Source organism: Oncorhynchus kisutch, linkage group LG13 (genome assembly GCF_002021735.2).
Source record: "Oncorhynchus kisutch isolate 150728-3 linkage group LG13, Okis_V2, whole genome shotgun sequence".
Taxonomy (NCBI): domain Eukaryota; kingdom Metazoa; phylum Chordata; class Actinopteri; order Salmoniformes; family Salmonidae; genus Oncorhynchus; species Oncorhynchus kisutch.
In genome coordinates, this window is record NC_034186.2 from 41,238,296 (window position 1) to 41,291,689 (window position 53,394).

The 53,394-nt window shown below is 43.5% G+C and overlaps 1 protein-coding gene across 1 annotated transcript; it reads left to right on the plus strand.

The window, feature by feature from the left end:
* The first annotated feature begins 9,844 nt into the window (after nucleotides 1-9,844).
* On the plus strand, nucleotides 9,845-14,099 carry LOC109902369 (arrestin domain-containing protein 2). Its single transcript, XM_020498662.2, has 7 exons — nucleotides 9,845-10,414; nucleotides 11,062-11,131; nucleotides 11,299-11,549; nucleotides 11,657-11,913; nucleotides 12,090-12,252; nucleotides 12,380-12,534; nucleotides 12,641-14,099. Exons 1-7 carry the CDS (start codon nucleotides 10,141-10,143, stop codon nucleotides 12,692-12,694), a joined length of 1,224 nt encoding a protein of 407 aa, XP_020354251.1. The 5' UTR covers nucleotides 9,845-10,140; the 3' UTR covers nucleotides 12,695-14,099.
* The last annotated feature ends 39,295 nt before the right edge of the window (nucleotides 14,100-53,394 follow it).

Consider the following 53,394-nt stretch of genomic DNA (forward strand, 5'->3'; position numbering starts at 1 on the left):
AAACTATACCGGTACATGATGGAACGTACCGGCAAGCACTTATGGAGGCTCAACCAATTCAGGTCCTTGAGCCTGTTGTCCAGACCCCGCGCCTGCACTCCCTCCCAGACCACTTCCGAGATGCCCACTACAGGCGCCGGACTCCCTGCCTCTCTGACCTCCTCATACAGGTGCCTGTGATCTAAACCTACTCGGGCAATTTCAACCTCAGGGTGCGCACGCAGCCACTTGGCCGCATGACCAAAGTGCCATGGCAGCTGTTCCGCCCGAGGACCCGTGTTAGACCACACCATTACGCTTCTCGCCTGATAAGAGAAGAACACCCACAGGAGGTAACCGGACAGGTGTATCACTGGATGAACAAGCTCTGTTAACAAGAAAGAAACAAAAATTGTGTCCAGCTTGAGGGGGAAATGTGGTACCCCCCTACCTCCCTCCCCGATGGGACAGAGCATGCGTGCCCTGGCGACCCACTCGCACCTGCCACTCCACATGAACTGAAACACAAGCCTCACTAGAGGCCTTCTCAGACAAGCCGGCAATGGGTAGATGTACGCCAAATACAAAAGAGACGGCAACACATCCACCTTTAGGACCAGGACTTTGCCCATAAAAGACAAATACCTAGCCTTCCACATTGCTAGCTTCCTCTGTACCACTGCGATACGCATGTTCCAGTTTAGCGTCGCTGAGCCGGAGGTCTCAAAATGGACCCCGAGAATCCTCAGGGCCCCCTCACAGAGAGATAACCCCCCGGGCACATCCGTTCTACCGCGCCATCTACCGAAAAACTTGACGGAAGACTTTGCATGGTTCAGAACCGCTCCCGACGCTCTGGTGAAATCCCCAAAGATGGCAAGGGACCTTGTCAGGCACGAGTCCTTGCACAGCAGCAAGGAAGTGTCGTCGGCGTACTGCGTCATCTTAACACGCAGCCCACCACTTCCAGGGATCAACAAGCCTTCCACCCCTGTGTCTGCCCTAATGGCAGCCCCCAGAGGCTCCATGTACAGAACGAAGAGGAGAGCTGAGAGTGGGCACCCCTGCCTGACCTCAGACGAGAGGTCAAAAACATCACCCAAGTGACTATTTACACTAACTCGGCACCCCGCTCCGACATATAATGTACGAATCCATCCTATGAACCCATCCTATGAACCCCAAATCCTAATCGACCTAACACTCTGAATAAAAAGGATCTATTCACGCGATCAAAGGCTTTCGCCTGATCTAGCGCTGCTACCATTAAAGGCAGTCCTCTATCTTCAACCCAAGCGATGGAGTCCCTGATTAACTGTAGGTTCCATCTAATAGAGAGGCCCTCTACCCCGCACGTCTGATCCTCATGGACGACGTAGGGAAGGGCTGTGCGCAACCGGTCTGCTAAAACCTTTGCAAGTAGCTTGTAATCTACACACAGCATGGTCAACGGCCGCCAGTTGCCAAGGTCTGTTACTTCCCCCTTCTTATATAAAAGTGACAGCACACCAACAGCCATTGATCCCCCCGGGACCCCCATCTCAAGGATGGCCTTCAAGACTTCGAGGACCACTGGTCCAAGTATACCCCAAAACTTGAGATAAAACTCAGCCGGCAGCCCATCCATCCCAGGCACCTTCCCCTTTCCCATCCTCCTAAGAGCGCTCTCAACCTCTTCTAGTGAAATCTGGGCCTCCATCACTTCTCTAATGTCCTCCGGCAACCGCCTGGACAAGTGTTCTAAAAACACATTTCCCTGCTCTACATCTATTTCCCTTTCCTTAAATAAACCTTGGAAATGATCAGTTGTCACCCTGACCATATCCTCTGGTTCTCTAACTATACTACCATTTTCTTCCCTAACGCCATGCATTACCTTCCTACTCTGTCTGGCCCTAACCGACTTAAAGAACATAGCAGAACAAGTCTCATTGTGTTCTAGAAAGCCACTATGCGCACGCTCCAGGAAAGCTCGAGCCTTCCGCTCCTGCAACTCCCTGAGCTGCGCCTTTAGGGTAGCGGATCTCTCCCAGTCAAACGACCCGCCGAGGTTGCCTGCCTCGTACTCAAGTTCAATGAACCTTTGGATACGATCCACCTCCCTCCTCTCCACCCTTTTTTTCCTCTTGCAATACCCTATTATAAAAGCCCTAATCCTCACCTTAACTAATTCCCACCACTCTAACACCCCCTCGCACATGGACCGGAGGCCTTCAAGCCTCCAAAAGAAACCATAAAACCCGTCAACAAAAGCCTGCTCCTCCAGCACATCCCGATCTAACTTCCAGTACCCCCTACCAAAGAGGCAGACTGGCGACCCCACCTGCAGGAGCACCCCGTCGTGATCCGAAAAGAAAACAGGCAACAGCCGCCCAGACAACTTACCCAAAGACCTGGGTACAAATATATAGTCGAGCCTCCGCTCAACCCCCCTGGAGTTGCGCCATGTAGGACAGGCCATTTTCGGAGTAGTGTGCAGACCACCATCAACCAGACCATGGCAAGCCATTAGCCCGGTAATGGCGCCTGCACTGCTATCCCCCCCTATTCCTAAATCTGTATTAAAATCCCCCCCTATCACTAATTTCCTATTTGTGACACACAGGGGCGTCAGACAGTCCACTATCTCCCTCCTGTCTGCCACCACCTGTGGCCCATACACCACCACTAATCTAAATGTACAATCCCTTATCGTGACATCCACCCCTATAACCCTCCCCTGCATTACCACAAAAGAATCCTCCACTTTTACCTCCCTGTGCCCACACAAAATCCCTACCCCCGAGTGCACCCCCCCCAATACCCCAAACCGACTCCCCCTTGTCCCACACCCTCTTAAACCTACTAACATCCCCTCCATCCCTCAGGTGAACCTCCTGTAAAAAACAAAAATCAAACCCCACACCCTCCAAATAACTAAAAACCGCCCTCCTCTTAACAAAATCCCTTAAACCCCTTACATTTAAACTAACAAAAGTAAAATTAGACCCCATGAAATAATAAAATAAAAACATGTAATGCACTCAAATTCTAAACCCAGACAGAAAAAAAAAAAAAAAAACAGGAGACCGATGCTCCCCTGCTCCATATCTACCGGTGAGAACACCATCCGTACTCCCGACATCCCCCCCTCTTCCTCCATCTCACCAACCCAGGATGCAGGAATAGTGTTTGGCTCCGGGGTGCCCTGCACCCTGGGTCTACCCCCACACTCCTCCCCCTCACCAGTGCTGCAGCTGGTTTGGAAAAAAAAAATTGGGGAGGCTGAGTCCCCAAACAAAAAACTCCCCACCTCCTCCTGTACCCAGTCCTGAGTCTTGTTAGGTGTGTCCCCACCCAACAGAAGTTGAGGGCCTGGGGAAACCCGCAGCAACCCAGAGGTTTCTCCCACCCCCATCACTCTCTTGGCCATCCCCTCCCTCTCACTGTCGGCCAATCGCACCCTCCTCTTCATTCTCTTCTTTGGTGATGGCGGCAGTGGAGAGATACCACCCTCCCCCCCCGTCAGCTCCTCCACCATACCCCTCATCTCTTCCACCAGGGCACTTTCCCCCCAATCCACTTGCTCTTCCACCGTCTCCTTCTCCAACACTCCTCCCTCGCTTTCTTCTCTCTCATGCTCCACCACTCGGTTGCCTTCTTCCGCCGCTTTTCCTGGTTCTCCTACTCCCGTGCCTTCCGTTTCCTTCTCTCTTCCATCTACCGCTTCTTGCTCCTCCTCCTTCCTTGCGGCCTTCCCCTCTGGACCTGTACTCTGGTCATGAGGCGTGCTTCCTTCCCCTCCTCTTCTTCCCCCATCCCCCGCTCCTGCTCCCCCCCCAGCCGCAGACGCATATGATCTCTGACGAGCCGGGCACCCCCGCCACAGGTGTGCTGACGAGCCACACCCGTGGCACGCCTTAGGCTTGTCACAATCCCTCGCCTCTTGTTCCTCAGATCCACAAAATCTGCATTTTCTTGTGCTGCACGAGGCGAATACGTAGGCCATACAGCGCCTGCAAAATGGGGGCTGACGTGCATAAAACAACGTCCCCCTGTCAGCCCCTAGGGAGAACATAGCAGGAGGATGGAGGTAGCCACCATGTCCTTTTGGGTCCTCCCTGAGGAGGGCCTGGAAGCCTCTCCTCCTATTCCAAAACCCAAGGGAGCCTTTGAGGTGCCTTGCTGAGGAGACGTTATCCATGCATCTCCCCAGAAAGGCCCTCACCTCTTCGTCCTTAACGTATGGGTTGTAAATGTTGACAGTTACAACCCTAAAGTTGTTCTTCGCCAGGCTTGTTATTTCATAGTGGCTCATCGGCCTCTCACCTCCCACTGCTCTTGCCCTTCTCAGGATATCATCGTGTTTCTCCTCTGTATATAGTGCCACGTCGTATGCTCCCTCCAACGAGTTGCCTTGGAAACAAAACACGTCCTTCACCGTCAGCTTTAGAATCCCCATCAATATTATCCTTCCAAAAGTTTCCCGTCCTAAAGGCTCCAACTCCTTTTCCTTCCAAGCAAACCGAATCGTGTTGGCCAGCCCAATCCCAGGGACCGACCGTGTTGATGTATTTTGCACCATCTCCGCAAGGAGAATGGCGCTCGTTCTCTTCTCTTCTCTTCTCTTCTCTTCTCTTCTCTTCTCTTCTCTTCTCTTCTCTTCTCTTCTCTTCTCTTCTCTTCTCTTCTCTTCTCTTCTCTTCTCTTCTCTTCTCTTCTCTTCTCTTCTCTTCTCTTCTCTTCTCTTCTCTTCTCTTCTCTTCTCTTCCAAAACAATGAAAAAAGAAAAACCAAAGTGACTGAGCCTATCTTGTGACAACTAACACAGAGACAGGAACAATCACCCACGAAACACTCAAAGAATATGGCTGCCTAAATATGGTTCCCAATCAGAGACAACGAGAATCACCTGCCTCTGATTGAGAACTGCCTCAGGCAACCATAGACTTTGCTAGAACACCCCACTAAGCCACAATCCCAAAACCTACGAAAAACCCCAATACAAAAACACACCACAAAATAAACCCATGTCACACCCTGGCCTGGCCAAATAAAGAAAGAAAACACAAATACTAAGACCAGGGCGTGACATGACCTCTAATATTGAAATGAGGTGGTAATGTGTGTGTATAGTAAGCTTTCTGATCCTGTGTTTTGTGCATGTGAATCCGGTAGCCCTGATTTATTTAACAATTTTTGTGAATGCACAATTACTATCCGATAGAATATGGGAAATATTCTATGTTCACAACATATTTTCATAAATATATACCTGCAACTATTGAATATATTGTATATATTGTATTTGATTTATTCCATTCCATTTGATTTATTCATTTGAATGAATTTTCAGGCACTGAAAACAGTGGTCGCTTTCTGGCCACACTCGTATACACGAGTGGACGGCGTGAGTCTCATGTGCTTTTTTCTCATTTGTCTATGTTAAAGAAACCCATTCGTACTTGAGCATAGAAATTATGTGGTAGAAACATTGTAACAATATAAATATTACAGTGAAGAACTCAAATACACCATCCCATTTTTTGAAGGTAGGTTTGGTTTGTGTTCTTTGACAGAACTTTGGTCTGCAGGTGTGAAATATGTAATTCAAAAACGGTTAAATTTAGTATAGGCAGGTCCGTGTGTTTATGCATAATTCATGTTTTCTTTTCACAAACAACAAGGCGCCATCAGGTATTTGTGTCACAGGCTACATTTTCTTGTGGTATAATTCATAAATGTTCCCTCCAAAGAATGACTTTCAAGACAATTAAACGTTTTAAACTGGAGTTGGACGACTCGGACGGTGCTGTGTATGCCAGCGGCGAGATAGTGTCAGGACATGTCGTTTTAGAGCTCAACAGGGAGACGAAAGTGCACTCCATGAAGGTCATTGGAAGAGGGGTTGCCACTGCCCACTGGCTTGAGGATCACAGTGTGGGCATAAATGCAGTTTACAACGTCTACACCTCCAAAATCACTTACTTTAGGAAGAGACAACATCTCATCCGAGGTAATTCTTCTGCATTTCTGGAAAAATCACACGGGTTATTTGTCAACAGATTTTTAAAATGTAAATATGTCAACCATGTTAAAATGTTCAAAAGGATTAGTATCTATTGATTTCCTATTAATGCAATTATAAAATTCTAATTTTGAGCCCATGAATGGAACTAATTAATTGCCTGGTAAAAAGCATGCATCTCTAAAAGTAGTGCACCTTGGATTTGACCAAGCCTACTGTAGGACACAGTAAATATGGAAACACTGAAGACACAGGCCCTACTTTTAGTTATAAAACATTAAACACAAATCGATTAGAAAATGACATTCTTAGAGGCACTGTAGAATAACAAGAGACTGGAAAATAGTTGACAGCATGAACTTAATATGTACAATTCTGTTGTGTGTGAATGAAGCTCACGTGTAGCAGCAACATACTTATAGGGATTGGATCTAGGCCATCAGACTGGCAGGTAAATAAATGCAGGACTGGTGGAGTTAATGTTTCACTAGAAAGTCAGCTGTCATGCATGGCGTGCCTTGACAATCAAATCAAATTGTATTTGTCACATGCGCCAAATTCAACAGGTGTAGATCTTACAGTGAGTGAAATGCTTACGTACAAGACCTTAACCAAAAATAAGTGTTAAGTAAAAATAGATAAGTAAAAAATAAAATAACAAATAAAAATAACAAATAATTAAAGAGCAGCAGTAAAATAACAGCAGCGAGGCTATATACAGGGGGTACCGGTACAGAGTTAATGTGCGGGGTCACAGGTTAGGTAGAGTTAAAGGTAGAGTTAAAGTGACTATGCATAGATAATAAACAGAGATTTGCAGCAGCGTAAAAGAGGGGTTGGGGGGGGGGCATTGCAAATAGTCAGGGTAGCCATTTGATTAACTGTTCAGGAGTCTTATGGCTTGGGGGTAGAAGCTATTAAGAAACCTTTTGGACCTAGACCTGGCACTCCGGTACTTCTTGCCATGCAGTAGCAGAGAGAACAGTCTATGACTAGGGTGACTGGGGTCTTTGACAATTTTTAGGGCCTTCCTCTGACACCACCTGGTATAGAGGTCCTGGATAGCAGGAAGCTTGGCCCCAGTGATGTAATGGGTCGTACGCACTACCCTCTGTAGTGTCAGTTGCCATACCAGGCAGTGATGCAACCAGTGCTCTCAATGGTGCAGCTGTAGAACCTTTTGAGGATCTGAGGACCCATGCCAAATCTTTTCAGTCTCCTGGGGGGGAATAGGCATTATCGTGCCCTGTTTACGACTGTCTTGGTGTGCTTGGACCACCAGGTTGTTGGTGATGTGGACACCTTAACTTGAAGCTCTCAACCTGCTCCACTACAGCCCTGTCGAGGAGAATGGAAGTGTGCTCGGTCCTCCTTTTCCTGTAGTCCTCAATCATCTCCTTTGCCTTGATCATGTTGAGGGAGAGGTAGTTATCCTGGCACCACATGGCCAGGTCTCTGACCAGGTCTCTTAGTTTTGATGTCTTCACTATTATTCTACAATGTAGAAATTAGTACAATTAAAGAAAAACCCTGCAATGAGTAGGTGTGTCCATTCTTTTGACTGGTACTGTACATGTTGCTGACCTCTTGACAGGCCGCCTTCTCTAACCTCAAGGTAAAATTAAAGTGGATTTAGCTAATGTTATAACACATTAACTACCATGTACAGCTGAGTAATTTCATGGTTACATAAAGTTAGTATAGCAGAGGGGCAGCTTAATATAAAAGTGTTGGCCAGTTTTTATATGTGGATAGGCTAATTATGATACATTTCCCAAAGAATAACAGGAAATTATTTATTGGATGGTGTTCAAAACACAATTTACATGTCATACTCAGTGCTTGACTTGGACTAAAATAGGTGGCAGTACTCATTTTGTGTGCCAGTACTATTTATATTTAGGTGCAGGAACACAGTACTTTTGAGATAATATTCTATAAGAGGTGCAGGAACACAGTACTTTTGAGATAATATTCTATAAGAGGTGCAGGAACTCAAGCAGTGAAAATTTGAGGTGCCGGGTATTGGTTATTGAACTCCGATGAACTCCTGCCCAAGTCGAGTGCTGATCATACTGATCAACTTTGACGTATTTTGATTTAATCAAGTCAGGTATCTGACAGAACTTCATATTTTCCTTCACAGAGCCAAAGTAAATGTCTACATTTTGGTTTGATTGTAGATTTGTTTTGATAATTGTAGGCTTAATCAGAAAAGGAGCATGGCCATTTTCTTTCTGAGTCTCGCTCTTGGGGTTTTTGACACTTTCTCTTTCATTATGACTGTTAGACTGTAAATAGTGGTTTTGGAATGTATAAACTAAAGTGAAAGAAAGAGTGAGTGCAGAAGCCCAGGAAGAGGCAGAGGCCGAAGATGGCTGCTGGCCTGAAAAGGTGTGGGGGTTTTAAAAAATGCTGCATCTTGTCTCTCAGGTAACAAGGGAAAAACATGTGGAGGCAGCTAGATTAACATCCTCTACAGGAAGTTGTTGAAATTACACCCCAACAGTCCTTTGTTATTTGCCTCGAGTCTGACTAATAATTGCTAAATGGCTGGGACTTCAGGGTGCAGACATTTGTCAAATGAATCTTTAATCGCGGTAAGTCAGTTGGGAAATAGTTTATGAAGTGCAGTCCTATTTCATTATAAAAGCAATGTGAGCAAACATATTCTGTGGACCTCTTATCTCATTTCATATGTCATATGAACATAGCCTTCTTCACATGGTCAGATAGAATTACAGAATAGTTTTACTCCCCTTCATGACATTAGTTTGGTTGATTTGGTTTTGAGACATGTCATGTTGATACTGATACTGCAGCTGTCTTTGGTCGTCTGATAAATGTGTAATGATGCCGTCCATGTCCATTGCAATAAACTAGACTGTGTTTTTCATGTATTCTTTGTGTGAATACACTCTGGCTAAAGTCCTGCTGTTTGTGTGCCTTAAGCCAGACCCCCGGAAAACATAGCTATAGCCTTCTGTACATAATTTGGCACTCTACCAAGATAGGTCTTTGTTTTGAATAACATCTGTTCTGAACACATATGTACATGGTATTAACTTTGTTAGTGTGATGAGTCTGCATACCATTAATTATTTGATTCAACGTGGGTGTATAAGTCCAAAATCATACTTCATGCAGGCATGCAAGCATACATGGCTTTTATCTCATCGGCCCAGCAATTACAGGAAGTCTCAGGTCAGAGCTCACTGAAGTTGATTACACAATTTTTAAAGTTGTCATATAGCCACCAGGAGGCGGTTGATATCATAAAGTTGCACAGTACTGGTACTCGTCTGTATTCCATGACAAAGCCCAGCTGTTGCATGTGTCGTTCACACCACAGGAGGCAGTATATAACCCTCACATACTTTCAGGAAACAAATAAGTAAACAACTTAGTTTTTTTTGGGACAACTTTTCACCCCTGATTTTGCAATCTAGAGGGCCTGGAACGAAATGTTCTGTAAGATATAATAGATGTATTTGTATTGCAAGCAGATGCACTTTCATGTTTATGCGCATTCCCTTTATCATTATTGCTTTTTCTTGAAGTGGTAGCCTAATAGTAAAAAAAAAAACTGTTTCATGATCGTTCATACAGGGCTTTAGAGACGTTTCAAATCATCATCATGTTTGCTCTCTAAGAAAATACATTTTGCAAACTGCATGTTCGGTTTCTTGGAACTAATGCATAGACCGCATGTACAGGATGTTAAAAATGGACCCGAGCTTAAGCGAATATAAATACCTTTGCACAATAGTACAATGTGACAATGTACAATGTGAAACTAAATGGGAGGATCTTTGCTGTCTCCAGGCATGCTCAGTTAAGTCTGTTTTTGTCTAAGAACCTGTAACCATCAATCACCAGGCACTGTTTTCTCTGTTCGCTCTGAGAACTCCACGCCCAGGGAAGATGTTTATTAGCCTGCTACAGTCTATGCATGGCACCTTATGTAATATATTCGGAGATCCCGCCCCCTTTCACATCGTGCAAAAAGGAGCTGTGGCGGTCTCTGCTGCATCAGTTTTGTGTAGCGACAAGCCAGAGAGACAACTGAAACGCTCTACGCTTTTTGACAACTTGAACAAGAGCGCAAGAACATTTTAGCAAAAGTAATCCCTTTGGAATTAACACGCCTCAAGATGATTTTCGGCAAATTGAAAAAGTTTGACATCGTCTTTGACTCTCCAGAAATCGACTCTCCTCCAGTTTTCAGCAGTGGGGACGTGGTGTCTGGAAAAGTTGTTTTGGACCTTGCAGGGGAATGTAAAGTGGAGTCGTTGAAGTTGCACGCCGAAGGTTTTGCTAAAGTGTATTGGACCGAGTCTCGTTCGGCTGGGTCTAGTACTGCTTATACTCAAAACTACAGCGACGAAGTGGAATATCTCAACCGAAGAGAAGTGCTTTTACAAGCAGGTTAGTCATTCACTCTTTCTCGGTGAATGTAAGCAATCGTGCTCCATGTTATGCTACTCTCCGGACAAACCATCTCGAGCAAATTTCAATCAAGATAAAAGTATGTTATTGTACACAACTGCGTTTTGTGGGGGGTTTCTCTCATGATGTTGTATTTTGTTATTTATTAACTTTGAATTATTCTGTCATTTAAAAAATAAATAAGTCCAAGTGTTGTCAATGCAAGTTAGATTCACTCTAAAAGTAATAACTCTAAAAGGGGACTCAGTGCTTCCATAAATAATATAAACTTCAACAAAATAACCCACAAATCAAGGGCCTGCAAATACCCGTTCAAAAGCACCAGGTTTGACAAATATCTGTTCTCGTGACAGTGAGAAGGAACCACCCTTTGCAAGTAGTATAGAGAAAGACGTGATATGTACCACCTAACGTTTTTAATATCGGATAAATATGGTGCTCTTGTTTGATGAGAAAAGAGTAACTTCAGTTGCAGTTCATTGTAATGAGAAATTGAACTGTGACTTATCCAATATTTATTTTAGGTAGTACATAGCATTGGAAAGCAGAAGGCCCTCTTTCAGTAATCAATGAATGTATCAGAAGTTGTCACCATTAATGCTTGTTTTTATTTAATTTATTTTCAGATAATGCCGAGCTCATCCTCCTCCCTGCTGGAAGACATGAATTTCCATTTAGTTTCCAGTTGCCTGACGAGTAAGTATCCCTTTCTGGAATGAATGGTTTCGGTTCAGTATTAGCATACAGTAATGCACTGTGTTGATTGCAAATGTTGATTGCATTTGATTTGGGCCTATGATAAACATCACATCTTATTAAAGAACAACGAAGGTCTAATCAATTGATGTGTTTTACTCCAACAGGACACTGGTAACATCTTTCGAAGGCAAGCATGGCAGCGTCCGCTACTGGGTGAAGGTGAAGCTGCATAGGCCCTGGGCTACAGTGAGGAAGATCAAGAAGGAGTTCACAGTCATTGAGCCCATTGACATCAACACACCGGCCTTATTGGCCCCCCAAGCTGGCAGCAAAGACAAGATGGCACGGGTTTGGTACCACAACTTTGGACAGGTGTCGATAACTGCCAAGATTGACCGTAAAGGTTACACACCAGGTAAGAACCATATCCTTTAACCCTAGTGGCCTGAACTTAACAAATAGTTATAACTGTTTTTAACTGAACCAAATATAATGTCACAGCATCTATTCTCCAACTTCCAGGTGAGGTGATTCCGGTCTTTGCTGAGTTTGACAATGCCACCTCACGCTCTGTGGTGCCCAAGGCCTACATCACACAGACGCAGACGTTCCTCGCCCGGGGCACCATGAAGCAGAAGCAGGCTGTGGTGGCCACGCTTAGTGGCGACGTGGTGGGGGCCCAGCGCAGGGAGACCTGGCATGGCCGCGCCATCAAGATCCCACCAGTCGGGCCCTCCATCCTGCAGTGCCGCATCATCAAAGTGGAATACATGCTCAGGGTGAGTTCACTCCCTAGGCAGAATGGAAAGCACTTCATTCACGTTTATTAGGTGTTCCTTGTTGAGTGTATGTCTTATTGATAATGAAAAGCTAATTAGAGGTTAGTGGTTTTACCCCTACTGAAGAGTCCATGTTACTGTAGTTCTAAAAGCTTTCTCCCCGCTCCACCACTTAGGTATGTGTGGATGTTCCTGGGACCTCTAAGTTGTGCCTAGAGCTGCCGCTGGTGATGGGCACCATCCCCCTGCATCCCTTCGGCAGCCGCACCTCTAGCGTCAGCAGCCAGTACAGTGTCAACCTGGAATGGCTCCGCATGGCCATCCCTGAGCAGCCTGAGCGTAAGTGTGTCTCATTGTAAACAAGACATAACATGTTCCCCAAAGCTAAATGCCAAACCCCCTGAAAATCTCCAACCTTAGGAAAAATGGTTTACTCATCTGTCCCCTCTTTCTCTCCCCCATACAGCTCCTCCTGACTACAGCTCTGTGGTGACTGATGAGGAGGCTGAGCAGAACACTATGGCCCACCGTCCTGAGGAGGACCTCAGTGGGATCATGGAGCACCCACTTAGGGCCTTTGTCCAGGAGTTCCGCTTCCGACCCCCTCCGGTGTACTGCGAGGTGAGCTAGCACCACTTAGAATACTCTGTGATTTAACTGAACTCTCTACACTTCATGACCCAATGTGCCTTATTGAAACGTATACCTTTGTGTTTTGCGCCTGCAGGTCGACCCAAACCCTCAGCCCCTCAACATGAGACGTCGCTGCATGACGTGTTGAACCAACCACTTGAGCGTCACGCGATGACCCGACTTAATTACGCAAAGTGATTTGTCTTCTCCTGGATTACTATCCGAAACTGGCTACCCAGTCCCAAGATGTGGCTTCTGTTGTTGGTAGGGACTAAGAGTACCGCTGAGAAGGTGGAAGAGGAGATGGAGACGACAGGACCTGGTTGTGGAGGAAGCCCTTTAAAAAAAAGAAAGATGGACATGTTATGTTGAGCAAGGAAAGGAAATAACTTGTCCCATGGTTCCTGTCCTCCAAAGTGATTTTGGCTCTGGATGAGGAAACAGAGCCCCTCCTGCCAATCAATGATTCCCACACAATAAATGTTTTGTGTTTTTTACTGAATTTGGGGAAATATTGGGGGAGAATCACTTGATTTTTGTTAGGGGGAGAGTTGGAGTTGCAGATGATACCTAAGCCTTAGAATGCTATGTGATATGAAGAAGTAATCAGCTGGTTTAATGTTGAGGCATCTGTAATACCCAACTCCCCTTTGCCTTGTAACATATAGACTAGATGTCGACCTGCGTTATGTATTATGACTCAATCATGATGTTCCCATGAATATTTCTACTGATAGTCAAGTAAATGAGATTCAAGTGAGCACTTTTCTGAGAAGTCATGGTTTGGTGAAGAGGAGTTGAGTCAGCAGGTTTAGATATTAAGCCGATGTACACAGGTAATGCTATGCAAAAGGGAAAGCCTGCAGTATCTGCAAATGAACTGAAATGATTGCATGAGCGATTCTGATGCAGCAGCTATCCTCTATATGGCACTGTTCAACATATTCTGAATGTTAATATAACAGTACTGGATAAAGAAACTAAGTGAATTTCTTTGTATGTGGATGAATTCAAGAGGAATTGAGGTTGCGTACAAGCTAGTTCTTTCGCACAAACCTATGCATAGTGTCTTCTCAAATAGAGACTAGTACTGATTTATTATGACCGTTCACAACAATGATAAGAGGAAGAAACGTGTGAGTCTGTTGCGAAGCTGCTTCAGGCTCAAATGATTCGTTTTAGAAGCAGCTAAAGAGGAAATGTCTGAGCCGTGTGGTTTGTGCATTTGTCTCAACCCAGATGCCTGTGCCTTGATGTTTCTGAACAGTTTATACATGTCTGCAGAACATTTGTTCAGTGTTACATTAAGCCTTACGTTGAGGATGTCACTTTGAAGTGTACTAAAGAACATTCCAAGAAATTACTGAGGACTTTTACCTCATTTCCAAATATTGGAGAGAATGGTGGCTTCAGGTCAGCAATGCAGCTTTGGTGTCATGCTCAGTGCAGCACACACCTTAAACGGAATGTATTTTATACAAATGCCATTGTTGATTCACAGAACTTGCCAAAGTTTTTGTAATTCTTGTTTCTAATAAAAACACTGACAGATGTTTGTGTTTTCTGGCAATTAATTCATTTCTTAATTTACCTCATTCTATTTCCCAGAAAGTTTCATTGGTTAGATTTGACTAGAGGTTCAATACAACTTGTTCTCCTCGAATAGATGATTGAGTGCCATCTCAAAGAAGAGAATATTAAAGCTTCCTTTTCAACAGCTACTCGTTGACATGCTAAGAAACATGACTGGGCAGGGGAATTCTGGTGAAAAGTAATTCAGTCACGTTTAACTTTTTTTTTTAACATCCACACATTTGAACCATAATGGGAATTGAATTTCTTTGGCCAAACTTAGGTTCATGTAACCTGAAACCTCATTATTATTTTTATTTTTTTTCCTGCTACATTCTGTCTTTTTTTGGAACATCATGTACAGCAGTTTTAATGTGAGCTGAGGCAACACTGCGGTCATGGTTCATCTGAAGAACACTTCTCTTACTCAGAAGCAGCAGGCCATGAAAACAATAATTGTGAAGTGGTAGTGGGTGTATATTTTTACATTGTACAGTTACATAATTTTGCTATTCCGGCTATTCCTGCAGCGTTTGGCAGATGTTGGGGTCTTACAATTGTTTAATACATACAAGAACAGGATGAAAGGATAGCAGTGGCCTGCTACAGAGTTTCTGACTTGATTTCTTGTCATTTTTTGTCTTATCAAAACTCCATCTGTGACTGGTTTATGTAACCAAACCCAAATATGTGACCTAGTAGGCCTGCAATCTGCAGTGAAAGAGGAAGCAGAATACTAAGATGGTGTTATTAATTACACAGGCCATCAAGGATAACAAATTCATAAAAAAACAGTTTCAAAACCTGACCAAAATAGATGTTTCCATCTCTCACCAAGCCTATTGGGACAGGCCTTGGCTGGTGCTGGTGGTGAGTTGGTGGCTTGGCACGCAAGGCAAAACATTTGATATATGTTGTCTTGACAAATTGCAATAGGCGGTTATGGCACAAACAGTTGAAGTCGGAAGTTTACATACACTTAGTTTGGAGTCATTAAAACTCGTTTCCAACCACCACAAATTTCTTATTAACAAACTATAGTTGTGGCAAGTTGATTAGGACATCTACTTTGTGCATGAGACAAGTAATTCTTTCCAACAATTGTTTACAGACAGATTCTTTCACTTATAATTCACTGTATCACAATTACAGTGGGTCAGAAGTTTACATACACTAAGTTGACTGTGCCTTTAAACAGCTTGGAAAATTCCAGAAAATGATGTCATGGCTTTAGATGCTTCTGATAGGCTAATTGACATCATTTGAGTCAATTGGAGGTGTATATGTGGATGTATTTCAAGGACTACCTTCAAACTCAGTGCCTCTTTGCTTGACATCATGGGAAAATCTAAAGAAATCAGCCAAGACCTCAGAAAAAAAAATTGTAGACCTCCAGTCTGGTTCATCCTTGGGAGCAATTTCCAAACGCCAGAAGGTACCATGTTCACCTGTACAAACAACAGTACGCAAGTATAAACACCATTGGACCACGCAGCCATCATACCGCTCAGGAAGGAGACGCGTTCTGTCTCCTAGAGGTGAACGTACTTTGGTGTGAAAAGTTAAAATCAATCCCAGAATAACAGCAAAGGACCTTGTGAAGATGCTGGAGGAAAAAGGTACAAAAGTATCTATATCCACAGTAAAACAAGTCCTATATCGACATAACCTGAAAGGCCGCTCAGCATGGAAGAAGCCACTGCTTCAAAACCGCCATAAACAGCCAGACTATGGTTTGCAACTGCACATGGGGACAAAGATTGTACTTTTTGGAGAAATGTCCTCTGGTCTGATGAAACAAAATATAAATGTTTGGCCATAATGACCATTGTTATGTTTGGAGGAAAAAGGGGGATGCTTGCAAGCCGAAGAACACCATCCCAACCATGAAGCATGGGGGTGGCAGCATCATGTTGTGGGGGTGCTTTGCTGCAGGAGGGACTGGTGCACTTCACAAAATAGATGGCATCATGAGGAGGACAATTATGTAGATATATTGAAGCATCTCAAGACATCAATCAGGAAGTTAAAGCTTGGTCGCAAATGGGTCTTCCAAATGGGCAGTGACCCCAAGCATACTTCCAAAGTTGTGGCAAAATGGCTTAAGGACAACAAAGTCATCACAAAGCCCTGACCTCAATCCTATAGAACATGTGTGGGCAGAACGGAAAAAGCGTGTGTGAGCACGGAGGCCTACAAAACCTGACTCAGTTACACCAGCTCTGTCTGTAGGAATGGACCAAAATTCCCCAAACTTATTGTGGGAAGCTTGTGGAAGGCTACATGAAAGGTTTGACCCAAGTTAAACGATTTAAATCCAATGCTACCAAATACTAATTGAGTGAATGTGAACTTCTGAACCACTGGGAATGTGATGAAAGAAATAAAAGCTGAAATAAATAATTCTCTCTACTATTATTCAGACATTTCACATTCTTATACTGAAGTGGTGATCCTAACTGACCTAAGACAGGGCATTTTTACGAGGATTAAATGTCAAGAATTGTGAAAAACTGAGTTTAAATGTACATGGCTAAGGTGTATGTAAACGTCCGACTTCAACTGTATCATCAACAAACAGGGCATTGACTCCTCTTACTTGGTGTCTGTCTGCCCAGTGTGTCAAGAGAAGAGAAGGGGGATTCTTCCATTGGAATGATGCTGTGGTCTGCTGTTTGACAAATTCCTCATGGAGCAATTAGGAATAGAGCCTGGGATTCGGGAACATCGGCAGCATACTGGACTGCCTTGTGTGTCTTCATGTCAGCTCATCCTCACATAATGGGATCTGCAATGAGTGTTTAGCAGAACGAAGAGGAAGAGGGGAATGTACAGCAGGAGTCTTACTGTAAAGACAGACTTTTCTTCTTGTCACTGTCCTGGGGTTTTCTATTGTGTCTGTCCGAGTGTGTTTTCTCAACTGTTGCTAGTCATGTGTGGCGGCCTGACAGCATTCTGTGTGAGTGTGTGTGTATTGCTTTAATTATCATGTGGATTTCATGTATTAACTGCCAGAGATATTGTAAACAACCAGCCAACAAGCCCAACGTCTTGGCTGATTATGCATGGCAGACACAGACAGACAAACAAACTCAACCTTATGGTCATGGTTTTGGTCCAAATAAACACCTTTCAGGCATCCAATGTAGCATTGTGTTGGTACACTGTAGCGTCAAAATGAAGTAACAAAGTGTTATTACTTTCCCTGCCCTCTGTCTTTATCTGCTCTACACGAGAGACAGGAAGCCAACAGGGCCAATCAGGAAACGTAGCAGAGTGGCACGTACACATGAGAGGAGATGTCACCAGGCCAGGTTGTCAAGGTTGCCGGGAGGAAGTTGCTTTCCCCGCTTTGTATATTTAACCTATCATATTCCACGTTGGCTGGCATCCAGGCGATTACAACAACATCTCAGAATTGTAGACTGCCAGGTTGCAAAACATTTGTCTCTGGAAGTTCGACAGTGGCATTGGAAGACATAGCATCGCCATTGTTGTTTTCGTTGTACCTCGTTGGGAATGTCAGGCAATTTGGGTGCAGATAGAAATGTCCACGGTCGCAAAATGTTTTGTCTCGAGCAAGAGAGCTTTACATTCCTTTCCAATACGGAGTATCTGCATCTGCTTTGTGTGTCTGTGTGTTTGTGTGCATCTCAACATTTGCGTTGTATGTAAGAGAGCAATATGTAGCCTACTGAATACAAAGAAGTATGAAGGAATGACTTTCATATTTAAAGGGCACTGGGGCAGTTCAGCAGACATGCAAAGCCTGTATTTTGTAGCAAATTATGTTCTCAATTGTAAACACACACAGGATGACATACAGTGCATTTGGAAAATATTCAGACCATTTCACTTTTTCCATATTTTGTCATGTTACAGCCTTATTCTAAAATGGATAAAATATTTTATTTTAGACATTTTTGCAAATGTACAAAAAATTAAAAAGACATCTTACTTACATAAGTATTCAGACCCTTTGATATGAGACTCGAAATTGAGCTGAGGTGCATCCTTTTTTCATTGATCATCCTCAAGATTTTTCTACAACTTGATTGGAATCCACCTGTGGTAAATTCAATTGATTGGACCTGATTTGGAAAAACACACACCTGTCTATATAAGGTCTCACAGTTGACAGTGCATGTCAGAGCAAAAACCAAGCCTCAAGGTTGAAGGAATTGTACATAGAGCTCAGAGACAGAAGGGTCATACTCAAGGAGCCCCAAGGCTGGCAAATGTGCTTCAACAAAGTACTGAGTAAAGGGTCTGAGTGTAAAGGGTCTGAATGTGATATTTCGGTTTACATTTTTTAAATAAATTTGCTAAAAAACTAAAAATGTAATACATTTTAGAATAAGGCTGTAACGTAACAAAATGTTATGGGGTCTGAATACTTTCCGAATGCACCGTACATAGCAGACTAGCTGTCTTCATTAGACATAAGGCAGTAATGGAGACTTATTCAGTATTGTAACAAAGAGAAAAGACTGTTGAAGGACTTTCAATTGACAATATCAAAATATCAAGCTTTTCATTTTCGGAATGTCCTTAATATACAGTGCATTCAGAAAGTATTCAGACCCCTTGACATTTTCCACATTTTGTTATGTTGCAGCCGTATTCTAAAATGTCTGAAATATTTTTTCCCCCTTATCAATCTACACACAATACCACATAATGACAAAGTGGCAACAGGTTTTCAATTGTTTTTGTACATTTATTATTAATAAACAACTGAAATACCTTATTTACATTAGTATTCAGATCCTTTACTATGAGACACAAAATTGAGCTCAGGTGCATCCTTTTTTCATTGATCATCCTCGAGATTTTTCTACAACAAGATTTGGAAAGGCACACAAATCAAATCAATCACATTTTATTGGTCACATACACTTTTTCAGCAGATGCTATTGTGGGTGGAGCGACATGCTTGTGGTTCTAGCTCCAACAGTGCAGTAATATCTTACAATAAATATCTCACAGTTTCACAACAATACACAAAAATCTAAGTAAAGCAATGGAATTAAGAATATATAAATATTTGGACGAGCAATGTCAGAGCGGCATAGACCAAGATACAGTAGAATAGAATAGAATACAGTGTATACATATGAGATGAGGAATACAACATATTTAAATATTATTAAAGTGATTCGTTTTCCATTAATAAAGTGGGCAATGATTTCAAGTATATTGGCCAGTAGCCTCTAATGTTCTAGTGATGGCTATTTAAGTCTAATGACCTTGAGATAAAAGCTGTTTTCGGTTTCTCTGTCCCAGCTTTGATGCACCTGTACTGACCCCGCCTTCTGGATGATAGCGTGGTGAACAGGCAGTGGCTCAGGTGATTGTTGTCCTTGATGATCTTTTTGGCCTTCCTGTGATATTGGGTGCTGTAGGTGTCCTGGAGGGCAGGTAGTTTGCCCCCAGTGATGCGTTGGGCAGACCACCCTCTGGAGAGCCCTGCGGTTGCGGGGGGTGCAGTTGCAGTACCAGGTGGCGATACAGCCCTACAGGATGCTCTCAATTGTGTATCTGTAAACATTTCTGAGGGTTTTAGGTGCCAAGCCAAATTTCTTCAGTGTCCTGAGGTTGAAGAGGCGCCGTTGCGCCTTGTTTACCACACTGTTTGCGTGGCTGGACCATTTCAGTTTGTCATTGATCTGTACGCCGAGGAACTTGAAGCTTTCCATCTTCTCCACTGCGGTCCCGTCGATTTGGATAGGGGGGTGCTCCCTCTGCTGTTTCCTGAAGTCCATGATCAGCTCCTTTGTTTTGTTGACATTGAGTGAGAGGTTATTTTTCTGGCACCACACTCCCATGGCCCATATCCGCCTCCTGTGTCTGCATCTGGGTATTAGCCTGAGACGTGATACTTCCATTCTATATTAGGTGTAGTCTATACAAATATAAACATAAAACATTGAACATGTTTGTCACGTTCTGACCTTAGTTCTTTTGTTATGACTTTGTTTTAGTATGGTCAGGGCGTGAGTTGGGTGGGTTGTCTATGTTCGTTTTTCTATGTTGTGTTTTGAGTTTAGTCTGGTATGGTTCTCAATCAGAGGCAGGTGTCGTTAGTTGTCTCTGATTGAGAATCATACTTAGGTAGCCTTTTTCCACCTGTGTTTTGTGGGTGTTTATTTTCTGTTCTGTGTTTTATTTCCCCGTTCAGGACTGTTCGTTTGTCGTTTTATTGTTTTTGTTTCAGTGTTCACGATTTGTATTAAAAATCAAGATGAACACTTACCACGCTGCGCTTTGGTCATCTCCTTCATACGACGACCGTTACAATGTTGTTATAAAGATGCATATGAAATATTGTTGAAACAATTGTTTTTCAGGACAAACTCTTAAAATTGATGATCAAGGAAAACAAAACCTGTATGCGAATATTCTAAGTTATTAATCACTTAACTTTTGTTCAATATGGCGGAAATGCTACATTTCCAAGAATGCATTAGTTTAAGCCTAAAGTTGAGGCCTTCAAAAAGAAGCCAAACAAATGAAATGATTGGAGGAAATATAATTGGCTATTCTAAGCACTGAGGTTAAAAGAGTACATGAACATTGTTTCCAGAGAAAAGTGATACATTCTTTAGTATCTGGTATCAGATTCAATGAAACTCTCATTTTCTATGACTGAGTGGAATAGGAGTCAATTCCAAAATTCTGAATTGTGCCCAACCCTGCCAGAGACGTGTTTTAAGTAGCTCCCTGATAGCACACCGTATGACCCCCCGGTGCCACTCGGGTTTTGTTCAGCAAAGGCGGCGTGATGTCCACAGACGAGATGCGTGGAGTGTGTGTGTTTTGTTGACTCCCCCGGGTGCCCCCAAAGGGCTTCATGGATATCAATGTAACTTCAGAGGAGGGCGAGTCCAAAGCAGTTCATTATAGCGGCAGTGCTGTGGTGTTCTGTGCACAACTCTTTGAACTGAATATTCTCTGGGGGTACAGCAAAACAACATTCAGGACCACCTTTAGGACCCTTGTTTATGCCAATATTTGCTCTCTTCCCTTGGCGTATTTTGAGGGGGTCATCTCTCCCCCAACAGATGTCAGCGCGTTGGCTCATATTAGGCTTGTTGTTTATTGCCCTTGTTGTCCGTCTTCCATTGTTTTCTGTGACTACAGTTCTCTTTGTTCACAGCTCTACATGACACTGAAAGGTCCACAAACAGCCTCCAAACAGAATGATGATGTCAGATGATGAATTCTAATTTCTAACAGAAGCTGAAGAATATAGGTGCAGGTCATCTGCACCAAATTGCACCATTTTAGCCTACTATATAATATTACATACTACATAATGTATCAGCTATTGTAAGATGATTTTGCAATGCTTCTTTCAATAATGAAATATATCAGTCAATGTCAATGTGTCAATGCTTCAAAGTATTTTAGCCATATACTGTATTTCAAAGGCAGATTAAATTGTATTTTCCTCCAAGTTTATTTTCCGCCGCACACGAGGTCTAGAGGGGAACTGCAAAGCTCAATACATAATGTGACGAACACATGAAAGGAGTGCAGAGAGGAATGTATTTTCTTCGGATGAAAGTAAGATTAGCACATAGTTTTCTCACGCTGGAAAATGAAAACAATGGCGGGTAAGCTGATGAGACAAGTTAGTTTTGACTTAAATGTATTGCTCAATGGACATGCTTCCAGGGAAAAGGAACACCATGTTCCATGAAAACAAGCCAGATGAAACCCAGTCCACAACGTCAACACATACTCGTGATTCTTATCCTATTGTGTGCTGTACCATAACATATGCTGAAATGTTATGTCGTTGAAATTTAAGTGAAGGGAATAATAATGAGATTTACAGGCAATTCAAAAGTAGCCCTGCGGCTTTCAATACATCCTTTGACATTTGTTCTCAGTTGCTGCATGTTCACATTGGTCCACCATAAATAGAATAAAACAAATGACATCCAATTAAGCAAATTCACATCATAAATATCTGTGGGGTCAAGCAAGCTGGCTTCCACCCAAGCCAATATAGGCCTGACGAATGATCAGTCGAGAATATCCATTCAAGCAAATATATTGAATGATCAGAGCTATTATAATACACAGTTTTGTGTCAGTGAATAAACATACTAATGACATGAACAGCTTAATTGTTCTCTTACTATTGTGTCGGACTGGAACCAGATATAATCTGATCCCTCTGGCTGGCTGTGACTGCTCTCCTGTGCAACAGGAGCCTTGTTTAATGCCCGGCCTCTGAATAAGCGATTCCACCATCTCTGGGCATTGGGAGGTGTAGCTTTCACCAGGGAAGCATCTCAGGATTCCAACAGATGTTAGACCTGCACACTCAACCAGTTATATCAGTGGAGACTACTTTAGGCCATTTATGTAAACTGATGTTAATTTACAATTGAATCATCAAAACATCAAAAGCGTCTTGGCATTCAAATTGGTTTAATTTGACTATGAACCAAGGTTTTAAGGCTTATCTAGACTATGTCTTGTTTTTTTTGTGGGGTGTGGTGTTATATCTCTCTGAGTTCTATTACTATATGGTATTATTATGCCACAGTGGCGATTTTAGCTTGTAAATCTTGTTGGGGCAAACCCTCCCAATTTTTTTTATGCACGCAAGCAAAGCCACTACGCAACACTAAACAATACATAAATTGCACTATAACGGTGACAAACTGTGCACGCAAACTGTTGGGGTCTACATAAAGCTGTCCTAACAGCAGAGCTTTCTTTTCAGCACCATGGAGTGAATCCTTACCACCGCTACACCTGGCTGTCAGCGGAGCCTTGTCTGGCAGCGAAACAGTTAATTCAGCCTCATTTACTGCCTTTTTAAAAAACAAAGCTGATATGGCTGACTTGCTTAAACAAATGTGTTTTTTACTGACAATTGAGATGAACAAACTTGTCACACCCTGATCTGTTTCACCTGTCTTTGTGATTGTTTCCACCCACCTCCAGGTGTCACCTGTTTTTCTCATTAGTCCCTGAGTACTTATTCCTGTGTTCCCTACTTGTCTGTTGCCAGTTCGGCTTGTTTTGTCAAGTAGCGTGTCATTCCGTGCGCCTGTTTTTTTTGTTTTCTTCCTCCCCTTTTCTCTGTTTTTGCTAGTCCTCCCAGTTTTGACCCTTGCCTGCCATGACTCTGAACCCGCCTGCCTGACCATACTGCCTGCCCTGACATCGAGCCTGCCTGCCACTCTGTACCTCCTGGTCTCTGACCTTGTTATGATCTTTTGCCTGTCCATGACCATTCTCTTGCTTGCCCCTTGGATTATAATAAATATCAGAGACTCAAACCATCTGCCCCCCCCCCCGTGCCTGCATCTGGGTATCGCCCTGTGCCCTTATACAAACAATGCAAAGGGAACGACGAGCCAATAGGAGGCAATCCGTAATTTCATTTAATTGTATAGATAAAAAACAAAGATCCATCACACTAGCCACTTATGACTCATTCACTTCTAAGGGCAAGATATTACTCCATACTCAACAACTATTGATGGCTCATACTTTTATGTCTTTCCATTGTTACTTCAATTCATGACTAGCATGTTTTCATTGTGCTGGGATATCAGGGCAGTACAGAGAACTTATCAAAAAACATATCCATGTACCCACACATATAGTACTGCTCACACACCTACATGCATGTTCATATTTTTGCAGACTAACTGAAAATAATCCCTCACCGTATAAAGAGGCTTGTCCTGATGCACACACAATTTCAAACCTGGACAAAAGGAACACCTATGTGAGAATGCTATTCATTAACTACAGCTCAGCGTTCAACACCATAGTGTCCTAAAAGCTCATCACTTAGCTAAGGACACCGGGACTAAACACCTCCCTCTGCAACTGGACCCTGGACGTCCTGATGGGCCGCCCCCAGGTGGTAAGGGTAGGTAACAACACATCCGCCACACTGATCCTCAACACTGGAGCCCCTCAGGAGTGCACGCTCAGTCCCCTCCCGTACGCCCTGTTCACTCATGACTGCATGGCCAGGCATGACTCCAACATCATCATGCTTGCCGATGACACAACAGTGGTAGGCCGGATCACCGACAATGATGAGACAGCCTATAGGGAGTAGGTCAGAGTGCTGACCGTGTGGTTCAAGGACAACAACATCTCACTCAATGTGATCAAGACCAATTAGTTGATTGTGGACTACAGGAGAAGGAGGACGGAGCACACCCCTATCCTCTTCGACGGGGCTGTAGTGGAGCAGGTTGAGAGCTTCAAGTTCCTTGGCGTCCACATCACCAGCAAACTAACATGGTCCAAACACACCAAGACAGTCGTGACTTTGATAAGGTCCCACATTTGACAGTGCATGTCAGAGTAAAACCAAGCCTTTAGGTTGAAGGAATTGTCCGTAGAGCTCCAAGACAGGATTGTGTCGAGGCACATATCTGGGGAAGGGTACCAAAAAATGCCTGCAGCATTGAAGGTCCCCAAGAACACAGTGGTCTCTATCATTCTTAAATGGAAGAAGTTTGGAACCATCAAGAATCTTCCTAGAGCTGGCCGCCCGGCCAAATTGAGCAATCAGAGGAGAACGGCCTTGGTCACTCTAACAGAGCTCTAGAGCTCCTCTGTTGAGATGGGAGAAACTTCCAGAAGGACAACCATCTCTGCAGCACTACACCAATCAGGCATTTATGGTAGAGTGGCCAGACGGAAGCCACTCCTCAGTAAAAGGTACATGACAGCCCGCTTAGAGTTTGCCAAAAGGCACCTAAAGACTCTCAGACCATGAGAAACAAGATTCTCTGGTCTGATGAAACCAAGATTGAACTCTTTTGCCTGAATGCCAAGCGTCATGTCTGGAGGAAACCTGGCACCATCCCTACGGTGAAGCATGGTGATGGCAGCATAATGCTGTGGGGATGTTATTCAGTGGCAGGGACTGGGAGACTAGTCAGGCTTGAGGCAAAGAAGAACGAACGTGATCGAACATCTCTGGAGAGACCTGAAAATAGCTGTGCAGGGACCAATCCATCCAATCTGACAGAGCTTGAGAGGATCTGCAGAGAAGAATGGGAGAAACTCCCCAAATACATGTGTGCCAAGCTTGTAGCGTCATAACTAAGAAGTCTCAATGCTGTAATTGCTGCCAAAGGTGCTTCAACAAAGTACTGAGTAAAGGTTCTGAATACTTATTTATGTAATTGTGATATTTCTATTTTTGTGATATTTCAAAAAAACTGTTTTTGCTTTGTCATTATGGGGTACTGTGAGGAAAAAAATTATGAGGAAAACATCTATTTCATCCATTTTGGAATAAGGCTGTAATGTAACAAAATGTGGAAAAAGTAAAGGGGTCTGAATACTTTCCGAAGGCCCTGTATGTAAAGACAAGATAAATCATGAATAGTCTGATGGGTGACAATTATAGCCTATAACTTGTGAATTATATAATACCACTTGTGAATGATGCCCAGCATGAGAAACAGCCTTTTTTTTATCGGAGTCGCGCACCTCATGTAGCCTAGCCCATAGGCCTATATATTTTGACAAGGTTTGTATCACAACTAAAGTGGCCAAATAACTTCTTAAAATTAAGCACATTAATCCGCTTTCCAATGGGTTTAGAGCCTAACTGGCATACATAAGCATTGCCTGAGTTTCAAGTTTGGGAAAGATAATTCCCCCTATAAAAATGCACCTTTGTAATAAAAGCATTACATGCATAATCGCATTTGCGGTCACTTTTGATAATGGTGTTCTCCAGCTAATGGAACATTGGCGCTTATGACCTACTGCCATGTGCACATTGTTACGCTTATAATGTGAAGAAATAGCCTAATAGTTTATCAACAATTTAAGCTAAATGTTCTGATCTGTTGCGTCAGCCACGTTGAGTAAAAAAGTTATATTGATGCGATGGTTGTATTAATTTGGGATTGCATCCCACAGGTGTCCCAGACTATGTATGGAGTATTTATTTCTCGCACAGAATAGAATAGGTCGACTTTTGTGCTATATGGGATAGTAGACTGACATAGGCTAGTGCTTTTGCTAATTCTTTAGGCCTACTCATCTTGTTGGCTGACGAAAAGTAAATGTAGACAGTTCCTCCAATATCTTCAATATGCACCTCAGAATTGGATAAGGATGAGCGCAGTTGTTTCCCTTAATACGTCTGTCTTCACTTGTAGCCTGTGAGAAAGAGCCAGAGAAGGTGATGGAGAGCCATGTGAGTGAGAGTTGCTTAGGAGCGCACAGCATTCAGGGAGAAAGACACAACGCAGCACTCAGGGCAAAGGGCACTATGACCACTGGCAACAAAAAGCATGGATTTTTTTAGGGCGCATTACGGCCACAAAGGGGATGCCGCTGTGAAATTCGAGCAACTTTTTTCAAATCATCATTGGAGTCACATCATGCAGCCTTACAGTGTATTAAAAATCGAAACATATAGCCCAACATTTGTAGAACAACTAAAGTTACATTATTACCTCTAAATTAAGCATATAGGAGTACTAAACTGCTCAACACAGAATGGCCGCATGTTTTCACTCCCTCAGAAAATATTTATATTTTATTCAGCTTTGTTCAATTGTATTCTTTATACTATAAAATAATAATGCCATGGAATTCTAAGCAAATCTGCTAAATGAACTAGTGTTGTTTAAAAGTATATTAGAAAGTTCTTGGTAGCTACCTAGCTTCTTATGTTGGATCCCACGACGCAGTTGGCATCAGTTGCTGGGACTGCTTGTATCTTTCCAGTAATCTTGCCAACCAAGGACGGGTCTGAGGAGCTATTTGGCTTCGGAGCTAGCCTAGCTGCTAGCTAGCTGGACATCAAGCTAGCGAGGGTTCTTGAACACAGCCAGCGACGCAGTTGGCCATTGTGGCTGGGACCACTGATTGGCCCGGGTTTGTGGCTGTCTAGATCCCTGCTGTTTTTTTGTTTTCAATTTTCCCTGTGACCTGCCCTATCTGAAACTGCAAGGAGTAACAGCCTAACATACGTTGCTAGCTACCATGACAAAGACCAAAGCCGGCGGGAGTACCATTGAGGACAGTGCCAGTGGTGTCTCTATCACAAATGAAGGATATTTTAAACGAGCAAAAATAGACTTATAAGCAGCTGTTACAACAACAAGAAAATAGTTTAAGTGTTTTGTCCAAATACTTGTGGATTCTACTAATAAAAGAATGGACGACCTGACTCGAGAGGTTCAGGACCTGAAGAACAATTTGCAGTTCTCCCATGGTCAGCTCTACGAGTTGATGACAGCAATCTGTAAGTCATTGAGAGAGGACATCAGTTTTGTGTGTGAATCCATGATAACAATGACAGATAAATCTTGAGGGACAATCAAAATTGAAACAACATGGTTGTGGACGGAATTGTAGAATCTCCACATGACACCTGGATGGAGTCTGAGGTCAAAGTGAGGGAAATTATCTTTGAGAAATTGAAGATGGACCACAGGAAGATTGAGGTGGAGTGCGCCCACAGGACTGGAAAACCCACCACCGGCCCAGGTGACAGGTCCAGGCCGATAGTGGTCAAGTTCATGAGGTTCAAGGACAAGGTAGCTGTTCTGGAAAGAACCAAGAACTTGAGAGGAATGTATATCTTCCTCAACGAGGACTATCCTGAAGCTGTGCGTCAGAAGAGGAAAGAACTGATCCCAGCCATGAAAGCTGCCAGAGTGCATGGGGACATTACGTACATCCGCTACGACAGGCTCATTGTTCACCCTCCCTCACAGAAGCCTGGAAGGGATGAGAGAGCCAAGGCTATGGGTTTGTAGCCTCAACCCCGCAGCACACACACACACACCAATTGATTAATGGACTGCTGAATGTATTTTTTTTCTCTTGCTTTGTCTGCTCTTTTCAATATTATGTCTAACTCTGATAAGCTATCCAGGAAAGGGCTGAAAATAGCCCATATTAATATATGTAGCCTTACAAATAAGGTTAATAATGAAATCATTAACTTGCTCATTTATAAGCCATATCTGAGAGTCACTTAGATAATTTGTTTGATGATACACCAGTAGCAATACAAGGATATAACATTTATAGAAGAGACAGAAATGCTTATGGGGGAGGAGTTGTTCTGCTCACTGCTCAAAGAAATAAAGGGAACACTAAAATAACACATCCTAGATCTGAATGAATGAAATATTCTTATTAAATACTTTTTTTTTTACATAGTTGAATGTGCTGACAACAAAATCACACAAAAATGATCAATGGAAATCAAATGTATCAACCCATGGAGGTCTGGATTTGGAGTCACACTCAAAATTAAAGTGGAAAGTAATGTCCTTAAAACAAGTCAAAATGAGGCTCAGTAGTGTGTGTGGCCTCCACTTGCCTGTATGACCTCCCTACAACATCTGGGCATGCTCCTGATGAGGTGGCGGATGGTCTCCTGAGGGATCTCCTCCCAGACCTGGACTAAAGCATCCGCCAACTCCTGGACAGTCTGTGGTGCAACGTGGCGTTGGTGGATGGAGCGAGACATGATGTCCCAGATGTGCTCAATTGGATTCAGGTCTGGGGAACGGGCGGGCCAGTCCATGGCATCAATGCCTTCCTCTTGCAGGAACTGCTTACACACTCCAGCCACATGAGGTCTAGCATTGTCTTACATTAGGAGGAACCCAGGGCCAACCGCACCAGCATATGGTCTCACAAGGGGTCTGAGGATCTCATCTCGGTACCTAATGGCAGTCAGGCTACCTCTGGCGAGCACATGGAGGGCTGTGCGGCCCCCCAAAGAAATGCCACCCCACACCATGACTGACCCACCGCCAAACCGGTCATGCTGGAGGATGTTGCAGGCAGCAGAACGTTCTCCACGGCGTCTCCGGACTGTCACGTCTGTCACATGTGCTCAGTTTGAACCTGCTTTCATCTGTGAAGAGCACAAGGCGCCAGTGGGGAATTTGCCAATCTTGGTGTTCTCTGGCAAATGCCAAACGTCCTGCACGGTGTTGGGCTGTATAAGCACAACCCCCACCTGTGGACGTCGGGCCCTCATACCACCCTCATGGAGTCTGTTTCTGACCGTTTGAGCAGACACATGCACATTTGTGGCCTGCTGGAGGTCATTTTGCAGGGCTCTGGCAGTGCTCCTCCTGCTCCTCCTTGCACAAAGGCGGAGGTAGCGGTCCTGCTGCTGGGTTGTTGCCCTCCTACGGCCTCCTCCATGTCTCCTGATGTACTGGCCTGTCTCCTGGTAGCGCCTCCATGCTCTGGACACTACGCTGACAGACACAGCAAACCTTCTTGCCACAGCTCGCATTGATGTGTCATCCTGGATGAGCTGCACTACCTGAGCCACTTGTGTGGGTTGTAGACTCCGTCTCATGCTACCACTAGAGTGAAAGCACCGCCAGCATTCAAAAGTGACCAAAACATCAGCCAGGAAGCATAGGAACTGAGAAGTGGTCTGCGGTTATCACCTGCAGAACCACTCCTTTATTGGGGTGTCTTTCCACCTGTTGTCTATTCCATTTGCACAACAGCATGTGACATTTATTGTCAATCAGTGTTGCTTCCTAAGTGGACAGTTTGATTTCACAGAAGTGTGATTGACTTGGAGTTACATTGTGTTGTTTAAGTGTTCCCTTTATTTTTTTGAGCAGTGTATATATTCAGAGCGATATCCCTGTAATGCTTAGAGAAGATCTTATGTCAAGTGTTATTGAAGTGCTGTGGTTGCAGGTTCACTTGGTACATGTAAAACCTTTTCTTTTGGGGTTTTGCTATAGGCCACCAAGTGCTAACAGTCAGTATCTAAATAATATGTGTGAAATGCTTGATAGTGTATGTGACGTAAACAGAGAGTCTACTTTCTTGGGAACCTGAATATTGACTGGTTTCATCAAGCTGTCCGCTCAAGAGGAAGCTTCTTACTGTAACCAGTGCCTGTAATCTGGTTCAGGTTATGAATCAACCTACCAGGGTGTTTACAAACACTACAGGAACAAGATCATCCACATGTATCGATCACATTTTTAATAATGCTGTAGAACTTTGTTCTAAAGCTGTATCCGTACCCATTGGATGCAGCGATCACAATATAGTGGCTATATCCAGCTGGGCCTAAAATAGGGCATAAGACATCATACAAAATATTTTGCTGTGACTCTTATGTGGATGATGTAAAAAATATTTGCTGGTCTGATGTGATTAATCAGGAGCATCCAGACGCTGCACTTGATGAATTTACGAAATTGCTTCTTCCAATTATTGATAAACATGCCTGTTAAGAAACTGACAGTTAGAAATGTTAAGGCTCCACAGATAGATGAGGAATTGAAATACTATATATCTGAAAGACATGGGGCAAACGGAGTGGCTAATAAGTCTGGCTGTACATCTAACTAGCTTACTTACTGCAAATTGAGAAATGATGTGACTAAACTCAACAAAAAGAAGAATAAACTTTATTATGAAGGTACGATCAATGATATAAAGAATGATGGAAAAAAACTTGAGGACTTCAAATGAAATTATAGGCAGAAAGACATTCAACTCCATCTTTCTTCTTTTTATAAGAAACATTAATGTGTTGAAAATCCCAAATTGTTTGCATCGTCAACTTACACACAGCTCTGACATGCACACTTATTCCCACCAGACATGCCACCAGGGGTCTTTTCATAGTCCCCAAATCCAGAACAAATTCAAGAAAACGTACAGTATGATATATAGAGCCCTTATTGCATGGAACTTCCTTCCATCTCATATTGCTCAAATAAACAGCAAACCTGGTTTCAAAAAACAGATAAAGCAACACCTTGTGGCACAACGCCTCTCCCCTATTTGATCGAGATAGTTTGTGTATGCATTGATATGTAGGCTACGTGCGCCTTTTAAAAAATGTATGTAGTTCTGTTCTTGTCTAATGATGGTCTGTATTATGTCATTCTGTATTATGTTTCATGTTTTGTGTGGACCACAGGAAGAGTAGCTGCTGCTTTTGCAACAGCTAATGAGGATCCTAATAAAATGCAAAATACCCACAGCCATTTTGCTTAGCCTGATCAGGACCTAACCTAAGAACAACTCAGAGTGTGCTATTCTGCTCTTCTGAAATAGACTACATTTTCTTCATAGCATGCTCCTTTAGACCTGTCAAAAATAAATAATGAATTTATTGTGAAGGTGTAGGATATATTACATGGATGTATTATACTTTGTAAAATATGGATGTTCCAAGGGTCTGCATCAGTGGCTTGAGGATATACGTGGAAGCCTGGAGATTAAAGGTCAATTACCGTGAGACCGACAGTTATTTGCTTGACAATCACCGGCTGACAAAATGTAGTGACCGCCACAACCCTTAGTAGTACAAAGAGATTTGATTTGTCTACAATGATCAAACCCATTTTTGGACATAAGACTGTTGCAAGTGTTTTCTGCAATTTACTGTGAAATGTTATGCCTAATTCCTATTTCAAGAAATAGATTGCAAATGCTATTTAAAATACAACAAGAAATATCATGTGAGTATTTGAATAGTCCACATGAATCAAATCATGTTCTTCATTATTTGCTCAACGAACAAGCTTTGTGTACTTCACTTTAAAAAAAATCTTTGCTTAATTCTCTCCGGTGGAACGACCAATGTTTTCACAGAAATGTTCATACCATGCCAAATAACAATACATGCACTCAAAAAATGTGTGGTTCAACAATGGTTCTTCTAAGAGGGTTCTAGGCACTGAAAATTGCCCCCAAAAGGTTCTTCCAAGAATCCCATAGTAGGTGGGTTTCATCGTGGAACCTCCTTAATTAGTGGGGGTTCTTGTGGGAACCTAACAGCCTAACTGAAATATTTTGATTTGAATTTGAAAGGACAGCAAGGAGCCGGCACTTAACTGAAAAATGTAAAGATCTCCTCAATTTAAGGTAAGGTTTGTCCCTTGTACACCTCTGATGAATAGAATATAACAGGAAACCTGTTTGATCACCATGCACTGCAAAATCATTCTGGCTATGGATAGGGAGAACATCAACACATTAATATCAACACGCCAGAGGATATACCCATTGGACTTGGGGCTCTGCTGGGAGTTCCCCTCATTTTAAAATTGTTTTATTCTGATTTGCCATTTAAATAATAATAAACACTGACAACAAAAATATTGTGTTATTGTTGTTACTGTTATGCATATTATTAATAATAATAATATGGGGGGAGGGGGGGGGGGGGTGTAGATAAAAAATTAACCCAAAATGTTCTTCAAAAGGTTATTTGAGTATCCATTAAAAGGGGTTCTTCAAAGAAGTTACATGTATAGGGGTTCCCCCACAGTTTCAATTTGAAGAACCCCTAAAGGATACTCCAGGCACCTTTTCTTTTTGGAGTGTGTTCCAAAAATGTACAAATATCAAAAGGAGTGCTTAAATCAATCAATGTGAAAGAGCAGTGCCTATATCAAGCAACCATTTGTTTCCTTTGAAGTTGGTCTTCTCTCCTATAGGAATGCAAACAGCTCTTTAAATCCATAAGAGCAGCTTCATCGTATAGTATGTGGATTGATATTATGGTTTTTGTACATTGTCTAATTAGGGTGAGCAATTATCAACTACTTCATTTAACTCTTCAGATAACTTTGCAGCTGTTCTATTTATGCAACATTGCAGACTTGTTTTTTCCCCATCCATCCTGTAACTGAAAGGCAGAGAAGGTGGGAAAGGTCTACGTTTGTTCATCATAGTTCAACTGTCACATGAGTCCAATGCTAAATAAAGGACACAGGAAAACACTTTTCCCTTCTCACTGTGTGTCTGTGTGTGTGTGTGTGTGTGTGTGTGTGTGTGTGTGTGTGTGTGTGTGTGTGTGTGTGTGTGTGTGTGTGTGTGTGTGTGTGTGATCTGCAGGTCTTCTCATGTGTGTGTGTGTGTCTGTGTGTGTGTGTGTGTGTGTGTGTGTGTGTGTGTGTGTGTGTGTGTGTGTGTGTGTGTGTGTGTGTGTGTGTGTGTGTGTGTGTGTGTGTGTGTGTGCTCACGCACATATGTTGGGGTTGGGGTCAAGAGGAAGTTGTCAGTCCTCCCTTTCCTGACTGATTGCCAGTGTGGACAATTGTTAAGTTCTTCATAACTGTTGCTGAGGGGGAACAAGCAGGCTAAGTGACAGGGAAAATGGCCTTAACTCCAGGAACTCCACTCTGTTAATATCCCTTGGACTCTGGCGAACACTGAACTTTCACCCAGTGACAGTATTCCTCCAGTGGGCCATAAAGTTCATCATAATGTCAAGAGTTTGCCATTTACTATTGACCTGAATACCTCTAGGCCAGGATTCAATTCATAGTGCAGTGTGCTAGACAGCCAACAATGCTGCTTTTAAAGGCATTTTGCCCGACATTCGTAGAGATTGCATAACTCGGATCTAACACGGATCTGATTTAATCCCACCCCTAACCACTAATATAATCAATATGCCAAATGGTGATTTTTCATCTACAACTATCAAAATATCACGTACACAACATATCACCTACATACATAACAAATATATGGTAGTATATGATGGGAGTTATGGAGGAATGTGAAAATGTCTGTTATTTTAAAGCAACAGCAAACCTAGCTCCAATGTAAATATACTTTTTCACAACTTCAATTCTGTCATTCATTTTCAGGTTATCACTTCTCCTCTGTGGAATGAAGTGTGCTTCACTTTTAATGTGTGATGTGGTTTAATTATCAGCAAAGGGCACTGGGTTTATCAGATGTGTGCTGGTGTTAGCTCCACTATTTGAAGACTTTGTTAGCAGTCTATGCCATGGATTGAGGAGTGGTTGTATTCAGATTGCAGTCTGAGTGGAGTGATGTTATAATGTTCCTTACCCGAAAGCTTCCCATCCCGAACAAGCGCTTCTAAGCCATGTTGTTCAGTCACCAGTGTCCTCGTAAACACCCATCTAATAAGATGAACGTTTTTAATGTTCAGGGTCCTCATAGTCTAATTAGTTGAACATTTACAATATTCTCAATAAACACCTTTGACATCTTCAGAAACAGAGAGTTATTTCAGTACATTCAAATTGAAGGAACAATCAATCAGGGATGGGATGCATGATTGTAAATGGGCATGGATCTATATCAATTAATCATCACTGATTGTATCTGGTGCATTCAAGGTGAAAGGTCACCTGAGAAAGTGAACCACTCTCCAGTTTGCCTCCCCCAAAACCTTTTGGTGAATTTTTGTGAACAGCAGCTGTGTGAAGTGAGATGTAAGGAAAAGTGAGGTCCACTTAAACAGTCATTTCCAGTCATCAAAGTAATAAAATACTTAAAATTTCCACTTAAAGGGATAAGGCTAGCAAAGTTAATGGATAGTAGAATATAGGTCTCCTGGGAAACACTGTAAATGCATTTTTGTTGTCTATTTCTGAAAGGCCCCAAACTAGGTCAGATATGAACACCTTCTTTACTCGCTTTGAGGATAATACAGTGCCACCGTCATGGCTTGCTAACAAAGACTGCACCCCCCCTTCTCCGGTGGCTGACGTGAGTAAAACATTAAAACTTGTTAACCCTCGCAAGGCTGCTGGCCCAGGTGGCATCCCTAGCTGCGACCTCAGGGCATTCGCTGGTGAGCTGGCTGGTGTGTTTACGGACATATTCAATCGCTCCCTATCCCAGTCTGTTGTCTCCACATGCTTCAAGATGGGCACCAATTTTCCCGTACCCAAGAAGGCAAAGATAACAGAACTAAGTGACTACTGCCATGATGCACTCACTTCTGTAATCATGAAGTGCTTTGAGAGGCTAGTCAAGGATCATATCACCTCCACCTTACCGGCCACCCTTGACCTACTTCAGTTTGCATAACGCCCCAACAGGTCCACAAATGATGCAATCGTCATCACACTGCATACTGCCCTATCCCATCTGGACAAAAATAATACCTACAGTTGAAGTCGGAAGTTTACATACACAAATACATTTAAATTCAGTTTTTCACAATTCCTGACATTTAATCCTAGTAAAAATCTCCTGTTTTACGTCAGTTAGGATCACCACTTTATTTTAAGAATGTGAAATGTCAGAATAATAGTAGAGAGAATGATTTATTTCAGCTTTTACTTCTTTCATCACATTCCCAGTGGGTCAGAAGTTCACATACACTCAATAAGTATTTGGTAGCATCGCCTTCAAATGGTTTAACTTGGGTCAAACGTTCCGAGTAGCCTTCCACAAGCTTCCCACAATCATTTGTGTGAATTTTGGCCTATTCCTCCTGATAGAGCTGTGTAACTGAGTCAGGTTTGTAGGTCTCCTTGCTCGCACACGCTTGTTCTGTTCTGCCCACAAATATTCTATAGGACTGAGGTCAGGGCTTTGTGATGGCCACTCCAATATCATGACTTTGTTGTTCTTAAGCCATTTTGCCACAACTTTGGAAGTATGCTTGGGGTCACTGCCATTTGGAAGACCCATTTGCGACCAACCTTTAACTTCCTGACTGATGTCTTGAGATGTTGCTTCAATATATCCACGTCATTTTCCTCTTTAATGATGCCATCTATTTTGTGAAGTGCACCAGTCCCTCCTGCAGCAAATCACCAAAACAACATGATGTGCCATCCCCGTGCTTCATGGTTGGGATGGTGTTCTTCGGCTTGCAAGCGTCCCTCTTTTTCATCCAAACATAACGATGGTCATTATGGCCAAACATTTCTATTTTTGTTTCATCAGACCAGAGGACATTTCTCCAAAAAGTACAATCTTTGTCCCCATGTGCAGTTGCAAACCTTCCTTGCTGAGCGGACTTTCAGGTTATGTCGATATAGGACTTGTTTTATTGTGGATATAGATACCTTTGTACCTGTTTCCTCCAGCATCTTCACAAGGTCCCTTGCTGTTGTTCTGGGACTGATTTGCACTTTTCACACCAAAGTACATTCATCTCTAGGAGACAGAATGCATCTCCTTCCTGAGCGGTATGACTGCTGCGTGGTCCCATGGTGTTTATACTTGCGTACTATTGTTTGTACAGATGAACGTGGTACCTTCAGACGTTTGGAAATTGCTCCCAAGGATGAACCAGACTTGTCGAGGTCTAAAAAAAATATGGCTGGTTTATTTAGATTTTCTCATGATGTCAAGCAAAGAGGCACTGAGTTTGAAGGTAGGCCTTGAAATACATCCACAGGTACACCCCCAATTGACTCAAATGATGTCAATTAGCCTATCAGAATATTCTAAAGCCATGACATCATTTTCTGGAATTTTCCAAGCTGTTGAAAGGCACAGTATTGTAACTTAGTGTTTGTAAACTTCTGACCCACTGGAATTGTGATAGAGTGAATTATAAGTGAAATAATCTGTCTGTAAACAATTGTTGGAAAAAGTACTTGTGTCACGCACAAAGTAGATGTCCTAACCGACTTGCCAAAACTATAATTTGTTAAAAAGAAATGTGTGAAATGAGTTTTAATGACTCCAACCTAAGATTATGTTGACTTCCGACTTCAACTGTATGTCAGAATGCTGTTCATTGACTACAGCTCAGCATTCAACACCATAGTACCCTCCAAGCTCATCATCAAGCTGGAGGCTCTGGGTCACAAACCAGCTCTGTGCAACTGGGTCCTAGACTTTCTGACGGGCCACCCCCAGGTGGTGAAGGTAGGAAACAACATCTCCACTTCGCTGACCCTCAACACTGGGGCCCCACAAGGGTTTGTGCTTGGCCCCCTCCTGTACTCCCTGTTCAGCCATAACTGCGTGGCCATGCACACCTCCAACTTAATCATCAAGTTTGCAGACGACACAACAGTAGTGGGCTTGATCACCAACAACGATGAGACGAGAGGAGGAGGTGAGGGCACTAAGAGAGTGGTGTCAGGAAAACAACCTCTCACTCAACGTCAACAAAACAAAGATAATGATCGTGGACTTCAGGAAACAGCACAGGGAGCACTCCCCTATCCACATCGAAGGGACAGCAGTGGAGATGGGCAGTTTTATGTTCCTGGGTGTACACATCACAGACAAATTGAAATGGTTCACCCACACAGACAGTGTGGTGAAGAAGGCGCAACAGCGCCTCTTCAACCTCAGGTGGCTGAAGAAATTTGGCTTGTCACTCAAAACCCTGACAAACCTTTACAGATGCACAATCGAGAGCATCCTGTCGGGTTGTATCACAGCCTGGTACGACAACTGCACTGCCTTCCATGACACCTACAGCACCCAATGTCACAGGATGGCCAAAAATATTCATCAAGGTCAACAACCACCCGTGCCACTGCCTGTTCACCCTGCTATCATCCTGATGGCGAGGTCAGTACAGGTGCATCAAAGCTGGGACCGAGAGATTGAAAAACAGCTTAGATCTCAAGGCCATTAGACTGCTAAACAGCAATAACTAACTCAGAGAGGCTGCTGCCTACACTGAGACCCAATCACTGGACACTTTAATAAATGGATCACTAGTCACTTTAAACAATGGCACTTTAAATAAGGCCACTTTAATAATGTTTACATATCTTACATTACTCATATCACATATATATGCTGTATTTTATACCATCTATTGCATCTTGCCTATGCCGCTCGGCCATCGCTCATCAATATACTTATATGTACATATTCTCATTCACCACTTTAGATTTGTCTGTATTATGTAGTTGTTGGGGAATTGTTAGATTACTTGTTAGATATTACAGCACTGTCTGAACAAGAAGCACAAGCATTTCGCTACACTCGAGTTAACATCTGCTAACCATGTGAATGTGACAAATAAAATTTGATTTGATTTGATTTTGATGTCAGTCAAGCAGTGAACCGTTTCACACCATGAAGCAGCAACAGTGTGTCTCATCATCCACTGTGCCTTTTAAATTCTTGTGGTTTTCAGTTTTAAAGGCCCATGATGTGACAACAACATGCTCTACTTCAGCCTGAGATGAGGTGTTGGTAAAGCAGCAACATTCTTACTCTGCTCTGATTGGCTGGTGCAGGCTTTGTTATCTCCTGAGCTGCGCCTGACAACAGCTGAGCCAATGGGAGCGGGCCTCGGGTGGGGCTTCTCTGGTGTTCTGACACAGAGCGCTGTTTCCTGTAAAACCACAGACCCAAAGCATGTTGCTCCCAGTCACGTTGAGTGTTCTCAGCACATGTAGCTGCCCGCTCTCACACTCCGTGAGAGCCAGAGAAAGGTTTTGGTTTTGTTTCCCATTTTTTGTTGTCAGTAAACCTAAAGCCAATTGATAGCGGCTAATAACGTGTTTGGCCTCTTTCTTTGTCAGGCCTTGCACTCTCTCTCCACCTATTCTTCTAAGCCCAAAGTTGGTTCAGGGTAAATGTCTGGCTATTGTTCCTAGCTGAACCTTGCTCAGACAGTTGTTGTCCTGCACGAGAGGAGTCAAGATGATATGTAAACAAACAGTCAGATATACATGTGCCTAAACACATCAACAGAGACCTATGATGAACACACACACAAGCATCTTTTCGTTATGTTCATTGTAAGTCTGGAGTCCTGGGACAGTTAGGGATCAGTGAACTGTGTGTGTGTGTTTGTGAGTGAGTGCATGTGTTGTTCCCGTTGGACCTAGTTATGAATATGTGAGCTTTTATTTTGATATGCCAGACAGAGGGAAGACACTTTGACTGAGTGGACTGGGTCAATCAGGTCACTAGGGGTACTATTTCTGAATACATACTCTAGTGTGTATAGTATTGTATTATTTTTTACCATGATTAATTTGGTATATTAATTTCAATGCAAATTTGTAACAGAGCTGATATGAGACAATTTGTTAATAAAGTGCTGTACAACCCCAAGGCTACATTTTCTTGGGTTCCTTGTAGAGAAGGTATGTTTTGCTGCTCTGCGGATTTTAGAAATGGGTAAATATGGCTGTTTTTCAATTATAAGTGGTAAAATATGTTATTGTAAATAAAAATATACATTGAGTCTGAATTCATAAAAAAAAATATTAAAATCTGTTCACAAACTCAATGGAATGCTCACTGTAATCTTGAGCACCAGCTGCTCGCTTTCAGTGTTGTTTTTAGCATTTGCTAGCTTTCCTTAGCATGTTAGCTAGCATTTTTGCTATACTGTTATTTCCTTTGTAAGACATGTATTCATTGTGTTCTTACTGGTCAGGTACAGAGGGTTATTTTGCTTTACTTTCCAACAGGCGCAGATGAGACATTGAACTGAAACTGAAATGCTGAACTATTTCTAATGTATTTATTATATATTGTTTCCTATTGTATTAGCTAACTATATGGTGTTTGGTAATTTGTGGTGGAACATGCTTTCTATGTGAGTGTACACAGTTATTTAATGCCTTTTCCTTCTGCTCCCTGTTGTTTTCTATTTTTGAAGCCTAAACTGAGTAAACCAAACATTAAGAACACCTTCCTAATATTGAGTAGCACCCCCTTTTACCCTCAGAATATACTCAATTCGTTGGGGTATGGACCGACTCCATAAGGTGTCGAAGCCGTTCCACAGGGATGCTGGCCCATGTTGACTCTGCTTTCCACAGTTGTGTCAAGTTGGCTGGATGTCCTTTGGGTGGTGGACCATTTTTGATAGGAAAACTGTTGTGAGTGAAAAACCTAGCAGCGTTGCAGTTCTTGACATAAACCTGTCATCTACTACCATACCCCGTTCAAAGGCACTTCAATATTTTGTCTTGTCCTCTGAATGGCACACATACACAACCCATGTCTCAATTGTCTAAAGCAGTGGTTCCCAAACTTTTTATAGTCCCGTACCCCTTCAAACATTCAACCTCCAGCTGCGTACCCCCTCTAGCACCAGGCTCAGTGCACTCTGAAATGTTGTTTTTTGCCATCATTGTAAGCCTGCCACACACACACTATACGATACATGTATTAAACATAGCGTTTTTGTTACTTCGTGGGAAGTAACAAAGAGCTCTTATAGGACCAGGGTACAAATATTATAATAATCAATCATTTTGCTCTTTATTTAGCCATGTTACATATAAAACCTTGTTTGTTCATCAAAATGGTTAATACCTCAACACAGGTTAATGAAAAGGGTGTGCTTGAAAGGATGCACATAACTCTGCAATGTTGGGTTGTATTGGAGAGAGTCTCAGTCTTAAATCATTTCCCACACACAGTGTGCCTGTATTTAGTTTTCATGCTAGTGAGGGCCGAGAATCCACTCTCACATAGGTACATGGTTGCAAAGGGCATCAGTGCCTTAACAGCCTCAATTTGCCAAGGCAAGAAACTCTGAGCGCAGCCCTATCCAGAAATCCAAGAAAAAACATCACCCAGACAGGCCAGTCATGTGAGAAACTCGTCATCATGCAAGCGGTGAGAAAAGTGAAAATTATGGTCAGTGAAGAAAACTTTAAGCTCGTCTCTCAATTTAAAAAAAACGTGTGAATACTTTGCCCCCTGATAACCAGCACACTTCTGCATGTTGTAAAAGCATTACGCAGATCACTCTCCAGATCCCAATCACCTGAATTCTAATCACCTGTTCACACACCTGTCTGTATGTCATTATCACACACTATTTAGTTCAGTTCTTTGCACCCAATCACTGTGAAGTATTGTTTGTTTTGTGACACACTTCTTTCGGAGCTCTGTTTTTCCTGTGATTTACTCCTCCCGTGTATGATAGTTTTTGCCTACCTCACTAAAGACACATTTGCCAATTCCCTGCCTGTACCTTAACAGAAAATCCGATAGCCTATCTACCCATTGCCTGATCTCCCGGACTACGTTACTACCCGTTTCCCTGCCTGTATTGTTGCCCTTTTGGACCCCCTGTGTATGACCTTCTGCCTGCACCTGGACCCAGCTACGTGCCTCCTCCTGTGTTCCTTCGCAATAAACACCTTCTGCGCCCTGCGCTTTAAACCAGCTTTAGGTCTCCCCTCGTGTTCATTACAGCATAATGCAGAAAATACATGAGAGTTCAGGAGCCTTGCTTTAACTAAGTTAACCATTTTCACTGTAGTGTCTAAAATGCATTTCAACCTGTCAAGCATTCCTTTGACAGCAAAAGTCTCTTGGTTGATGCTGCAGTGTACCCGAGTGGCGTCGGGAGCAACTGCTTGCACGTGCGTTATTACTCCACTATTTCTCCCTGTCATGGCTTTTGCGCCATCAGTACAGATACTAACACGTCTTGACCACCAAAGTCCATTTGATGTCACAAAGCTGTCCAGTACTTTAAAAATATCCTATCTTGTTGTCCTGGTTTCCAGAAGAGGATGTCTTCCTTAATTGACCCCCCATAAACGTAACGGACATATACCAGGAGCTGTTCCAGGCCCACCACATCTGTTGACTCATCCAGCTGTAACGCATATCATTCACTGGATTGTATGTGAAGTAGTAATTGTTTCAGAACATATCCTGCCATGTCACTGACAGAAACAGGGTTGTTTGATGAAGACATTGTCTGTATAGTTTTTTGGGCCTTTTCCCCCAGCATTGACCCAGCCATATCCGCGACAACAGGAAGAATGAAGTCCTCCACAATAGTATGGGGCTTGCCTGTCCTAGCCGCTCGGTAGGTCACCATATAAGACGGTTCTAGCTCCTTCTTATTAATGGTATCTGTGGCTTTTATACATGTCTTACTACTCGAAAGTCATCTTTATTCTCGCTCCAAAAACTCATGTGGCTTATTTTTCAAGTTGTCATGTTTCGTTTCTAAATGTCTGCGAAAGAGTGAAGGTTTCCTGCAAGAGAGTAACGGTTAATGTGATTGGATGTTAATTATTTGACTAGGCTGCCTGTATTTGACATTGTGTTGTTATTTCACTGAACACTAGGTGATTTTATTTTATTTTGGGCAGTGATACGAGGCTACTCAGGCGAGAGAAAAAAACTTACGCAAATGTGTGGCCCCGTTGGAAAATATAAATGTAGTGTTTGAAAATGTGAAGAAAAAAATGCATTTTTATTAGATTCTTTTCACATTTCTATTTGGCGTACCCCCAACGGCAATAAGGGATCATATCTTTCACCTTGATTTACCTGGTCAGTCTCTGTCATGGAAAGACCAGATTTTCTTAACGTTTTGTATATTCATTGTATATGCAGGCATCCGAGCGAGTGAAACCCATCTATCTGATACTGTCTGGTCAAAAAGAGTATGATATTGTTGCCGCCCATATCTTTGAATGCAAGGGAAACCAGCGAGCATCTGCCCTCATTAGATAAAATAAGATTAGATTAATAGCCAATCAGCGTTGAACTGAGTGATCTCAACTATGAATGGTTCTGCTGCACCAACAAAAAAAAGTGTTAAAGGAAGCCTGTTTGGATTTGGCTTCACACCAATCACATCATCTAAACGCCTAATGTCATTGACAGAAAAAAACTTGAATTGTTGCATCTCATTGGGTTGTTGTCCTCTGGTTGCTAGCTATTTAAAATTGTCCCTTTCCTAAATTAGTCTTGGGTGGAGATAGATATTTGGACATGTGGAATTCCTTAATTCTCCATACTGGCAAATGATTTTAACACCGATACTGATCCAACCATAAATTCATACATTGTGCCTCTGAACTGAGAGGATGGAAGTTCAATATGTAGCTAGATGTAGTAGACCAGGGCTGCCCAACCCACTTCCTGTAGATCTACTGTCCTGTAGGTTTTCAGTCCAACCCTAATTTAGCACATCTGATTCAGATAGTTAAGGTCTTGTTGAGCAGCTAATAAGTAGAATCAGGTGTGTTAAATTAGGGTTGGACTGAAAACCCACAGGATGGTAGATCTCCAGGAAGAGGGTTGGGCAGCCCTGTAGTAGGCTAATGTTAACTAGCTGGCTAATCGTTGCCCATAAAAGGGGCAACGATTAGCCAGCTAGCAAGTATTTTAGCCAGGTAGCCTAGGACAATAAAACCTGAAGTGTGTACTGTATGACAGTAATAGACTGCTCAGACAGGAGGATGGCATTGTTTTTTCTCTACAAGTAGGTTGAGTCAACATGTTTTTCTACTTATGCACACACACACACACACACAAATCAGTGTTTTAGTTGTCACTGTATTAGACTAATCATAGGTGATTTGATGATTGCATTTTGGAAATGGAGACGAAAAAGATGGTCGCCTTGCTTCGAGTCCTTAGGAAACTATGCAGTATTTCGTTTTTTTATGTATTATTTCTTGCATTGTTAACCCAGAAAATCGTAAGTGTTATACATACGGACGGGCAGACTTATTGGATATAAGAGTGACGTCAACTTACCATCATTACGACCAGGAATATGACTTTCCTGAAGCGGATCCTTTGTTCAGACAACCACCCAGGACATTGGATCTAATCCCAGAAGCTGACCCAAAACAACGTCGCCGCAGAAGAGGCAGACGGAGCGGCTTCCTGGTCAGGCTCCGTAGGCTTGCACAGCGCCCACCGCTTCCAAGTATACTTCTCGCCAATGTCCAGTCTCTTGACACAAGGTAGACGAAATTAGAGCAAGGGTTGCCTTCCAGAGAGACATCAGAGATTGTAACATTCTCTGTTTCACGGAAACATGGCTCTCTTGGGATACGTTGTCGGATTCGGTTCAGCCCCCGGGTTTCTTCACATGTCACACCAAAAGAGATAAACACTTCTCTGGGAAGATGTATGCTTCATGATTAACGACTCATGGTGTAACAATAACAACATACAGGAATTCAAGTCCTTCTGCTCACTCGACCTAGAATTCCTTAGAATCAAATGCCGGCCCTATTATCTCCCAAGAGTATTCTCATAAATTGTCTTCACAGCTGTGCATATAATCCCTCAAGCAGACATCACAACGGCCCTCAAGGATCTTCACTTCATATATTGTAGCTGGGGATTTTAACGAAGCAAATTTGAGAACAAGGCTACCTACATTCTATCAGCATATTGATTGCAGCACTCACTGGGGAAACAACTCAATCACTGCTACTCTAAGTATTGAGATGCATACAAGGCCCTCCCTTGCCCTCCCTTTGGCAAATCTGACCACAACTCCATCTTGCTTCTACCGTCTTATAGGCAGAAACTCAAACAGGATGCACCCATGACTAGAACCATTCAACGCTGGTCTGACCAATCGGAATCAACGTTTCAAGATCGTTTTGATCTTTGAAATGTTCCAGGCAGCCTCAGAGAATAACATTGATCTATACGCTGACTCGGTGAGTGAGTTTATATGGAAGTGCATTGGAGATGTTGTACCAACTGTGACCATTAAAATATACCTTAACCACAAACCGTGGAATGGATGGCGGCATTCGCGCAAAACTTAAAGCGCGAACCACTGCATTTAACCATGGAAAGAGGACTGGGAATATGGTTGAATATAAACAGTGTAGTTATTCCCTCCACAATCAAACAAGCGAAATATCATTATAGGGACAAAGTGGAGTCGCAATTCAAAGGCTCAGACACGAGACGTTTGTGGCAGGGTCTACAGGAAATCACGGACTACAAAAACAAAATCAGCCATGTTACGGACACCGACATCTCGCTTCCACACAAACTAAACACCTTATTTGCCCACTTTGAGGATAATACAGAGCCACCATTGCGGCCCGCTAACAAGGATTGTGCCCCCCCCCCCCCTCATTCTCCGTGACCGACGTGAGCAAGATATTTAAACGTGTCAACCCTCGCAAGGCTGCTTGCCCAGACGGCATCCGAAGCCGCGTCCTCAGAGCATGCGCAGACCAGCTGGCTGGTGTGTTTAATAACATATTCAATCGCTCCCTATTCCAGTCTGCTTTCCCCACATGCTTCAAGATTGCCACCATTGTTCCTGTACCCAAAAAGGCAAAGATAACTGAACTGAATGACTACCACCCCGTAGCACTCACTTCTGTGAGCTCAGCATTCAACACCATAGTAACCTCCAAGCTCATCATTAAGCTGTAGTCTCTGGGTCTCAACCCTGCCCTGTGCAACTGGTTCCTGGAAACTGGACTTTCTGACGGGCTGACCCCAGCTGGCGAATGTAGGAAACAACATCTCCACCCCGCTGACCCTCAACACTGGGGCCCCACAAGGGCTTGTGCTCAGCCCTCCTGTATTCCCTGCTCACCCATGACTGCATGGCCATGCACGCCTCGAACTCAATCATCAAGTATGCAGACAACACAACAGTAGTGGGCTTGATCACCAACAACGACGAGACAGCCTACAGGGAGGAGGTGAGGGCACTCTGAGTGTGGTGTCAGGAAAACAACCTCTCACTCAACATCAATAAAACAAAGGAGATTATCATGGATTTCAGGAAACAGCAGAGGGAGCACCCTTCCACATCGAAGGGACGGTAGTGGAAAAGGTGTAAAGTTTTAAGTTCATCGGCGTACACATCACAGACAAACTGAAATGGTCCACCCACACAGACAGTGTGGTGAACAAGACCTCTTCAACCTCGGGAGGCTGAAGAATTTAGCTTGTCACCTGACGAAACCCTGACAAACCTTTACAGATGCACAATCTAGAGCATCCTGTCGAGCTGTATCACCACCTGGTATGGCAACTGCACCGCCCTCAACCGCAAGGCTCTCCAGATGTAGGTGCAGTCTGCACAACTCATCACCGGGGGGTAAACTACCTGCCCTCCAAGACACCTACAGCACATGATGTCACAGGAAGGCCAAAAAGATCATCAAGGACAACAACCACCTAAGCCACTGCCTGTTCACTTCACTACCATCCAGAAGGTGAGGTCAGTACAGGTACATCAAAGCTGGGACCGGGAGACTGAAATACAGCGATGGAATTTGGTTTGATTTGATGTTGAAGTTGTAATGGTGGTGGAATAGTGGAAGCAGCTTTTTGCGACTTCTAAATCAATAGTTATTTAGTAGTCCGAAATGACGGAAACATTAACTTGATTGACCCTGCTGTAGGTCATGTAACTGTTTGTTACATTCAATGTGCTTTGTGGACTTCACCGGACAGATGTTGCTCTCCGGTTTTATGATGAAACAAAGGTGTGGTTGAATTTATTCTGCCACGGTGTCTTCTTATTGTCTCGACCTTAGGCTTATATATATCACAGTGGCAAAGCATATGAATTAACAAGTTATAAAGAAAACAACACAATTATCACAACACATAGCTTGTTATATGGCTTTTTTTCCTGGCTTTGTTTCCCAAGTGATTTTAGCTACGGACCGCTACTGTACACATGCATGTGTGAGGGTGCATGCACATGTGCATGAATGAGAGCACATATCAGTGTGATTCGAAACAGATGTCATTGGAATGGCAATCCTTCGTTCCTACAGAAGTTGTCAAGTTGTGCACTGGGACAGCAAGGCCATCTGTCCGCCAATCCATCCAGTAGTCCTTCCGTCAGTCAGCCCCCCGGTCCCAGATAGGCTCTAATATTGCCTTCAGCGGTGCTGATGGCAGCCAGATAAGCCAGACAATGAGGCCTTTGTGAGTAAGGCGTTCCAGAGCCCTGTGGATCTGGGCACACCCTGCCCTCTCCCTACATAACCCCAGTCTTTCCTTTACCTTACCTCTCTCTCAACCAACCTTCCCTGATTATCTGATCCCAGGCTCTATTGCCTATCTCCCTGTGACCTCTTCTGTGACAGCGATAGGCACTGGGATAAACAACTAAATCTCTCTTTCTCCTCTGTGTCTCTGTGCTTTCCGCAATTAGTTGGGTGAGATAGGGAGTATGCAGCGTTGCATCACTGTTTTGGTCAGAGAACATCATAATGATAAAGTGTTGCGTGACTGATGGGTATGGTTCGTTATGCAACTGCATGAAAGTGGGACTTTCTTTTCAGCGGGCTGTTGATGTTATGCTGTATTTTGGACATGTAATGGAGTGTGTCATAAAGCAATACCATTGTGTCAATGTTGCATTACTGTTGAACAACCCACTAGCTATAACAAACGTTGAAGGATAAGCCACCTATCATTTATTTTCCACACTCCCTCATTGAGCAAAAGGATTGCTACGTCATAGACATAAGTCAACATTATACCATTCAAGTCATTGAAAAAACACAAGATTAGGCTACTGTACAAAATAAGATGAGCTTTCCCATCCTTTGTGTTTTGGACACTCCAGCTCCATCCAGGCCTCAAGTAGCCCTCCGGCTGAGTCTGTGGTTGGAAGGGAGAGAGAAGGGGAGAGGGGATGTGGCAGTGGGGTGGTGTGGGGTGACAGTGTTTTGACCTCTCTGACGTTCTCAGAGGGAGGTGGTGGCCCAGGGGTGGACCGCTGGCGAGCGCGCATGGGAGCATGACGAACGTCAGAGTCTTGGTCAACGCTGGGGTGACCCACACTGAGACTGGGCCTTTGCTGCCCTGGCCTTCTTTCTAATCCCTGATAAGACTGGAACCAGAGTTGAACCAAACTGGAACTGCAATTAAAAATAACAGTGATGTATACAGACTTCTATAGAGACAGTTTTGAGGAAATCTTAATCTGGATCTCGTTCATACATGTTTGTGTTATACTGCTGTAGGCTCCAGTTATCTCAATGAGAAAGTGATAGAAGCAGTCAAAGATTTGCTGTAGAATTTAAGGAAACCGGAAACCCCACAGCAAAGCTGATAGCAAATACTACTATTACTTTCATTTTAAATTGGAAATGCCATAGGCTATGCCGTGTCATTTGTTGGGTGTGTTGGGTACTAAGGGAATAGAAGGGAAACGCCGCTGTATTTAACCTTATATTGCAATAGTAATATCATCTATTCATTCATCTAGCAATCCAGTTCCTGGATTACGGACAAGCCCATATCTGATTCAATTGGCTGGTGATAGTCAATAGACATAAAAGCATGTCTGCATCCAGACAGACAGACAGTTGACTGGACTGTTGTCTGTTAGGTTTGTTTAAATTACACAACTGCCAAGCTGGTTTTGATTTAAATAAATCATAATCGTCCATATCTTGAAATATAGGTTGTCAAAATACCCTCCAGCAGGGTTTCTCAAGCTAGTATTTATGTTCTTCTGATAGATTACCTCCTTTTTCACATGCACTTGGGCAGAGTGCGAATCATACCGTGACATTCAGGGTCTATATTCTTTTCATGGGACTTCTCACAAAGGAAATTTTGTCGCCCCCTAAAAAAATTGTATGGGCCTAATAGTAAAGACATGTATTACTGAACAAAAATTGTAATGCAACATGTAATGTCTTGGTCCCATGTTTCGTGAGCTGAAATAAAAGATCCCAGAAATTTGCCAGATGTACAAAAAGCTTATTTCTCTCATATTTTGTTCTCTAACATCCCTGTTAGTGAACATTAGTCGTTTGCCAAGATAATCCATTCACCTGACAGGTGTGGCATATCAAGAAGCTGATTAAACTGCATGATCATGATCACAGGTGCACCTTGTGCTGGGGACAATAAAAGGCCACTCTAAAATGTGCAATGTTGTCACACAACGCAATGCCGCAGATGTCTCAAGCTTTGAGGGAGTGTGCAATTGGCAGGCTGACTGCAGGGATGTCCACCAGAGTGGTTGCATAGAGAATTGAATGTTAATTTCCCGACCATAAGCTGCCTCCAACATCGTTTTAGAGAATTTGGCAGTACGTCCAACCAGCCTCACAAACGCAGACCATGTGTAACCATACCAGCCACTGCAGGACCTTCACATCCGGCCTCTTCACCTCGATCGTCTGAGAACAGCCACCTGGACAACTGATGAAACTAAGGAGTTATTATGGATGGAATAAAACCCTTTTGTGTGGAAAAACTCATTTTGATTGGCTGGGCCTGGCTCCACAGTGGGTGGGCCTGGCTCCACAGTGGGTGGGCCTGGCTCCCAAGTGGGTGGGGCTATGGCTGCGCCCCTGCCCAGTCATGTGAAATCCATAGATTAGAACCTAATGAATTTATTTTAATTGACTGATTTCCTAATCTGTTTTTCAGTAAAATCTTTGCAATTGTTGCATGTTGTATTTATACACTGCTCAAAAAAATAAAGGCAACACTAAAATAACACATCCTAGATCTGAATGAATTAAATATTCTTATTAAATAGTTTTTTCTTTACATAGTTGAATGTGCTGACAACAAAATCACACAAAAATTAAAAAATGGAAATCAAATTTATCAACCCATGGAGGTCTGGATTTGGAGTCACACTCAAAATTAAAGTGGAAACCCACACTACAGGTTGATCCAACTTTGATGTAATGTCCTTAAAACAAGTCAAAATGAGGCTCAGTAGTGTGTGTGGCCTCCACTGCCTGTATGACCTCCCTACAACGCCTGGGCATGCTCCTGATGAGGTGGCGGATGGTCTCCTGAGGGATCTCCTCCCAGACGTAGACTAAAGCATCCACCAACTCCTGGACAGTCTATGGTGCAACGTGGCGTTGGTGGATGGAGCGAGACATGATGTCCCAGATGTGCTCAATTGGATTCAGGTCTGGGGAACGGGCGGGCCAGTCCATAGCATCAATGCCTTCCTCTTGCAGGAACTGCTGACACACTCCAGCCACATGAGGTCTAGCATTGTCTTGCATTAGGAGGAACCCAGGGCCAACCGCACCAGCATATGGTCTCACAAGGGGTCTGAGGATCTCATCTCGGTACCTAATGGCAGTCACGCTACCTCTGGCGAGCACATGGAGGGGTGTGCGGCCCCCCAAAGAAATGCCACCCCACACTATGACTGACCCACCGCCAAACCGGTCATGTTGGAGGATGTTGCAGGCAGCAGAACGTTCTCCACGGCGTCTCCAGACTCTGTCACGTCTGTCACATGTGCTCAGTGTGAACCTGCTTTCATCTGTGAAAAGCACAGGGCGCCAGTGGCAAATTTGCCAATCTTGGTGTTCTCTGGCAAATGCAAAACGTCCTGCACGGTGTTGGGCTGTAAGCACAACCCCCACCTGTGGACGTCGGGCCCTCATACCACCCTCATGGAGTCTGTTTCTGACCGTTTGAGCAGACACATGCACATTTGTGGCCTCCTGGAGGTCATTTTGCAGGGCTCTGGCCTTGCTCCTCCTTGCACAAAGGCGGAGGTAGCGGTCCTGCTGCTGGGTTGTTGCCCTCCTACGGCCTCCTCCACGTTTCCTGATGTACTGGCCGGTCTCCTGGTAGCGCCTCCATGCTCTGGACACTACGCTGACAGACACAGCAAACCTTCTTGCCACAGCTCGCATTGATGTGCCATCCTGGATGAGCTGCACTACCTGAGCCACTTGTGTGGGTTGTAGACTCCGTCTCATGCTACCACTAGAGTGAAAGCACCGCCAGCATTCAAAAGTGACCAAAACATCAGCCAGGAAGCATAGGAACTGAGAATTGGTCTGTGGTCACCACCTGCAGAACCACTCCTTTATTGGGGTTGTCTTGCTAATTGCCTATAATTTCCACCTGTTGTCTATTCCATTTGCACAACAGCATGTGAAATGTATTGTCAATCAGTGTTGCTTCCTAAGTGGACAGTTTGATTTCATAGAAGTGTGACTGACTTGGAGTTACATTGTGTTGTTTAAGTGTTCCCTTTATTTTTTTGAGCAGTGTATTTTTGTTCAGTATATTTTAAGGGTAAACATGTTTTACCTTTAATGTCTGATGAACACAACCAGTCATGATTGTCAACCAAATTACTTCAACAAGTAAGTTACATGTGCTGTTCTTCCACCCCAAAATAATTCTGAACAGTGTATTGTGCAACTAGCCATTCGATAAACGGAAAGAGACATCTGTTACAAAAAATGGAAAAGTGTCATGACATTCGCTGATTGTTATTTGGACATACAGTACGCTCTTTTTTTGTAAAATGAAAAATCAGGACACCTGAAAAGGGGCTGATATGTGGGATGCAAATACAGCTGTAGAGTAGAGAGATAAATGCGATTGAAAGAATCTGACCCACCATGACAGAGAGGAGGGGGTTTTAGTTTCATTTGGAATAAGCTTTTATGTACGTATTTACATTTACATTTGAGTTATTTAGCAGATGCTCTGGGTAGCGACTTACAGGAGCAATTAGGGTTAAGTGCCATGGTCAAAGGTACATCGACAGATTTTTCACTTAGTCAGCTCAGGGATTCGAACCAGCGACCTTTCGGTTCCTGGACCAACACTCTTAACCGCTAGGCTACCATCAGTACAAAATTGCATTTTAAACAAATAGGAAAATGGTCAAATTAGAGCCCCCCCAAAAAAGTTTGACTTTTGTTTCATTTACCTGTCAGGTGAATGGATTACACTGCACTTGGGCTTTAACAACATAGGACAGAGATTTGGCCATCATCCTGTCTCAACTCCTCTTCTGGCCGGTAACTGATTCTCCTAAATCACATCTTCCCTCCAAAATTCTGTTTAACGAGGGGGGGTTCTTTTCCACCTACATGTATAAATCAATACCAAGTTCAGATTTCTGTTCCTTTCCCCTCTCTCTGTTGTTTTGCTTTCTTATAAAATGTTGCTGTGTCTTTCAAGGTCAATTTTCTTTTAGCTCAGAGATCACTGACTGCTACAATAATTGCGGCTTAAAACAACCCCATGCGCCTTTTACAATTGAAGGTTGTTGTTCCAAGAACCCCAAAACAGCCTGCGCCTGAAATAAACATCTGACGTGGTATCTCTCCCTTGAGAAACCATGTCAAAACAGGTCGGAAATTGTCACGGGATTCTTCTGTTGAAGGAGAGGCGGACCAAAACGCAGCGTGGTTATTGTGATACATCTTTAATGAAGATGATAAATGAACAATATACAAAATAAGAAATGTGAAAAACGAAAACAGCCCTATCTGGTGTAACAAACACAAAGACAGGAACAATCACCCACAAAACCCAACACAAAACAGGCTACCTAAATATGCCTCCCAATCAGAGACCATGACTAACACCTGCCTCTGATTGAGAACCATATCAGGCCCAAACACAGAAACAGACAAACAAGACATCCAACATAGAATGCCCACTCAGATCACACCCTGACCAAACAAAACATAGAACATACAAAGCAAACTATGGTCAGGGTGTGACAGTACCGGCGGCTCCTTGCAGACTGGCGGCACTGGCGGCTCCTTGCAGACTGGCGGCACTGGCGGCTCCTTGCAGACTGGCGGCACTGGCGGCTCCTTGCAGACTGGCGGTGCTGGCACTGGTGGTACTGGGCCGAGGACACGCACCTCAGGGCGAGTGCGGGGAGCTGCCACCGGAGGGCTGATGCGTGGAGGTGGTACCGGATAGACCGGACCGTGCAGGCGCACTGGAGCTCTTGAGCACCGAGCCTGCCCAACCTTACCTGGTTGAATGCTCCCGTTCGCCCTGCCAGTGCGGCGAGGTGGAATAGCCCGCACTGGGCTATGCAGGCGAACCGGCGACACCATGCGCAAGGCTGGTGCCATGTAAGCCGGCCCAAGGAGACGCACTGGAGACCAGATGCGTAGAGCCGGCTTCATGGCACTTGGCTCGATGCCCACTCTAGCCCGGCCGATACGCAGAGCTGGTATGTACCGCACCGGGCTATGCACCCGCATTGGGGACACCGTGCGCTCCACAGCATAACACGGTGCCTGCCGGTCTCTCTCTCCCTCCGGTAAGCACAGGAAGTTGGCTCAGGTCTCCTACCTGGCTTCGCCATACTTCCTGTGTGCCTCCCCCAATACATTTGTGGGGCTGCCTCTCGGGCTTCCTTGCCAGCCGTGTTCGCTTCGCCAACCTCATTCTCCTGTAACCTTCCTCGCACTGCTCCATCGAATCCCAGGCGGGCTCCGGCACTCTCCCTGGGTCGACCGCCCACCTGTCTATCTCCTCCCAAGTTGTGTAGTCCAGATTCTGCTCCCATGTCCCGAAATCCTGACATCGCTGTTGCTGTTGCCCGTTACCACGCCGCTTGGTCCTGTTGTGGTGGGTGATTCTGTCACGGGATTCTTCTGTCGAAGGAGAGGCGGACCAAAACGCAGCGCTGTTATTGTGATACATCTTTAATGAAGATGATAAATGAACAATATACAAAACAAGAAATGTGGAAAAAATGACAACAGCCCTATCTGGTGTAACAAACACAAAGACAGGAACAATCACCCACAAAACCCAACACAAAACAGGCTACCTAAATATGCCTCCCAATCAGAGACAATGACTAACACCTGCCTCTGATTGAGAACCATATCAGGCCCAAACACAGAAACAGACAAACAAGACATCCAACATAGAATGCCCACTCAGATCACACCCTGACCAAACAAAACATAGAACATACAAAGCAAACTATGGTCAGGGTGTGACAGAAATCCTTTAAACTTGACAACGCGGTCATTGCTTCTCCTACAACATTACATTGTGAATCCTAGTGGTTGCCATATGCCC

What these genes read in the sequence shown, in the direction of transcription:
- LOC109902369 (XM_020498662.2), top strand. Translation starts at nt 10,141, where the DNA reads ATGATTTTCGGCAAATTGAAAAAGTTTGACATCGTCTTTGACTCTCCA. An exon ending in AGAAGTGCTTTTACAAGCAG is followed by an intron (nt 10,415 to 11,061) that starts GTTAGTCATTCA and finishes ATTTATTTTCAG; the next exon opens with ATAATGCCGAGCTCATCCTC. An exon ending in AGTTTCCAGTTGCCTGACGA is followed by an intron (nt 11,132 to 11,298) that starts GTAAGTATCCCT and finishes TTACTCCAACAG; the next exon opens with GACACTGGTAACATCTTTCG.